General features: G+C 37.7%; 4 protein-coding genes across 5 annotated transcripts in view; all 4 read right to left on the reverse strand.

The window, feature by feature from the left end:
* Nucleotides 1–902: 902 nt before the first annotated feature.
* Nucleotides 903–24,227, reverse strand: LOC121167481 (estradiol 17 beta-dehydrogenase 5-like). The gene is made up of 10 exons (XM_040996919.1): nucleotides 24,175–24,227; nucleotides 15,152–15,290; nucleotides 12,452–12,619; nucleotides 8,754–8,870; nucleotides 7,812–7,889; nucleotides 6,880–7,002; nucleotides 4,126–4,235; nucleotides 3,456–3,621; nucleotides 2,442–2,518; nucleotides 903–1,145 (listed from the first exon to the last, which is right to left on the reverse strand). Exons 2-10 carry the CDS (start codon nucleotides 15,236–15,238, stop codon nucleotides 1,109–1,111), a joined length of 963 nt encoding a protein of 320 aa, XP_040852853.1. The 5' UTR covers nucleotides 15,239–15,290; nucleotides 24,175–24,227; the 3' UTR covers nucleotides 903–1,108.
* A 7,847-nt stretch (nucleotides 24,228–32,074) lies between these two features.
* LOC121167475 (prostaglandin-E(2) 9-reductase-like) lies at nucleotides 32,075–42,786 on the reverse strand. Its single transcript, XM_040996911.1, has 9 exons — nucleotides 42,638–42,786; nucleotides 40,131–40,298; nucleotides 39,093–39,209; nucleotides 38,236–38,313; nucleotides 37,333–37,455; nucleotides 36,044–36,153; nucleotides 35,601–35,766; nucleotides 34,805–34,887; nucleotides 32,075–32,307 (listed from the first exon to the last, which is right to left on the reverse strand). Exons 1-9 carry the CDS (start codon nucleotides 42,719–42,721, stop codon nucleotides 32,265–32,267), a joined length of 972 nt encoding a protein of 323 aa, XP_040852845.1. The 5' UTR covers nucleotides 42,722–42,786; the 3' UTR covers nucleotides 32,075–32,264.
* Nucleotides 42,787–48,894: 6,108 nt separating this feature from the next.
* LOC121167483 (prostaglandin-E(2) 9-reductase-like) lies at nucleotides 48,895–62,822 on the reverse strand. Of its 2 annotated transcripts, XM_040996924.1 has the most exons (9): nucleotides 62,736–62,822; nucleotides 61,337–61,504; nucleotides 56,881–56,997; nucleotides 56,011–56,088; nucleotides 55,452–55,574; nucleotides 53,829–53,938; nucleotides 53,413–53,578; nucleotides 50,836–50,918; nucleotides 48,895–48,937 (listed from the first exon to the last, which is right to left on the reverse strand). In XM_040996924.1, exons 1-9 carry the CDS (start codon nucleotides 62,817–62,819, stop codon nucleotides 48,895–48,897), a joined length of 972 nt encoding a protein of 323 aa, XP_040852858.1. In that variant the 5' UTR covers nucleotides 62,820–62,822. The 2 variants fall into 2 exon arrangements, with proteins under 2 accessions (XP_040852858.1, XP_040852856.1); XM_040996922.1 differs by lacking the exon at nucleotides 56,011–56,088 and having other exon boundaries at nucleotides 62,736–62,819.
* Nucleotides 62,823–68,986: 6,164 nt separating this feature from the next.
* LOC121167477 (prostaglandin-E(2) 9-reductase-like) overlaps nucleotides 68,987–72,089 on the reverse strand; it is a 21,384-nt gene continuing 18,281 nt past the window's right edge. The window contains exons 8-9 of the mRNA XM_040996913.1: nucleotides 70,955–71,037; nucleotides 68,987–69,029 (exon numbers count right to left, since the gene is read on the reverse strand). Of these exons, the coding sequence (XP_040852847.1) occupies nucleotides 68,987–69,029; nucleotides 70,955–71,037 (126 nt within the window). The remainder of the gene's footprint in view (nucleotides 69,030–70,954; nucleotides 71,038–72,089) is intronic.

Here is a 72,089-nt window from a genome sequence, read left to right on the forward strand (position 1 = left end):
AAACAATTGGACGTTGTGCAAAAGATTGTGATGATTTCTGTATAAGAAGTCTACTTTCCTGAGTTGTTCGTGATAAGCATCATGCCATAGTGGTCCATGTCTTTCTTGTCTCCCTATTCTAGCCAATCCAGGCATTCTTTGCAAGCTCTGAAGTCAGCAAGAGCTGGTCTCCAGCAGGAATCCAGATCTTTTTTTTTTTTAATTAGAGGAAGATTTCTATTATTCCAGCTGTTAAGTCTTTCAGATGCAGTCTTTATTATATTCAGATATTTTCCCTATTTTCCAAATTCACTGAGGATTCATTACAGAAGGATGGATTTCACCAAAGGCTTTTTATACATCAACGGAGATGATTATACGTGTTTTTCACCCATCATTCAGGTAATGTGGTGTGTTTGACTTTTATTTGTTATATTTTGGAAATAATTCTTACTTGGCATGGTATTATTTTATACACTACACTAGTAAATTCTTCCAACAGTATACTAAAAGATTTTACGCAACATATGCTTTATATGTTTGCTAATATTTTGCATTAATTCTTATAAAAGACTTTGGTCTGTGGTATTATTTTCTTGTCATGTAATCAGCTCTAATAACAAGGCAATGCTGGCCCTGTAGAAATAGTAAGAAAGCATTCACCCTCATTCATATTTTCTGAAGACTTTAATGTTTCCTAGAAGTCACCAGCAGTCTGGAGTTTTCTCTGGGAGTTGGTGTTGGTTACTCACTCTGTCTCCTCAGGTCTATTCAGGCTTTCTTTCTTTTTTTTATGACTTATTGGTAACTTGTGTGTTCCTATGAACTTGTGCATTTAGATTTTCTAATTTGTTCACATGCCACTTTTCATTCTCATTGAAATGGGAAAAGGGCAAATACCAATGCTGCAATGGCTTGGGTTGCTTTGAATGTGTCTTTATCTTCTTCAGAGGGAAAAGAAAAAGATTGAGTTATGAGACTTTTCTTTCTTGATTCAGAGATCTGAGTGAACTCGTGATTGAGCATTCTGTGCAGCATGCAGTCAATCAGAAAGCTCTGGGTCCTGAAAACCTCTCTATTCTTTAGTCAGAATCCAAGAATCTTGGTGCAAATATGGTGTTTGTAGTCATCAGTCATCCAAATCTGGAGAATCTTCAGAAGTAGACCTAAAAGACAAAGGGTCAGTTTTGGTTAACCAATTGCTGTTTTGGTTGAGGGAAGTTCCTGTTAAATTGACACAAGCATGAAAATTAAGATTTTTTTTTTCTTTTAGAAATGGGTACAAACCAAACTCGTCTTAGCACAATCATCCACTAATGAATCACAATCATATATACATTTGGAAAATAAAATATACTAATATATATAATGATATACAAATAAATAGACTTCTACATTTAATTTATTTAGGTATACATTACTGATAGAAGAGAGGAATTGTATATATTAGTATTTTGAATGCAAGGAGGGATAGAAGAAAAATGGAAATAAATTTTTTCTCCTTTAAAACAATGTCCAGGTCTTTTATTATTTGAAGTTAATAGATACATCAAGATATTGTGAAAAAGTTAATTAAGATGATCAAGGTATAATTTCCTTTATGCATTAAAAAATAATTTATGTGACTTTTTTTTATTAAGAAGCAATTATAGACAACATCTAGAAATGCACGTGGCAATTATAAGATCACCTCAATGGGAAACCACTATGTTCGCAAAAAAGCTTAACTTTTCCTTAAACGCAGTGGTTGCTTTGGAGCATAAAATTCTGAAGCCAAAGAACAATTATTATTGATTAACATTAACAATATTCCCTGTTGGGGATTACTGTCTGTGACTCTGATTTAAATTTATATCTTTATCATTTGTTCATGCCATCGATATTTTGTAAATTCCAAGGGAAAACAGTTTTACAACAAATACTATGCTCTCAAAATCTGACATTCTAATGTGGTGAATAGAAAATAAACAATATAAATCAATAAAGTACTCAGTATTTAATTTTTATTAATTTTTTTTGGGGGGGGGAAAGACAGGGAAACAGAGACAGATACAGAGAAAGATTCTCCAACCACTATCTCATTCCTCAAATGCTTGCAATAGCTGACTACAGTCAAAACAAAAGCAGAAACTGAAATCTAGATCTCCAAGTTAGGTTAGAGGGACACAAATAAGTACTTGCACCACCATTTACTGTCTCCCAGACAGTGTGTCAGTGAGAAGCTGGGTTGGAAGTGCAGGAGTGTTGGCCCAAACCACACCCTCCAATGTGGGATGTGGTCCATGATGAGTAGGAGGAAAAGAATTCGATGCTGAGCCTTGAAATACACCAATTATCTAAGCTCTGATGACATATGTTTGCAAACCACTTCCCCAAGCTACAGAATCTACTGTTTGCGTTGAAATAAACTGAATTCCTCAACTAACCGATTTCAGGTGTTTGTAATGGAGCAAACTACTTACCCATCAAAATACTGAATATTTCTGTTCAGGTCATCAATAGTTTTCATGTCCTCTGGTGTCAGCTGGAAGTCAAAAATCTAGTGGGAATAGGAGAAGACCAGTTCAATTTTCCTGAGGCAGTTAATGCTCTCCTACTTTTCAGAGAAGCACACACAGTTAGGAGGTCTTATAAGACAATTATCATGCGCTTGTGATTCATTCAGTAATGAAATTTGTGGGTGTTTTTTTCCTCATTCAGAGAGCAAAGACTGGCATCTCTAATCTTTTCTTGGAGAATTTTTGAGTGGCTGTGGTTATAGCAAAGGAATCACAGAGACTTTTGAACCTAAATATCATCTTATGTAATTCATTTGATTTCCCTTCAAAACTCAGGTTGAAACTTGATGCCCAGTGTCAAGGTATTGAGAAGTATGTATGCCTCTAAAGGAATTTGGATAACAAGGGAGCTACCTTCATTAAGACTTCTTGCTGCTTTCGGAAGACCGGATCAGTTACAGTAAAGGTGGGTTTCTGACACACCAAGGCTGCCTCTTTTGCCTGCACCTGTCTGTTTTTCCTGGCCACTTCCCTCTGTGTTATGACGCAGCATGATGCACCCATTCAGTTTTAGATTTCTAGCCTTCAGAACTATGGGCTATACAAATTTATTTCCTTATAAATAACCCAGTCTCATTCTGCCATTGCCGAAAACCCAAAAAAAAGGGGGGGGGAGCTAAAACATGGGTGTAGAAATCAAAGAGTAATAAACACAGAACCATAGGAAAGAGGAAAAACTAGAACTGGGGCCCAATCCTGATGCCCTCTGTACAATGATATTTTCCATTATACCAACCCTTACTTGCAGCAGTTGGTGGATTAAACAGACACAGTGCTGTTATATGTAGAATATAAAAGGAAAAACACTTTTCTCAAATATACCTTGAAATCATGAACATGTGCCTGTAAGTACCTACTGCGAAGGCATAGGATAATGTCTTCTGTGAGTCTCCTGCTCTTCAACCCCATACTCTGTACCTGGAAGTTCTCTTGTATTCTTTTCCTGTTGAAGCTTTTGGCCAGGACCACTATGCCTCGCTGCAGTTGGTAGCGTAGAGCTATCTGGGCTGGAGTGCGCCTGTATTTCTCAGCAATGGCATTTAGTACAGGATCCTCCAGGAGAATCGGGTTGCCTTTCTTCACCCTGAATGCAGAGGCAGAGCAGTCACATGTCTGAAGCTGAATCTGTGTGCTACCTGGAGGCTGCTCATTCAGGCTAGAAACATGAATCCTCATTATCACAATCTGACAGTCTCACTATTTGTTTTGTTTTGATTCTTTTAGCTCATCCAAATAAAGAAAATAAAGACAAAGGGAGGAAAGACAGAAGGAGAAATTGAGGTACTTTTACATTTTTAAGGAAATGCTAGAGAAATTTATTAAGAAAACCGAGTCAATAAGGAAGACAAAATTGTTGTCCAAAGACCCAATAACTATTGTCATTTTATATAAATATAGAATAAGAACTTGTTATTTCACTTTAATTTTTTTAAATATTCTATTGTATTCTTAGGCCAATCTGGGATTAGTGAAGGCCCACAAAGGTCCATAAAGATTGTACATTCTGTCTGTAATTTCTTCTAAATAGATGCCACAACTTCAGAAAACACAGTACCTATAATTAAAATAAATTTGTAAAGGTCATTACCATTGCTTTTTTGTGTTGGACCCTAATGCAGCATAGGCAACCAGAACAACGTCCTTGGACTTGCAGAACTCCAGCAGTTTTCTCTGGTTGTGATAAGGGTGACATTCTACCTACAGATTGTCAAGCAGATATGTTAGATTACAGGTATACTGTTGTCAAATTTACCAGGAGTCCTGTATGTTATATACTTAAGAACAACAGAATTGACCAAATCATTCAACTAGATTATAGCCCAGTGATAACATAGCAATATTGGCTGAATAATTTGCTCAATGTTCTTGGAGAATCCATTTATGCTACAAAGTCAATAATCTGTTTTAGACTGAAAAATCATGGTAATATATTTGTCCTTGGTAGCATATTAGATAGATAGATAGATAGATAGATAGATAGATAGATAGATAGATATGTAATACGCTACAGGGAATACACACACACACATACACACATATGATTTATCAATATCTATCTAGATCTTATATATGTACTGCAGCAATTATTTTTTTCTTGGTCCTGTAAGACCATTGCCCCTTATATTTGAACTTAGTGATGTAATATTTGCTATTAAAATTGCTCAATTTATAATATATATAGTTTATTATGTTAACCATCTGCATATTTTACAACAATCTCTACAATTCAGTTATAACATATATTCATCAATATTCATCATTTCTGAAAATACTCTTGAATTTCTCTTCCATGGTTTTGATTTTAATTTTTCTTTTTTTTGTCAAAAAAGTAGCTTTCAAATATCCCAACTGGAAAAAAAATTAAATATTCAAATGGTCCTTCAGCTTTGAAGTAATCCTTCAGATTTCAAAGAGTCCTTCAGATTTGAGTAATAGTTTTCATTAGATCATTCTTTGCTCCAAAAAATAAAATGCTGTCTTTTCTTCTTTATTAAATCATATTGTGGTGTATAACACAATCCTTAACATTCCTGCAAAGCTATAAATTTATGCATATATAAAATATTTTTTATTGGAAAGGCAATTTTACAAAGAAGAGACAAAGGGAGCAGTCTTTCATATACTGTTCACTCTCCAAATGGTTGCAATGGCCAGAATTGGGCCAGTCTGAATCCAGAAAGCAGGAGCTTCTTCTGGGTATCTCACATGGACACTGGGGCCCAAGAATTTGAGCCATCCCATTCTGCTTTCCCAGGCAATAAGCAGTGAGCTGAATCACAAATGGAGCAGCCAAGACATGAATGGGCACTTATATGGAATGATGGAACTACAGGTGAAGGGCTAGCCTGGCTTGCTAAGGCTACATGTTGGGCAATGAGTCCATTTTTTTAAAATTTAAACATTTATTTTACTTGGAAAGTCATCATTACAGAGAGAGTAACAGACACAGAAAGATAGAGATGCATAGCTATATACAGAGTTATCTTTCATCTTTGGATGAAAGCTCCCCAAAGAGCTACAAGGATGAGAAGGCCTGATTCAAAGGTTGAAGTCAGGAGCTTCTTCCAATTCTGTGATATGGGTGTAGGGACTTCAGTATTTGGGCCATCCTTTACTGCTTTTCAAGGCTATAACCAAGGAGCTGGCCAGAGAGGGAAGTAGACCAGCCTGGACATGAACCAGTCCAAAATGGGATCCAGTGCCGATGCCAGCCTGTTATGCCACCCCTGCCCCCCACATAGTTAATTGACAACAGCTAAGCTCTTCTCTTTGCTTAAGTCTTGTCTCATGTAAAAAGAGATTCAGAAATGCTTCTTTTTAGCAACTAGAACAATGTTTTTGTTACTATATTCACATGTTACTAGTGAGAATAATTTCTGTACTGTGAAAGGTAGTTAGTGCCATATAATCACACCCTAATTTTTCTCACTTCTGTGTTCATGGACTAATCCTACAGGCCCATTTCCTTTCTGCTTCTTACTCCAGATGGCAGGGGTACCAAGTCCCTGACCTTGCCACTGAGTGACTACATTTTAGGTCCTCTACTACTATTTTTCATCCAAAAGAGGAAAAGAATACTGTTTACTAGTATTTAACAGATTGATCAGTGATGGTCTTCATTTACACATGTGAGACTTAAACAAATTTATGATCCTGTGGGAGAAATCTGAAGCCTCACAGCAAAGAAGTGCTATCAATCCTTCCTACATTTATGTGATTCTTACAACAATTCATGGTATAGAAGTTCCTGTGGGCTTATGTTAGAAGGTAGCCTTTAAAAATTGTCTGCCTTTAAATATTTTATTATGGTAAACTACGCATAGCCTAATGCTATCATTTGAGCAATATTATGTAGCAGTTCAATTTCATTATGTGCATCTACATTGTTATCCAACCATCACTGTTTTCAGTCTTTAGAGTAGAATCTGTTAAAGATGCAACAGTTTAAATATATTCAGAGAAAGGACAACTATCTCACAGCACAACACGTTTATGAGTTGTCAGACTTAAATATGAACCATTCATTTTCTTTTACACATCAGTATTCCAAACTTACCGACTCTTAAGTTGATGACAAGTGGGTGTAAATCATTTGCTCCCTCTAATTTGCTGGACCAACGACAATAATCCCTAATAAATTATGCTCAACTTAAAATGTAGATGAATTTTACAAAGGTGCATATGACATTGGGTGTCATTTTCAGCAATTCAAAGCTTGCTTTCTTTTGAAGTTCCTATTGTTCAAAACCAAATGCATGACAGAAGCAGTTCACTGGTAGTTTTGTCAAAGGGAAGAAAGAGAAATAAGCAGAATATATGTAAAAGGTGCTAATGGGTTTACCTGGTTACAGACGGGTTTATACTTCAGCCCTGGCTTGTTCAAGATCATCTCCAGCTGCCTGCAGTTAAAGTTGGACACCCCAATGGATTTGGCCAATCCTGCATCCTTGCACTTTTCCATGGCCTGGTAATCAGAGTTGTAAATAATAATCTGTAAAGCGTAAACTACAGAAAAGTAATAAATGTGAACATGTCAAAGTAGGGCTATGGGTAAGCAAGACTATGAAACAACAGGAGAATATTTTAAAGATGAAAATGCTATTAAATGACTGAGAAAAAGAAAGATAAATAGTAATAGAGGAAACATGCTCATTAAGATGAAATAAACAAAAAAAAATGCAAGAGATCAGAAAAAATAATAAAGAAAAGGTCATCATGATCTTAAGTGAATGCCAACACAAATGTGAGCAAAACAATTGCCAGGAAAAGAGGAAATGGGTTCACGTGTACATAAACAGAATACATAAACAGCCTCTACCAAAGCACTGACTTCATTTCCTAGGATCAGTCACTTTATGCACTGGGTCCTGTCATATACACTTTCTTTGTTTCTCAAACAGGGCAGTGTCTATACTGTGCCTTTCTTTCTGCCTATATCACTATTTCCATGGAAATTTGTCACCTTTTTGAATAGTCTAATTTTCCCTTTCCCTATTTTAATGACCTCTATGTCCCAAACCCACCCTGGCACTACCTTTCTATCACCCTATTATAACATCTGTCACTCTGAGGGATCAGAGAATTCTGTTCTTTTCTACAGCAATTCCTGAATCTTTACATTAGTGGTTGATGTATTTACATACTCAATTTGGTTGAATGATTAAAAGAAATAAATATAAAAATAGAGGTTGTGGGCGATTCACTCACCCAGATTCTCACAGGGAACTCCTTCTCCCAGATACAAACACACATCCAGGCTGGAACCACACTCACCTCCCATGTGCTACAGAGATCCACTGTGTCATAAATTAGTTTCCCTTGTGCATCCATTGGTAAAAGTTCATCCCCAGGCTGAAACACAAGAAGGAAGGAACTCTTACATAACCTGTTGATCATAGACTTTGAGATCAACAGAACAAACTGTTCTTATTCTTGTGAAGATTAGAAAAGTTAATTCAGAGGCAAAGGAAGTACAGAGAAGGCCCACACCATAGAAGTGATGTGAAGTGCTGAAATATTAATAAATTCTACTTTAAAAGTACCAACCTGTGATATCCCTGGCCTTATCCCATACAGCCTCAATTGACATCATATTTTTCAGGATCTTTGGTCCTGAACCCTTGCAAAAGATCTTTTTCCAAACCTTTCCAGAAATATGTCATAATCTCTTCTTGATTACATTGTTTGGCTTGACACTAAGGCTGTGACAGAGAAGGGTGAACTATTGACCAGCCACTTGGGAGACACAGAGTTCATGGCTCTTGGCTTCATCTTGTCCCAGACCTGCCTTTTGCAGCCATTTGGGGAATGAGCCATCTGGAAATTTCTATCTATATCTATCTTTGACATCTATATCTATGTTGTCTATATATATATTTGTCTTTCAAATAAATTAAATAAATCTTTAAAAATATTGCCTGACCTTCAAATAAACTCCATAGTGGGACATTTCCCAGTGTCAATGAACATGGGGATGAAATACAGGGACATGGGAACTGGAACATACAGGCAGTACGTCCAGAAGATTCCCCCAAAAGGCAATGAAGCCAGTGAATTCATGCCCTGAAATAGTGAATTAAGTTATGAGCAGCTTCATAAAGAAGAGAAGGAGAGAGAAAGAGAGGGAGAGAACTTAAAGGCATTACATGTGGCGGTTCTGATTTTTACCAAATTTTTATGAGAATCACTTATAAAGTTATACTATAACTTATAAACCTTAAAAGACATTGGGCTATGAATAAGATAAAGATCCACATAGCTCATCTGAAGTTTCTTTAATGATGCTTCCAGGGCTTTTTGCACCAATTCTGGACGGTGAAATGTGGACCATAGCTGCAAAGAGCGAAATAGAGGTTAAATGAAATTATTTTTTCAAAAGTTTATAAAATTAAAAAATAAACATCATATTCCAGTATGCTAAAATAGATGAGGAATAACAAATTTCAGTTAATGACTCTCATGAGTTCTTTCTCATGACAGCATACTTTCATACTAAATTGAGACAACAAAAGTAGAAAATGAAAATATGGTCATACTCCAAATCTCAAACTTAAGCACATGAAAAAATTATTGGTATCATCAGATAATACTTCAACTATAAAATATATCACAATATCTAAAGTCTGAATAGAAACGGCCCACTAAACAAGAACACCAAGTGACTGTGATTCGAGAAATAGTGTCATTTCTTTAAGATTTATTTATTTATTTGGAAGTCTGAATTATAGAGAAAGAGGGAGACAGAAATAATCTTCTGAACCACTTGAAAGATATCTACAGCAATCATCATTGAGAAGGATAAACAGGAGTCAGGAACTTCCACTGGGTTTCCTATGTGAGTGTCAAGGGGCATCATCATCCTCTGCTTTTCCTAGGCCATTGGCAGGGAATAGGGCCGTAAGGGGAACAGCTTGGATGCAACTCTGATGCCCAAATAGGACGATGGCTTTACCCATTTTTCCTCAACATTGCCTCTGGAAAAGGTGTCTTGAATTAATGAAAGATTTAGATTTCCTGTGGAAAGTTGGAGCTCTGAGGGACAGGGTTGGATATTCTTGCACTAAAGAAAATACACATGTCACATGAAAGAAAAATTAAGCTCTAGAATGACAGAGAGAGTGTGGCTACTCTGCCTCTTAAATTCCTGCTTATGGGGGTCGGCTAGGTTGGTGTAGGCCCCTGTTTGACTCCTGCATATGGGGGTGGGTGGTTGTGGTCCCCTAGATTTCATTGTGTAAGGCTCTGAGGATGGGGTGGGGCGAGTCTGGGATTCCTGAGCGTCAGCAGCCACTTTGCCCCTCTACCCTAACGCAAGGATGCTGAGGGCAACAGCGGGTTATATTCACAAGGTCGGGGGCAGGACCTGCTGCTCTAGAGGCTCACATCCCATATTTTAGTGACTGCAGTCTAGTCCACAATCACTCCTGATTCTAGATCCTTATTAGTCATCCAAGGAAGACAAAAGGTGTTGGCTCAAGCATTGAGTTCCTGTCATGTACACTGGAGATAAGGGTTGTGATTCTGAATCTTGATTTTGACCCAGGACAACATGTGCTGTTACAGACATTTAGGAGATGAATCAGTGGAAATGAATCTCTCCCTTATTCTTTCTCACTCTCTCTCTGTATGGCTCCATTCCAAATAAAATGAACATTGAAAAAGAAATCTCACAGTCACATAGAATAGTAAAGAATCAAAATTTGATTTTAGGATAAACTGATTCTAAAATAATACTTTCCAAGAAAACAGCATTATTGTATACTACAGCTAAGATACACTCAATTATTTTCTAGAATCTGTCTAGAGCAGTTGGAAAAAGCCAAACCATGTCTGTATTCTGTTATGATAATAGCAGCTAGCACTTAAAATAGTTACTAATTGGGACAATAAATTAAATTTCCATGGTAACAAAAGACTTATTGGCTCCACTCAATAGAGTTCAACAAATCATGACTAGAGTCCAACAGAAAACTAGACATGGATAGCATACACATTGCTTAAAACGAAAGATATATAACTTCACGCTCTACATAAAGGAAACTTCAAAATAATCATTACATAAGCAAAATCATGAAAAGTACAGTAGTGTGTAATCCCTTTCAGTTTGCTTGACAGCTATTTTCTTTTTTGATGTTGTTGTTTTTTCAGATTTTTTTCCATTTTATTGGAAAGTCAGATATACAGAGAAGAGAGACAGATTTTCTGGCCCTTGATTCACTTCCCAAGCAACTGCAACAACTGGAGCTGAACTGATCCAATCCGAAGCCAGGAGCTTGGAGCCTCTTCCGAGTGTCCCACTGTTACAGGGTCCCAAGGCCATCCTGGACTGCTTTCTCAAGCCACAAACAGGAAGCTGGGTGGGAAGTGGGGCTGCTGGGATTAGAACTGGCATCCATATAGGATTCTGACGTGTATAAGGTGAAGACTTTAGCCACTAGGCTACTGTGCCAGTCCCTTTGACAGCTAATTTAAAATGAAGTCTGACAAAGCATTACTTGCAGCAGAACTGATACACTCAAGTATTTTTTTTTTTTGCCCTTAGCTGACATATTCAAGTAGAAATGTGGTACTTGTCTTTTTTAATTGAGCTTCTTTCACTCCACATGATGTCCTCTAATTTCACTCCTTTATATGTTTGAGTAACATACTCAAAATACATGAACTAGCTGTGTCAGAGATTCCTGCTCTACCATACTCCACTGCTCACAACAGCCAAAACGTGAGCTCAGCTAAGATGACTATCATCAGATACATGGATAAATGAAATGTGGCATTTATTAACATATGCTCTAGATTTCAGTATAGGTTATATGTATTTGTACACATATGACTGAATAGTAGTACACAGCAAACATTTCTGAGCATTTAAATGTATTGAAATGTTTTCTTAAAGCTTTATGTGTTTTTTCACACACACACAAATTGGAATAGATAGACAGAGAACAACAAGGAAAGCTTGGAACCAGACAGGAAACGGTCAGCATGGACTCACATATACCTTACTAGGTAGGACACAAAGATTAGTTACTCCTCACTAAGGTATTGAAGATTTCTCTGCACACCCCTCCTAAAACTATTCTGCACTTCAGCTGTTGACATATGCCTTGTTAGAGTTATAAGCCAGTTTAGACTACCCCCAAAATCTGCCAAGTTCAGCAAAATTAAGCTTCAATACTATAAACTGCTGAATGCTAAAATGAAAATAGTCACGAGACAGCTGAATAGTACCCTGTAGCCATTTTAAGGTGTATAGCAGCCAGTTCTGTGTATAAACCAAAATTGAAATGTCGTTGAAGTAGTCAGAGGATGCAGTTAAGAACTTGCATTTTTTTAAACATATTTGTTACTCAATACCATGTCAATTAATTCCATAATGTTGTAAATTGATGTTGATGTTATAGTGTGACTTTTCATTGGACGGGATGATATTCTGCCAGCTCTGCTGTCAGACCAGAGATGGTCTCCCCAAGAAACCATTGAATTTATCTGGACAATTAGATGCTGGACTCTATGCTCGTAATGAAGGGATCATGACTGGATACTGCTGCAACAAGGTGGAGGAATCCACCGTGGAGGGAGGGCATGGGGAGGAGTTGGGGGAATCCCAGAGCCTATGAGACAGTGTCGCATAATGCAATGTAATCAATAAAAAAATAATATGACAAAAAAAAGCTTTATGTGTTTGTTCATAATGCAGCACTCCCATTTAGGGAGACTCAGGCACAGAATTTAAGTGACCTGTTCAAGTTCATGTACAAGATGATTAGTAGAGTGTGTTTATGACCACATTTCTAACTCCTTCCAATTATGCAAGTTTCAAGTGAATGAAAACTATCTGGCAATAAAAGAGATTTTCCAAGGAGCAATCTAGCTTACAGATATTCCCACAGACACATTGCAACTGCATACCACACCTTTGAAGTGCAGAATATCTCATCTCTCTTCACAGTGCCACTGGCAATCTTCTTCCCAATGGCCCTCCCAATTTCTTCTTCATTTTGGTAAAAGTATGCCGAGTCAAAATGCCGATAGCCTACATCAATTGCTATGTTGATGGCTTCTTCCACCTCCTTCTTAGCAACCTGGAAGAGTGTAAAAATTATAAGGATTTGTTAAATAATAATAATAATAGCCATTTAACAAAACCTATCGTTCTTTTAAGGGATTTTACTTCTTATGTGCATGGGGTCTGGATTGGAAAATTATTGTCCATCCCAATGTGCTCAAGAGTTCCCCCTAGGTTTTTTTTTTTTCGAACAAATTCTAAGCTTTGCATTTCACATTCAGATCTTTAATCCATTTTATGCTGATTTTTATAAATTATGAGAAGTGTCAAATTTCATTCTTCTGCTTCTAAACTTCCAATTTTCCCATAACTATCTATTGAAAAAAACTATTAATTTTCCAATACATAGTTTTTCATATTGTTAGAGTTTACCTCCACGAGCACTTGTATTTTCTACCACTGTATAGTTTTAATTTAATGTCAATATAATGTATTAAATATTTAGCTCTGGAATTTTTTAGGACAGTTAGATCTTCCATCTGCTGACTCATTATCAACATTGCTAAAACTGACTGAGGCCAGGAGCCTTTCCCGAGCCCAAATACTTGAGCCATTTTCCACTATTCTCCCAGATACACTAGCATGGAAGTAGATTGGAAATGGGGCAGCCAGGACTTAAATTTTTCTCATAGAAGTTAAAAATATGATTATTTTTAACATTTCTTTTTAGAATGGTTCAATACTTGTGTATTATGACATTCCTTATAGGCATGTGGCTGCTTTATATTCTTCTACTTTGCTTGACTGCATACAGACCTAGTAATTTTTTTGATGACATTGTTGATATATTCTCTGTGTATAATATGCCAGCTGCAGACAATAACCATTTTATTCTTCCATTTCAGTTTGGGTGAGTCTTACTTTTTCTTTTTCCTGATTGCACAGCTGGGACATCCAGCATCTTGTTGCAAATAAGTGATGAAAGTGAGTATTCATGTCCTATTCCTAGGACTACAAAGATCCTACCTTTTCCCCACACATGACAATGTCAGTTGATGGATTATTACATATGGTTTTATTTAACTGAAGTCTGATCCCTCGTTCTATGTCTGGCATCTCCGAGGGGAATTGGTCAATAGAGTCCATTACTGACCTGCCAGCTTGTTGCTGATCCCACAAAATATTATCAGTAACAGCTGGTTTTAATGGCTAAGTTGGAGTTAGGTGACACTTTCTCCTTTATAACTGTGTTATTGATTGATGGATTGATTGATTGATGCTGATTTGTTCTGCTGATCTAGCAGGTGAACTCTCGTAGCAATATCATAATTTTAAATGTCTGTTGGATGTGTTATTTTTCATTTACAACTTCTCATAATTTAACTGCATCCCATAAGATTTAACTGATTGTATTTGAGTTAAAATGACAGCTAGAGGCATAAGCCATATTTGAACCTCCTTGTCTCTTGTCCTCGATGTTACACAAGTTAGGTATAACCTGCTTTTTCATGAATCACTCAAAAATGTCCTTGTAAGTTTGTAGTGTTTCATGTAAAACATGCTTGACATTCATCTTTCAAATAAAGGGGGAATTTCCAAATGTCACTTGGCTTGCCCTATGACACAGTCTTAGCAATCTGAACTCTGAATTTGTTTCAGTCCTTAATCCTCAAAATTCTTTAGTCCTGTCTTGCTATAATTCCTTTTCTCAGAAAGTTTTTCTATCTATAATCTGTAAACAGTGATGGATAGGAAAATCTGTGCATTAAAAATTATAAAGAAGGGCGACTGTCATGGCATAGCACATTAAGCTATCATCTGCAATGTCAGTATGCCATATGATTGCCAAGTTAATATTCAGTTGTCTATTTCTGTTCCAGCTCTCTGCAAATAAACCTGGAAAAGCATCAGAAAATGGCCCTATTATTTGTACATCTGCCACCCATGTAGGAGACCCAAAATGAATTTCGGTCTCCTGGAGTTAGCGTGCCGCCAAACCAGCCAGCCATGGTGGACATTTGGGGAATGAATTAACAGATGTAAGAACCCTCCCTCCGTCTGTCTTCCCCCTCTATGTGTATTTCTGCCTTTCAAATAAATAATGCATGTTTAAGTTGCAGAGACAATTCCTTACAAAAAGTTCAGCATAAGGTTTCTGGACTGTGATAAGCATAGTATCCATGTATAATTTTCTAAAATACTGAAAAAAAAATGGCTGCATTAAATGTCAAACAAGATTTAAAAAGAGACTCCCTCACTTCCAAATTTGTAGCTGACACACCCACCCTCCCTCAATAAGGTTCCATTTCAACTATACTTATTTCAAGGCAGCATAGAAATGATTTGGTAGATTATTAAAAATGTGAAATTTAGAACCTTATCCCAGAATTAATTAAAATCCTTAGGAACAGAGTTTTGAAATCTGCATCTTTGGCAAAATTCTCAGGTGTTTATACCTTTATTAAAATCTGAAAATCAATCTAATGCAGAGCTGTCTCTTAGAAAAGATGAAAACAAAGCTCAGCTGAATTTCCCCAATATTATAGTGACATGTTTTTATTAGGAATCTTGCTTGCTACTCCCTCAGTTCCAAAATAATTCTGATTACCTCAGCAGGTGCAGAAGTGCCCAATCCCAGCACAGGCATGGCGTGTCCATCATTCAATTTCACAAGAGGAGACCCGATATTACTCATCTTCTTTAACCCTGGTGCTAAATAGATGTTGCTTTTCTTTATTAAGATAAACCTGGAAAAGGGAGAAAAGTGTCACAATTATGTCTCACACAGCAGTTTTATGAAGTAAAATTACCTGTTTCAAGTACAATTCAGTGATTTTCAGTGTGGCCAATACTATCACCACTGTGCAGCTATAGGTCATGTTCACTATTTCAAATAAACCATATACTCAATATGTATAGGGCCCTGCACAGTGGCCTAATGGCTAAATCCTCGCGTAAATGCACCAAGATCCCATATGGGGGCCAGTTCTAATCCCGGCGGCCCAGCTTCCCATCTAGCTACTTGCTTGTGGCCTGGGGAAGCAGTCAAGGATCGCCCAATGCCTGAGGTTCTCGCACCCACGTGGGAAACCCAGAAGAGCTCCTGGCTCCTGGCTTCAAATCAGCTCAGCTCCAGCTGTTGAGGCTGCTTGGGGAATGAATCATAAGATGGAAGATCTTCCTCACTGTATATCTGACTTTGCAATAAAAATAGATAAATCTTTAAAAGTACGTATGTAAAAGTAGTCATAGGGCCAGGATTGTGGCACGGTGAGGTTGGTCACCTCATACAACATTGCCATCTCATTTAGGTGTGTTGATTTGAGTCCAGTCCTGCTCCACGATAACACGTCTGCAGGAAACATCAGAAGATAGACCAAGTACTGGACAGCTACCATTCATGTGCAGGACATGGATGGAGTTTTTAGTTCTTGGCTTCTGCCTGGTCCAGCCCCAGCAATGAAGGCATTTGGAAATGAATCAGATGGAAGATCTCTTTCTTTGTGTCCAGCCCTATCACCCTGCTTTTCAAATTAATAAATCTTACTCCCCAAAAAAGAAAATAATTAACCATTCTTCTATTCCTCCAGACTGTGGTAGCTGCAAATCTATTTCCCATTTCTGTAAATCTAATTGATATAAATATTGAATATAGGTGAAATTTGGTGCAATCAGGAATCCAAAAAAATCCCAAAAAAGTGAATTTTAAGATCTGTCTATCATATATATATATAAATATATATAAATAAAATACATATTATAGATGTGTATATATTATATATCTATATACATACATGTATACATGTATATATATATGTCAATTTATTTGTAGAAACTTAAACTTTAAAATATGTCATTTGTCTTTATTGGCATTCCTTCAGCTTGATGAAATTTCAAGAACTTTTAATAAATTATATCTAAATTCACACAGATGCCATGCAATGCTGTGCATATTGGATCCCCAGTATTGTTTTCACCAAATCTGTGGTCTGTGTACAATTCCATGGAGAATGGACCTATTTGTACACCAGACACCTTGGAAACACAGCACAGAAGATGGGAAATTTTAAAACAGAAAACCTGTGTTGATATATACTGAATCATCACTTTTCCAAAAGAATAGCACCATATAGAAAATGAGTGTGAATACATCATCTGAGAAGAACAATCACCCAAAGGATATCAAAAACCTTCATTTTGATACAAAACATCGAAATAAAGGTAATGGTGTTAATGTGGATAATTCTTACATTCTTAATGATCTTTCTATAATCCACTTTGTTTCTACTAATTTTCTTTTTAGTTCTAGTTTTGCTCGATACACATTTATTTTGTTTTCTCCTCTATTTTTTTTTAAGTTTGTCTTCACTGTTCTGTTAGTGCTGCTGTTTTATAATTCGATATTCTAAGTATCCCAACCTTGTGCCATATCCACTACTGAAAGTATGAAGGATATAAAGACTGGCAGAATCACAATTCATTTTCTGCTTTATATTTGTAAATCTGTCCTCCATAAACACACTATAAGATGCTGTTTTTTTGCTGTTTTCTAATTATGTTCTTCCTTCTGTCTCATTCATTCTATTGGTGACTATTCCAATTTGGTTCTGTTTTACAGGTTGCATCTCTGGTGTGGTATATTCCTTAAATCCCTCAACGTCTTGCCTTTGTTTCTCACTGTCTCTGAAAAATTTTATGATTTTTTTTTTGGTATTCCTTGTTTGGGAGATCCTCAATGTCTTCTTCCTGTAACTCTATGATTGAGATGGTTGGTTGTTTATTTTTGAGGGGAACGGCGTTTTCCTCATTTACGCTGCTTTCTGTTTTTCCATTCCCATAGGATTTCAGATCTATGGGCTTTCTCTTCTTGCAGATTTCGATATTATGTTAGGCCTTTTGCTTCCAAATTTGTGAATAGGTTGTGCTATGCTAACAGTTTCCTGTTTGTTCCTGTTCTGAGAAGATGTCTGAGGGGTGTGTGTGTGTGTGTGTGTGTGTGTGTGTGTGTGTGTGTGTACTGATCATTCTTGGGGAAGCTTCAGCCTCAGTCTCTGGAGACAGTGCCATCCTGGCCATTTCCCTTAGTCCTGGGCATTCCCAGGTTGTAGCTGGGCTTTCATCTTTGCAGTCTCTCTCTCTCTCTTGTTTTCTGCAGTGTCTAGGGACATGGGCGTTACTTTAGTGCAGATCCACACAGTTGCATGCCTGCTGGAGCAGTGCCCCTCTCTATTTTGTCCCACCCACCACTTGTGAGGCTGTAAAATGGGACAAGCTTTATTCCCAGGGCCTCTGCCAAAGCTGCTTCAAACAGCAACATGCTGTTTGCTCTGCTCTCAGTTTCCCAGTTCCTGGGGCGACTCAGCCATATCACCAAGTAGTTTCTGCCACTGATGTGAACACCCCTGAGAGCATTTATCTTTCTATACTGTTTTTGCTTTTCTCCCCTCTGGTGTTTTGCTGGTCCTTTCTGTGACATCTGGGGTCAGGGACGTTACTAACGCATCAGGTTACGTGCTCCATGCCTCCTTAAGCAGTGTTCCTCTGTCTTACCTCACCTGCAGCCAATCGTGCCCCATGGTTTATTCCTAGTGCCTCTGCCAAGGCTGCTCCAAGTGATAGCTCACCGTTTGCTCTGCTAGCAGGTTACTGATTATAGGGGATGGTCAAGTGTGCCACCAGTACAAGGCTCAGCTGTGGTGTGAGAAGGGCAGCCCAGAAAGAGGTGGAGAAACATGGCTGATAAGGTTGGACCTGAGAAATGCAGCCCCTTCTCAGTCAAACAGCCACATATGTATTCCCGAAGGACCCAAGGAACCTATAACACTCCATGGCGCTGTATAAGGCTTATTTCTTTGCCCTCCAAATCCCACCTTCACAGCCCCCTGATAAAAACCACAGCCCATGTCTCCAGGTGTGACTTCTCTGGTTTGCTGTCTGTGCCAGGCCAGTGAATATGGCCCAGGAATGCTCCAAATAAAGCCTGTTTTAAGTTGAATTATATTCTGTGTGGAGGATTTATCTCTGCTCCCTCATCCCCTTCCCATCCAGAGGCTGCTCTGCACCAGCCAGTGACTTCTTCAAGGATTCCAACAGCTCCTCCCATACCCCCTATTTCTCTCTACTGCATTGTCAATTCCGCCTTTGGAATCTGTGTCTCAGCTAGTGAATGCTCCAGTCATTCCATCACTGTGTTCAATTACTCCTCCCTCCCTCTACCACCCTCTCCGCACAGCCTCCTCACCTTCCTCACCTCCACCTGCTCGGCCAGCTCTGTATGAACCAGAGGCTTCTGCAATGGCTGAATATTCCTTGCCCCCTTTCCTCTCTCTTTTTACTGCCTGATCACCCCGCCCCTGGGATTCATGCTTGCCCCGCCTCAACCAGTGAACTCTCCAGTGGCTCCACCACCATTCCCTTCCTTTTCCCCTCCTCCTCCTTCAGTGCTTGGCTAGTTCATGCCTCCCAGTTCTAAACTGGACCCTCCTCCTTCTGCCACCCCCACTTCTCCCATCAGCACTCATACTTGGTCACATCAGTCTGCTTCTCTGGGCCTCCTATGAGAGGTGGCAGGTGCAGAGGGAGAACTGAGTGTCCACGTCCCCTTCTCCTTTCACCACTCCTCCTATGTAGAAAAGCAGATGGGCTCCTTTTTACCTGATTATTCCTGCTACATCAAACAACTCACCTACTTGACACAGGCCCATGGCCTTGCCTGGCACAATCTTTTTATTACAATGTCTTCAACCCTAACATCAGATGAGGAAGATCTAATCCTTACTTCCACAAGGGCAGAAGCTGATGGGGTCCACCTTGCAGAAAACTCGCTACCAGTGGGAGCAGAGGCAGTCCCCACAAAATTGGAATTACCAGGAAGATCACTCTGTCCAGAAGAAAAGGATCATATGGTTTAATGCCTCTTGGCAGGTGTGAAGGCAGCCTCTAACAAAGTTGTAAACTGAACAACTCAAAGAACTTACACAGGAGCCAGGCCAGAATCTCGTCTTTTTTTCTTACACGTCTTACCAAGGCATTAACTCATTACACCCGGTTAGACCCTGATTCACCAACAGGAGCCACAGTGCTAGCCACTCATTTTATCATTCAATCAGTTCCAGACATTCAAAGGAAAACTGAAAAGGACAGATGAGGGCCCACAGACTCCTATCCAAGATCTGGATTTTTAAAATGCCATTTAAAGTGTATACTACCTGAGAAGAACAGGCAGAGGCTACCCAACAGGCATGGCTGCAAGCAAAAGGTGGCCCTCCAAACCCAGGCCCTGGTAGCTGCCCTGAATTCACAGGCTGCTGCCTAAATGCATACCCCTGTGCCTTCTGACACACAAGTGTCTGTCTCCCAGGCTACCCCCAGGGCTGTGCCCCAAATTCAATCAGGCAAGACACTGGAATTTGGACTATGGTGCTGCCTTTTGTGCCTTGACATGGAAGAGGGCCTGAGGCCAGAAACATGTCCCTGGAACTACATAACCTGGCTGAGGATTGATGGTGTCTGGACTCAGAGACCCCCATCACCCTGACCCGGCCCAGAGTAAAGCCACAGGGAGTGGGTATGACCATTTCTTTTTGGTGGATTCTAGGGGACTACCTACTGCATCCTACCCTCCATTTTGGGTCTTACCTGTTCCCAGATCTCAGCTATGGGAATTGACAGGACCCTCTTGGTCTCCGAGCCATCTGAGCAATCTTCTGCTTCATTGATGACCTTCCATTTACACACTTCTTTCTAATTATCCCCTTCTGCCCAGTTTCACTTTGGGACAAGATATTCTTTCTCATCTGGATGCCTCCACACAATTGCTGAATGTATCTCTAAAATATTTAAGTACAGTATTAATATATTCTCATATAGTAATTATGATCCAGGGCATCATTTAATGGACAGTGATCCCAGAAATAAGTTGATGGTACATTAATAACTGTCTAGTAATGGAAGTAGAATCATGCAATGATAGCATTGTAGAGTAGATGTATTTATGAAAAACTTTCCTTTATAGTATTAATGGAAGGTTTTTGTGTTTGGGATTAGCTGGTGTCATGGCATGATTTATTAACATAATCATACATATGACATGAGTTCCCCAAATCTTGAAATGTCTCTGAAGCTAAGCAAAGGATGGTCAAAGATTAAACTTTGTTATGTAATTTTATCCCAAGGGCTTGCCACGGAAAATATCAAAGTCTAAAGCATTTGCCAATTGGCTTTAACAAATTTCACTTGATAAGCAGTCCTACTTTGGAATAGGCAATGACTTCTATAGCAAAAATCATATGCAATATAGAAACAGCTCTGGGGGTGTTGGCAGATCATTATGCACAGCCTAGGAGTGTTTTTTTTGTTTGTTTGTTTGTTTTTTATTTATTGTTGCTTACATTGTATTATGTAGTACAGTTTTATAGGCGCTGGGGATTCCCCCCACCCCTCCCATACCCCTCCCCCCATGGTGGATTCCTCCACCTTGTTGCATAACCATAGTTCAAGTTCAGTTGAGATTCATTGCTTGCAAACACATGCCTAGCATAAAGTTCAGCGTCTTATTGTCCAGATAAGTTCAGTGGCCTCTTGGGGAGACCTTCTATGGTCTGAAGATAGGTCTAACAGAGTAAAGATCCGGTCAGTTAAAAGCCCCAACAAGGCCTCAGTATCAATATACAACATTATGGAATTAATTGACATAGTATTGGGTAAACAATATGTTAATATGTTAATGTTTTCAATGGGATTAGGCAAACCCATGGTGGAAAGAAAGAAGATGACTGAGTGCATGTCTCTAAGAAATGGGCATTTTTTGTAGATGTAGAATCAGGAAAGTGAAGTCAAGACACTAGCCATATAGTATAAACAGAAAGCCCTAACTCCGGAGCCCTGGATAGGGAAAGGTGAATGTAAGTGACAGGTAATGAGCCATGAGTCAGGAGAACAAAACAGGAGTGGTAGCTCAGATGGGGCATGCATAATTGGTGTTGTCCTTTTGTAGGGTTGGATTAGTGCCATGTATCAGGTTGGTGGTATATGTATTCACTAGTGTCAAAGGGATAGAATTGGGATTTGGGGAGTTTCGTATTGGGATGGGAGATTTTGAGTGCTCAAGAAATAGAATAGGTGCTAGTGAAGGCTTCATGGCAGCAAACAAGGGGCTTGAAAGGGAAACCTCTATGTTTGTGAAGGGCTTTTGGTAGAGGGGGATGGGCAAGAAAAGCCTTCATATTTTGTAGGGGCTGCCAGAACAGAGAGCATCTAGGGAACCAAGTAGATAAGACAGGCTAGCAATATTTGTGGACATGTACTGCAGTGGGACCCACAAAAAGAAATGAACTTCATTTAGAATAAAGTCACAGTGCTTAAGGACAAAATTCATTATTAAGCAGGTATCCTTGTGCAAAGCAAGGTCAGAAGCTAATAAGCAAGAATGCTTGAAAATTGGGCATAGTAGCTGGATATGCATTGATTGGAGCAGCCCTAAAGTTGGACTGTTGTGCACATGGTTGTATCATTGCATTGTATCATGGGAAGAATAGAGTTTCCTGACAGTGGCTCTAGGGAATAAAAGGGTCTCATTGGAGATAACTGGGGTGTTGTTATTCCAGTGCCAAGCTCTTGGACAGAAATGACACTCTCTCCAGACCCAAGTTGGTCTTCTTAAGTGGCTGTATATTCAAGTGTTCAGAGTTTTTGCCTTCAAGTTCTACAAGATTAGATGAATCTGGTCTATACAGGGATGTGCCAGCCTTGTTGGCAATAAACTTGCATAAGTCCATGAAATCCCAGGACTTACCAATGAATTTGAAGCCAATTTCTAACCTGATTATACAATCATTCTGAAACCTAGGCACTTAGTTTGTTTACAAGGAAACCCAGAATAATGGAAACCACAGGTACATTTTTATTTTTTGTTTCAATTCCTTTTGTTTACCCAGATAGGTTAATAAGAATCCTAGTTGCATAATAAGTACAAATTCCTTGGGAGAATCAAGGGTACATGGTAATGAGTCACCTAAGTAAGATTTTCTCGGAATAACTTGGTTTATGGGTGATTTTGAATGCAAGCTTTTCATTCAGGCATTATGACCTTTCTCCTTGCTTTAAGAGCATTTTGTCATACTTTTCTAAGTGCCTGACTTCTATATGTGGAAATTTTAAGAAAAACACAATATACATCAAGTTTTCAAAAGACAGTTATTCTAGGGGGATAACTGGTTCTTCTAGAGTTTGTAATAACCTTCAGCTCAAAGCATTGGGGCCTTTTGATCACAGATTAGCTGAGCACCCAGAAAGAGACTAAAGCAACCAGCCGTTGTAAGGGACAATAGTGTTTGAATTCTATAGCCTCTTCCCCAGAGTTATACCACTCCTATGGGGAAGTGTTCCCATCCATTGGCACGTGATTTGGAAGCTGCACAGAGATCATACAAATTTCTTCCTTGATCATTTCCAAAAGAATTAGAAATCATTAGTTGTGGTTAATCATCTGCTCTTCTGTTGGGCCACATCTGATGTTGGCCCTGAAGAAATTACCTGCAACATTTTCTTATATCCTGCAAAACCGGGAAAAGTTTTAGAAGCTTGGAAGTTGAGATTGAGATAGGACTTTTACAGGATCATTGGAAGTCTATTAAATTGGTTTGTACTTCTGAATGGTAAAATTTCTATTTGATATTTCCATCTCTGGTGGTCCAAAGGGGCTCTGTTTATGGGCATCTGCCTGTGCCCACTGATGGCTTTCACAGGGATTGAGTTTCAGACCCTAGAATGGCATTGCTGGCTTTGGCCTTAGGCATGACTGCAAACACTGTTATCATTAAAAAACTGGAGTGTTGCTGGGCCTTAAGCCTAAGTCAGGCCAGGCATGCTGGTATAGAGGTTTACATTCATTTATGGGCTTATATACCCCAGGAAATGAAAGTATGAAATATTCTCTACTGTTTTCTAACCTGATCAAGTTTCCCTGGATGTTTGCCTTGTTAACCTATGAGGTGTGGGGTCAGGGATGGACAAACACAGGTAGGCATTAACACTGTGCTGCATCAGATTCCAAAGAGGAGGTGCAACCACACCAATGTTGCTTATCACTAGGACCTACCGTTGCATCACTGCATAGTCTCCAGCTGCTCCTGCAGAAATCTAGCAGCTTAGGAATTCAGCTCAGATACGCTTGTTCAAGTGAGTGCTATCCATGCCCTCATCAGGCCCTTCCATAGAACATCGTGCTCATTATGCTCTCTTTGACGGAGATTTTGACAACAGGATAATCATCCTCGAAAACCCTTCATCCTTGGATTCTTAAGAACTGGTCAATTGCTTCAGGAAGGTTTAAACTGTACACTCAGATTGTAGAAACTCAGAAAGAACTCAGATTATGAGTTTCACAGTTTAGGTTGGCAAGTGAGAACAAAAGCAAAAGCAGCACACACGTAATGACAGCAAAGGCAATCACATCAGCCAAGATTGGTTCCTCTTCAGACAAGCCCTTGAAAGTCAGGAGCAACCTTGGAGACCAAACCAACCTTTTTATTGAGTTTATTTAACCACATTACCATGGATAACTTACCATAAAAATAGACCCAGATCAAAAAAGAAAAATTCAGGAAGATTGGAAGGCTCTGTTCTACTCACAGCACACCAGCCAGGTTCTCCCATGAACATCCATTACAAAGCACAGAAAGTTCACCTGTGAGTAAATGATTTCACTGTGGGTTCTCTGTGCAGCGATGGGCATGAAAAAGCAAGAGGGCCTAGGATTGGCTAGTCACATTTTGATACGGTTATAGAGCAAATTTCATGTTCTCTTCGTTATAGTGTGTGTGTGTAGGGATTATCTAAAGTGAACGATCCCTCGTTAACACAGGCCTATGAGCACCCATTCCCATGGTCTTTATGGCAACCAGGCTTGAATGCCAGCATCCTAAACATCTATCCCTGCCCATAGCAGGGCCTTATCAGAGGGAGGCATGTTAAGCCACAGAAATCATATCACTGGGGCCTCATGGAGGCTCAGCAATCAGCGGGAAGGACCACAGACTCATACCGACTTGTACTCACAGGTAGTTATTCAGTAAGGTGAGAGGTTAAGGTCATGCAAGGAAAACATGTCTGGAATGAAGTGTGGAAGAAATATGGTGCAAATGTTGCTCAGTCTTTTCTCACAAAATGATACAGAATTCAACAAAAGAAAGCCTGGCAGGAAAAATAAGCAAAGACTGTAAGCAATAACCAAATGAATAAACAACCAACCTATGCAACTTTGATATAATCACAAAAATCATTGAAACCGTAGTAGTAAATAATTTCTTTTGATTTGTTGGTGTAATGTTTAAAGTCGAAAAGTTGACCTTTCTCATTGGAAACACAATGAACAAGGGACTGAGTCCTACTGCCCCCTGCTGGCAGTAGGGGTCAAATCTGAAGTGAACAATTTTGCATTATTCAGTTAAAGTAGAAGATTGTCAATGTGCAAATTTTGCTCTGCTGTGCTCATTATGATTGTGTAGTAACATCTGCACAATTCACTTTAACATTTGTTATCAATGGTTAAAAAAAATAAAGTAGCCCTGCCCCTATTATATTCCAGCTTGCATCTAACATGATGTTATATTTCTCTGCATGCAAGTTTCCTAAGGCTGGGAGCAGTACTTGAGGAAATTATTGAGCCAAGCTCCAGCAGTTACTGTTAGGTACCAAGATTACTCCTGCCTTAGAAGAGATAATCCCCTCCAAATTTAATGCCTTACTTCTCTATTATCTTTTGGAACACAATTTCTCTACATTAGCCCTTATTAACATGAGGAAATATTTATTGAATTATTGAACAAAAATAGAGAAACCAATCCAATTACAAACACTGGGCAAGAAAGTTGGTATGCAACATTCCTGGGTGCAGACTCTGATCTCTTCCGCTTAAGTGAGAAACAGACCGAATTAGGAAACAAGATTAGTGTTCAGTATCATGGGTAGAAGATCACAGGTGTCATGAAGAACAAAACGAGACTGAATTCAATTTTCTGCTTGGAATAATTCTAGCCTGGTGAACTGGAAACACAAGTGAAATCTGTATAGTCACACTGGAGCAGGCTGACTTCACAATGCAGGTCACCTTCTGAGTCCACTGTCTTTTGCCCCCTGAGCTACAGACCTACTTGGTTTCCTCATCAGGTACATAGGTGCCAAATCCCAGTGCTGGAATGAAGTGGCCATCACTTAATGCCACACACTGCAGTTTGGGATCCATTGCCTTGCACGGCCAAGCACATTCCGTTTCTTTTGGCTTATCAGGACAAATAAACAGGAAGTTAGCACACAAGTTCCTGTCTAATTTTAGAAGCAAAAGGGAGGAGTACAATTAAAGCAATACTCCACATTTAAGAAGAAACCAATAAACAGTCCAGCTAATTTACAAGAAAGAAAAAATTTTAGGTCAATCACTTAAGGAGAAATCTTCAGATATATTAAGTTTTTGCTTTAGAATATTGCACACCTTTTTTGTAAGTATTAGGATAAAACTGATTGAACTAATGTTGACTGTTACATTAAAACCCTTGGAACATCTAGTAACTTTTTAAAAATGTTTTCATGAAAAAGTCTGTCCTTGATCTACATTCAGTTTGAAACAATCGGCTATATTACACCAGGTACACATACACAGAGAGAATTTAAACAATGATTAGTGTGTATTTTGTAAAATATTGACTCCCAATGGAATTAACAAAACCTAATGGAAGGAAAATTAATGTTTTTTTTTCCTTTGCCAAAATATGCTTTGGAGCTTCATTCTTTGCTTTGTAATAAGAATGTCCAGTTCTGATGAGTTATAGTCCTAGGAGCAATCATGAAACATGCAGAGAAACTTCACTCTGCCTTGCTGCTGAGGGAAGAAGGGATTAACAACTATGAGACATCATTATGCAATAGGAAACCAGAGTCTTAAAATGCAAGTATAATTTACTTGAAATATGACTTTCAGAAAAATATCATTATGTCTAAAATAAAAATTCCTATTTATAAGTCTTTGCCTGGTTTAAGAATATTTATTTAAAAAAACAGAATATATTGATTATATAGTATAGAGGAAACCAATGAGGGGAGAAGACTTGGGGATGGAGGAAGGAAAATCCCAGAGCCTTTGGTACTATATCATAATATAAAAAAGGTTAAACCAAAACCAGTATATATCAATGTGTGAAATTTCTAATACTTGGCTATATTGAGATAGACTGAAAAAAATAGAATAACATGAAGCAATGAAGTTATAGCCCTAGGAGCAATCATGGCAGGTGAGAGGCTCTGTCATGCCAGGTCAGAGCAACCACTGGCATGTGCACGATCTATGGTTGGGAACAGGCCTGGTTGGGGAGCTAAGAACACACACTGTTTGGATTGGGGTTCCCACTTGTGAGTGCGCGGGCTGGTCTGGATATGGATGCAATCCCCCTTGGCACAGGTGTGGACTGGGGCTGGATTCACCAAACCAGGCTCGATTCCAGCACTATCTGGTGCTCTGAAGGAGCAGGATAGATGTAGGATGGATTAGGCTAGGTCTCTGCCCTACTGAGCCTTGTGTGTGATGTATTGATATGAACAAGCCTTGGGAGTGAACCAACAGATGAAAGATCTTTCTCTTTTCTCTCTGTATCTCCTCTCTGTAAATACGACTTTACAATAAAAATAAATAAATCTTAAAAAAAGAAAAAAATTGAAAATATAAATTGAAGAAATTGTTCGTAAAAGGAAAAATGATTTCCTTTTAATGTATTTCTTAGGAAAACTCTGTGATTGCTTTATGAGACATTCTCCACCAAGAGGCATGTTTTTGCAAATAAAAGCTAATACAAGTTTTTGTAAAAATTTTTAATAGAAGGTTAAGTTTGTGATTATAAAACAAATTGAAAGTACATTATTGTACAAACATTGAAAGAGAAATAGATGAAGGAGGATGGCTCAAGGGAGGGAGGCGTAACTTCGTTCTGAAAGCTGTGTATATGAAGTACTTGAAGGTATTTCAATCTTAGTAGATCTTGCTCCCTGGTGGCAGAGACAGTGGTGGGAGACAGGTTAGACTGGTCTTTGGAAACACAGAGTAAAAGTTCTGGTAGGAGATTCTCTATTTACTTTCCGGTTCCATTCAGCATCCCTAACTTCTTCTTTTAAATAAGTAGAAATAATCATTTTTTTTAAGTCTCTACTGGCAAAGTAAGTTTAGAGGGGTTATCTTTTATATGGCAGAGTAAGCAATAGGAAGAAAACTAGTAAGAAATGGGCAGAGTATGATCAGGAAGTTTTTCAAATTTATAAAATTCTGAGAAGGTCTTTTGTAGAAATCTTTTCCACATTGCAATATTTTTGATGTTTAAGGGTAAGACTAATTTTGGGTCCTATGGGAAAAGAAAACCGATTCAAGTTTGAACAAAATATATTAGTATTTACTTTGTCCAGATAGCTCAGCACTGTCTGAGTGTCCCTGATTTAGAAAAATAAGACTGCTAACTGTTTCTTTTTGCTGTAAAGATGAGTTGTCTATCTTTGTTTTGTGAAGCAGAGCAGAGTGGCAAAGTAACAGAAAAGAGAAATGTTAGAGTTGAGGCACAATTTCTCATGCAAAGTACCCCTGGGTGAACATGACGACCCATGCCTTCCCTGTTTATATTCTCATTTCTGTTCATCCTGAAGGTTCTCGGGCGGACGCTTCCATCAGGAGGGTTAACGCGATTCTTTCCTCCTGTATGTTTTTTCTTTTAATTTAGTGCAAGCATTAACTAGAAATTTCTGTTATGCAATAGGACCTTTCTAAGTGACTTAACACGATAACAAGGCTTCCCTGAACCTGCTACAGATTCCCTGAACCTGCTGCAGGCTGAAGAAATCTAGCATTCTGGAGAAGAAAGGCCTTTTCTCTTGCATGGGAATTTGACTGAATTCTTGCCCTGGATCAAGTCCTCATCCTTCCTTTGCCCCCTGTATTGTTTTCTTTTGTTTTGTTTTGTATTTTTAAGATTTAGTATTTTTATTGAGAAGACAGATATATAGAAAGAAAGAGAGACAGAGAGATCTTCCGTCTGATGATTCATTCCCCAAGTGGCCACAACAACCAGAGCTGAGCCAGGAGCTTCTTCTGGGTCTCCCATGCAGGTGCAGAGTCCCAAGGCTTTGGGCTGTCCTTGACTGCTTTCCCAGACCAGCTTTCCCAGAATGGATGGGAAGTGGGGCCATTGAGATTAGAACTGGAGTCCATATAAGATCCTAGCACATGCAAGGAGAGGATTTTAGCCAAGAGGTTAGAGTGCTGGGACCTGTTTCCCCCTGTTTTTATATCACAAGCAGCAAGTAAAGATTACTAGGGAAGCCCACAGCTTATTTTGACATGGAGATTTGCAGCTCCAGGTGTTCCATAATTTGTCTGTGGTTTTATTTAATGCATACATTCTTTTAGGGCAACCTCGGAATGCAGAAAACGTAAGCAACTACTAAATCACTATCACAGCTTTAAGGAGCTCTCAGTCATCCGGGTCTTGGCTCTAATAACAAGTGAAACTAAGATTTCTGGAGGCTGTAGTTGTGGAGGCCCGTGCAGTTGGGTAGAATGGCATGGGGTGTGATGAGCACACCTCCTTGGTTACCAAGGCTACAAGGAGTTTCTGGATGCATGGTGAGGCTGGCAGAATGTCTCTCAAATCACCTCACTATATGGACACTCAATCACCTCTCAGATATGTCGTGGAATTCTCCTGAGGGCGTTGTTGTTCTTCTGTAGATGTGAAATGATTTCCTTAACAGGTTTAATGGAAACTGATTTTATCAATCATGTTATGGTAAAAGGATCTTTAGCAACTAAAGACAATGAAACACAGCTAAAAGCATACGGTAGCACAGTTGAGCCTGCATTGTTCCCAAATATTGTATTGTGTGCTCACTTTTGACTCTAAGATACATAATGTTCTCCATAAGAAATGGCATGTTAGGGCCTGGCACAACAGTGTAATGATTAAGGTCCTCACATTGCAAGTGCCGGGATATCATATAGGCCTGGTTCTAATCCCAACAGCCCCGCTTCCCATCCAGCTCCCTGTTTGTGGCCTGGGAAAGCAGTTGAGGACGGCCCAAAGCCTTGGGACCCTGCATCCATGTGGCAGACCAGGAAGAGCTCCTGGCTCCTAGCTTCATATCAGCACAGCACCGGCCATTGCAGTCACCTGGGGAGTGAACCATCGGACAGAAGATCTTCCTGTCTGTCTCTCCTCCTCTCTGTATATCCATACCTTTTCAATAAAAATAAAATAATTTTAAAAAAAGAAATGGCTTGTTAATATCTTGGAACAGATAGCAACCATGGAAGTACAAAAAGCTTGTTTACCTTGCAGCCTCAAACTGTTACAACACGTGAAATGATGCATTTTGGTTTCTCACCATGTAAAGCAGAAAGTATATGGGACATCTTCTAAAGGAAGACAAATGTGAACCCCCAGAGTAAAATGGTTTAAAATTCTACCTTATATTGGCACTTATATTTAGGGAAAGAAAATAGTTTGAAAAAGTAAAAAGTTTATTGTAAAGGCCCTCCTTTCATAGAAAGGTTGAGTTGCCCTGATCCTTTTCACTGCCCTTTAATAAAAGAATGAAAAACAGTTGAATTAGCACTAGGTAAAAGCAATATTAATTAATATATGACTGATTATAAGATTCAATCAAGAATCTACAATATATGCCTTATAAATTTCTTTTATTTATGAGGTTTCTTTTTAATTCCTTACTCTTGATATTTTAAGTAATATTAGTTTATGTTTAGTGAAAATTGATTTTGGATATAAGTAAATCACTTGTCACTATGTAACCACATGTGCTACCAACCATGGAGTTCCTGGCTTCAGCCAGGTGACTTGCAGGTTTGAATGAGTAATGGTTTGCTGAAAATGTTTTCTTTGAAGTAAAATATTGATTTTTTGAGGATTGTTGATGTATCCTCTTAACCATGAAGTAAATATGAAGCAATTAGGACCTGACGCAATAGCCTAGTGGCTGAAGTCCTCTCCTTGAATGTGCTGGGATCCCATATGGGCACTGATTCTAAACCAAGGAGCCCCGCTTCCCATCTAGCTCCCTGCTAGTAGTCTAGGAAATCAGCGGAGGACAGCACAAAGCCTTGGGACTCTGCACCAGCATGGGAGACCCAGAAGAGGCTCCTGGCTCCTGATTTCAGATTGGCTCAGCTCCAGCAGTTGCGGCCTCTAAGTGGAATGATTCATCAAAGGGAAAATCTTCCTATCTGTCTCCTCCTCTCTGTATATCTGCCTTTCCAATAAAAAAAAAAACAAGAAATCCTTTTAAAAAAAAAATGAAGCAATTGGGCCCGGCGGTGTGGCCTAGAAGCTAAAGTCCTCGCCCTGAACGCCCCGGGATCCCATATGGGCGCCGGTTCTAATCCTGGCTGTTCCACTTCCCATCCAGCTCCCTGCTTGTGCCCGGGGAAAGCAGTTGAGGACAGCTCAAAGCATTGGGAACCTGCACCCGCGTGGGAGACCCAGAAGAGTTTCCTGGTTCCCAGCTTTGGAATAGCACAGCACCAGCCTTTGCGGTCACCTGGGGAGTGATTCATCAGATGGAAGATCTTCCTCTCTGTCTCTCTTCCTCTCAGTATATCGGACTTTGCAATAAAAAGGAATAAATAAATCTTTTTTTAAAAATGAAACAATTGTATGTCATGCAAAATCTTGTGATGATTTCTGTATAAAGAAAGCAGCTTTTTTGAGTTGTCCATTATGGGCATCATACCATAATGGTCCACATCTCTTCTTGTCTTCCTGTCAATCCACACATCCTTTGCAAGGTCTAAAGCCAGCCAGAGCTGGTCTCCAGCAGTAGTGAGCTTGCCAGCTTAAGCAAGAGAATTTTTTTTTTCTTTTGCATTTTAGGGTCTAATGCAGCTGGTATATAACAAACCAAGAAGACATGCTTGATTTGAGACAGAAGCATGTAAAAGAAACTATTCTATAAACCACAGCTAAAGGGGAAGCTCAAGCCAGACTCTCTGACAAAACCTATTAAAGATTACCTTTTATGTGTAGCAATTATTCCCAACAGAACTTTGCTGATATTCCCAAACTGCAACTGCTCAACTTCCTCTTATGCAATTTCTCACATAATGGACTTGCAATTATGCTTCCTAAGCCTACTCCTCTTCTCCCCGTATCTAACCTCCCCCCCAGACACCATATTACCCAATCGTGAACAGCTCTGATCTGCAAGAGGCTGGAAGTGAGCTCCTGAAGGATTCCATCTGTGCAAGACTGCCTCACCTTCTGGCCCCTAGGATATATTTATTGTTCCAGGAAAGACTAGAGAAATAAAGGCTGGGAAAAAAACGTTCCTTATTGCCTTTCATACTTATAACTCTTCTGTTTCTGTCTCTGGCCACACGTCTCCACTGTTTTAAGCAAATCATTTATCTTAAGAGCAAATCAGTTGAGGAAATAAGGAGTCAAAATGAAACAAATCAGGCAAGTAAAGAAATCTATGACCAATGACAATATTTAATAAATGAGCATTATTTTATTTCTCAGTGAGTGACAAAACTTAATGCCATGTTTTATGCCCCGTGGATGCAGCTGAGGCTGAGGCTGAGTGGCTGAACAGCTCATAACAACCAGAAGAGAAAGCTAGTCACCGGCGTCTGTCTCCATCATGGTACATTTGCAGCAGCCATGAGAGCAGGCTCAGTGTCAATATTCATCAGAAAATGGGTACTCTGGGTGTCCAGCAGCACTAAAATGAGAACAATTAACAATCTAAATTCAGTGACCACATTTCTAGAATATTAATTGTGTGATTTCTATGGAGTTACCATTAGAGTACAATAGAAAAGTATGTTATATTTATAGGTTAAGCTATATTTCATAGAAGGCTGAGGCTGGTTGCCACCTGAAGTGCTGGCCTCCCATGCGGATGCTGGTTAAAGTCTTGACCCTTCCATTTTCAATCCAGCTACCTGCTCCTGTGCCTGGGAAAGCAGCAGATGATGGCCCACATTTTGAGCCTATGTCACCTCGTGGGTGACCTGGCTCCTAGCTTCTGATTGGCTCAGCCCCAGCCATTGTGACTCTCTCTCCCTCTCTCTCTCTTTGTCTCTCTCTCTCTTCCCCCCACCCAAATAAAAATAAATCTTGTTTTAGAACTGGTTTATACTCATGAGCATGAACTTATGACAGATACATAATACAATTTTTCAAATCGTTTCCCTTTGCCTGGAACTTAACATAGAAAAACATGCAGAATTTAGGAATTCAAACACATTGCTCTGACTTAGTTGCACCTTTCAGCATGAAAAGTAATATGCAGGCCTATGCTAAATCTAGGAAAATGTGGATTTATTTTGTGTGTCTTTGAACAAAGCACATCCTCATACTGTTAGGAGGTATGGAAAGTTCTGTGGGGGGAGAGGTAAAAGCTAGCAATTTTGCAGCCTTTCAACTAATTTTTTACTTGTGAGATCACAGCATATCAAACAGCATAATGTATTTGATTACAAAAGGGAGAGCATGTCATAGATAAGACAGAGTTCAATGTTCAAACATTTCCTATAAGTTAGTCCATTTATATATTTTGTAAGGACTATAATGTGATAAAAATTGAAAGCTTATTAAATTGTCTCAGAAGTTTAGGAATTATTCATACTTATAACCTTCTCTCTATGTTTGTACTATGTCTCTGCTATGGTCTTTTTTATTCTCTATACTGGTAAAACAATGATTGTATCATTTTAATATTTTATACTACATTAAGGGCTTTCATACATTATTGCATTTATTTCTGTAATGAATTAAAAATGCCATGTGTGGCAGGAATATATGATCCTTGTTATTCTCATGTATTGTACATTTTTGCTTAGATTCTATACTTTAGAAAATAGAAGAAAAGTAAAAGATACTCTGTTGGCTGCAAACTCTCTTTTATCTTGGGAGTTTTCAGTCCGTTCTCATTCTTTAATTTCAAATCTACGTTTAAGACTTCATTTTCTGCTCTAAGATCACCATATTTTAGAAAATAAAAACTGTTTCAACTGCCCCGCTGAAACCAGCCTCCCTCTAGCTAAATGCAGTGTTTGAATCCTTACAAAAAAATGGACAAGATATGACAAGCTTTCAAACTATTCCAAACATTAACAGGATTTAAAGCAATGTAAGAATTTCATATCAATGTACATTAAAGGATTCCATATGAAGGGTATAAGAATTTGTGTATGGGTGTTCCATGTTGAAATTCTTTGCACATTTTAAATAGCATAGTATACATGCCTTTTTCTACACTAGTTATTAGAAATTGATGGTTAAATAGCCTAGGAGTGTTATTAGGATTCTTCTAAAAATTAAAAAAAAAATCTTGCCTTATTTGATAAAGAATATTCAAAGTAAGGCCTGTTATGATTTATTCCTGAAGTTATTTTATATGGATATCACCAATAACTAAACTCCACTGAGTATTGCTCCTGGCATTTCAGTCAGGTCACTTTTCCCCCTTAAATTGCACTAGATTAACAGTGCCTTATCTAAATTCAGTGCCTAATCTAAATGAAGTTGCTTTATTGTAATAATATTCATTTGCTTTCTTTCCCCAAGAAAACTGTTTCTATTGCCAAACTTTCAAGACACTTAAATTAGTATTTATGTGTTTTAAAAAAATGTATGTTAAGCTTCTTTAATATTTAAGTAATTAAGTGCCCAGTTGTGGGGAAGAGAATGGTGTCAGAGAAACCTGTAAGTATAGATTACAGGAAATTCACATATTGAGCAATATAAGTCACATTTCTCCAAACCTTCAACAACCAATATAGTTTTGAACAACAACAACAACAAAAATGCCAAGCATAAATAATTTATAAACTTGAGTTCTCAACTTTCACAATAATAAAGTTAGAGGAGCTGATTGCTATTCAGGTCCAATTATTGCAATTATTTATTCCATTATAAATCCACATGGTTTTGGAAGTCTAAGTATCTCAATTACTTACTAAAAATAACAAAAACAAAACAAAAGTTGCTGGCTTGAGAAACGGATTTCTGCCTAGGAACACAGGGTTACAGTTACCGTACTCAACCTGATAAGGTCTGAATGACACAGCAAACATGATCTTGCAAGTATTTAATTTTGCTACATTGGTGATACCCACATTGCAGTCCATAACAGCTGAAAAATAGACACTATATCACCCTACATTTCTCCTCCAAAAACAAATTGAGGCAAAGCATTCACCAGTATTACTTACAAATTAGCAGTAGTGTATCGAACATTTCTGTTCAGTCCATCTAGAGCTTTCATGTCTTCTGAGGACAACTGGAATTCAAAAACCTATCAGAAAAAAATTTATATTGCTTATTTGCAAATGTGGAAAATTCCCAAAATGTTCCAAACATTTTGAGACACCAAACAAAATGCTTGAGCCATAAATAAAGCATGGCAGAAAATTACGTAGCAGGGCATGACTAGATACATTATATTACCACAAAGGAGATTTCGAAGTTCTCTAAAATAATGAAAGCTTACATTCTTGACAGATGATGGGATCATAGTGCAAGGTCCAAGAGAATCCAAGGGCAAACATTGAAATATACAGAAAAATTCACTAAAGCTTCTTGATACAGTTGGATTTTTATATCTCATCAAAGAAGAATTAGAATTATAAAACAAAGTTTTTTTTCTAATATAATTTAAGACAGCAATTTTTGAACATAATGATTTTTTTTCAAAGGACACAAGAACATGCTTGAAGTGTATTCCACTATTGAATATGAACCATTTTAAATAGCAAAAAAATATATACTTATATTTGCTAGCATATCAGCTCTCCATAATAAATGTCTATTTTATGTAAAAACCTGATTTGTGTTTTCCATTCAATCATAATTCCTATCATTATATTTCTCAGCAATATGTGCACATCTCAACTACATGGGCAAATAAAGAGTAACCGACTTGGCCCAATGATGTCTTAACATCTCACAAAGCATACAGACAAAGCATACTGTGCAAGGTCTTGATACCGCCAGCAAAGAGGTTCTCACCTGAATATTCTCTCTGATCCATTTCTCACTGAAACTCTTGGCCAGGACCACAACCCCACGCTGCAGGTGGTAGCGAAGGGCAATCAGGGCTGGGCTTCGGTTATGCTTTTTTGCCAAGGCACAAATGACCGGATCATCCAGAAGAACTGGAGTGCTCTGGTCCACCCTGGCAGGAATGGTGAAGAAACTGAAACCTTGAGGCTGGGCCTTCAATTTGTTAGAGAGCTTCCAAAACAGACTAGGAGACTCATTCTAGATCAGTGCTTGCCAGCTGTGATCTTTGGACCAGCAGAACCAACATCATTTGAAGGTTGCCCCTCTTAACCAGTCAGTTGACAGTTATATACAGTACAATACTCTGTAAATGAGGTATTGAAAAAACAACAACAACAACAAAACACTTCACAAACAAAAGTAATTTACAAACACATTCTGTATTTTACCATTTTGGCTCCCGATGTGATCCTAGTGCACTGTAGGCAACCAGAACAATATCTTTCGATTTGCAGAAATCTAGCAGTTTGTGTTGGTTAAGGTAAGGATGACATTCCACCTGTGGATACAGATGCAAAAAAGAAAAAAGACTAAATGCAATGCTAATATTCATATGAATGGAAATTTAAAGGTATGAGTAGCTGGATCCAAATTGGAAGCATGAAATTTGAACAAGATATTTTAAGGTATTTCTTAAAGTCTTTATGCTCAATGAAATTAGCCAATTCTGAAAGGCCAAATAGCACGTGTTCTCTCTAAGGCAAAATTCATACAAAAATGCACAAATACATATATAATAAATTTGTACACACACAATGCATGCGCACACATAGATGATCAGAGATGAATACATAATGGGGTGGATATATCTTGCAGTTTGCAGCTCTACTCCTGAATAAAGAGTGGGCTGCCAGTGAAACAGTTAAATGTACCTTGATAATATGATACTAGATTTTCTGTTTTTATTTATACCTGCAATGCCATAGTGCATGCATGTAGCACAATGCAGAACTTGTAACTCTTTTTGAAGGACTGTTTTATTATAATAATAAGGGAGGGGCAGACAGTGGAATGGGAAAGTAGGGAGAGAGAGGGAGTAGGGAAAGGGGAAATTCCTGTACCTATGAAAAATAATACAAATAATTTTAAAAAATTGAAAAAGAAAATAGAATGTATGACTCATTTGAAGTACTTCTAAAATTCTCATTTGTTTTATATAAAAAAATTAAAGCCCTCATGAGTATATCAATGTGAATATTAAAACAAAAGAAAGAGAAAGCAAATAAAATATATGTCCCTTCCGACGATGATCACTACAGTATCTTCTCTTTTGATTGAAGGGAAGATATAAACATTAACTTAATCTATTAGACTGATTATAGTACATGCTGACCTAAGCTGTGAATGTCAACTAATTAATAATACCTTTAGCCATCAATAAATGATGTAATTTTCCTATGTATCTTTCACTAATATGGGAAAAAATCCCATCTTCCCTTTGAGGTTTGATTCTTGCTTCTGCCTTTCTTGAACATTCTGATCTCCCTATAATCTGTCACATGTTGCAACAATTTTAACTAACATTAACAAACATAGAGACAATGGAGGACACTCCATGCCCTACAGACTTCTCTGTTCAACACAAAAAAAGTAAACAGATGTGGAGAACAAAGAGGAACCTAGCAAGAGTATGAGCCGGAAGAATGGAAATCAGAAGGAGGGAAGGCTGAGTCCTCACCTGGTTGCACACAGGCTTGTACTTGAGGCCTGGCTTGTTCAGAATCATCTCCAACTGCCTGCGGTTGAAGTTCGAAACCCCGATGGACTTGGTCAGTCCTGCATCCTTGCACTTTTCCAAGGCCTAAGAAAAAAGACTGCAAAGAACTATCTCCACAATTGACTAGAATAACATGAAGGCATATTGATACCATTAAAGGGAACAATATTACAAAATAACACAGGGCTCGGTGCAATAGCTTAGTGGTTAAAGTTCTTGCCTTGCCAGTGCCTGGATCCCATATGGTCACTGGTTTTAATCCCGGTAGCTCCACTTCCCAATCAGCTCCCTGCTTGTAGCCTGGGAAAGCAGTCGAGGACGGCCCAAACCCATGGGACCCTGCACCCATGTGGGAGACCAGTAAGAGCTCCTGGCACCTGGCTTCGGACTGGCTCAGCTCCAGCTGATACGGTCACTTGGGGAGTGAATCATCAGATGGAAGATCTTCCTCTCTGTCTCTCCTCCCCTCTGAATATCACCTTCCCAATAAAAATAAATAAATCTTTTTAAAAAAGAAAAAATAATAATACAGACACTACTGGGCACTGAATGAACAAATTAAACCAGAGAGAAGTATAGTAGACATAGGATAGCAAGAAAACAGATTACTGCTTTCTTCTTGAGAAAGCAGAAAATCACCACACATGAATCAAAAAATGTGCCATCCATCGTTGTTCCGAATTCTGCTCTGTTGCTGTCTGTGTCTTTCGGTAGTGTCTCAGCCAACCATCACTTTAGCACCTTAACCCTTACAAGGAACATGGATTTCTATATCCAAGCTGCATACACCAATCTTGTGAGGTGGGTGGTGATACAATTCTCCCTCTTCCTGATTCCTCTGTACTTACTTCTCCAAATACTCACCTCCCAGGTGGCACGGATATCTACAGTGTCAAATATTACTTTTCCGTTTTCATCTCTTGGAAATAAGTCCTCCCCAGGCTGAAAGAGAATTAGTCATTTATCATTATATCATCATAGCCAGGTATCCACACCATAGCAAAATACCCAGATGTATTGCAATGTGGAACATTAAATTTTCATAAAATACTTGGGGCAACATTCTACAGTATTTGTAATGAGTATTGTAAATGACGTGATAAATAATGTCATGCTATTTCTTTTGTCTTTGTGTGTGTATGAATAAATAAATACTATTTTCCGCCTTGTATTGAGGTTCAATGTTATTTCATATTCTTGTGTTCTTTCCCCTAGAAAAATGCTTCTCTTCCACTGTCAAACTCAAGAGCTACATGCTCTCAATCTCTTTGGTCCAGGGCAAGCAATCAGTACTCCTGAAATTCCTTAACGCACATAATTCCAAAGACAAGCACTTGAACTGTAAAAAGTATATTGAGCTTCTACTTAATAACAAGCAAAGCTAGAAACTGTAAGGTAATACTAGAAGATGCAGAAATAGTAGCAAATGTTAATAATACAAGCAAACATAAATAACCTACAAAAATTTTATAAACCATACAGTGATGCAGACAATTACTGATACAAACAAAACATTTTCCAGTGGTGAGTTGAAACTATACATCTATTCATGGCTTAAGCACTCCATTTTAATACAATAAGTTATGATGTTTAAACCAGTTTGAGTGGTTTCTATCATTTTCATAAATTAATAAGTTTATCAATATCACTTACTTGTCTTTAAAATTTAGGGTCATGCTGACAGCAAAAGGGAAGCAAATTTGATGATGATAATTTCCTACCTTCAGAGCTGCTGGGAAATGAATAATATAGAGATCAACATAGTCCAGTTGAAGTTTTTTCAGTGATTTTTCCAAGCTTGGTCGGACCAGCTCTGGTCGAAGGAAAGTGCACCAAAGCTGAAGGGTTAAACAGTGGAAATTGCGCTGAATAAATATGTTGGTCAAATTTCTTGATTTACTTCATCTAATATTGAGACTTTTTCATACTAGGCAAGGAATAGTGAGCACTGAAGGAAAAGGCTTCCTTCTTTTTGGGTGTCCTATGCCATAATTAGTCTCATGATCTCCATCACTTCTGTAGAAGTTACTAATAGGCCTACTAAAAGACTGATGGTTATGGTGTCAGAGATGATTTTCTATCAAATATCGATAATGTCCATTGTTTCATTTATGTTTGACAAAGTTCACAAATAAAAACATAGAGACATTGAAGAACTGGTGCCAGTGCCATGATGTAGTGGGTTAAGCTGCTGCCCACAGCACCATACCATATGAGCACCCGGCTGCTCGACTTCCAATCTAGCTCACTGCTAATGTGCTTTGGAAAGTCACAGAATATGGACCAAGTACTGTGTCCCAGTACTCACAGGGGAGCCCTGATCAAGCTCCTGGATCCTGGCTTCAGGCTGGTCCAGTCTTGACTTTTCTGGCAAGTTGTGGAGTGAACCAGAGATAAAAGCTCTCACTAACTCTTTCCACTCTCTCTTTTTCACACACTCACACACACACACACACACACACACACACACACAAAGGAATGAAAACGAAAAAGAAAATGTAAAATGAAAACACTCTCTGGGATCTCCGGGATAGTGTGTCTTGGGAAATCCTCACAAATGAAAAAAAAAAAAAAAAAAGAAGAAGAAGTAAAGATTGTGAATCTTAAATATGAAATAAAAACATAAAATGTAATAAAAATTAAACAGCAGTGATTAATTTGTAGCCATAAGAAATTCCTCCTTAATTACCGAATTGCATAATTATTTCCACACAAAACATTTAGTTGCTTAGTTCACCTGCATGTCACATCTACTGTACCTTGGAGGTGTAGAATATGTCTTCCCTCTTCACAGTGCCATCTGCGATCTTGCTGCGGATGGCCAGACCAACTTCCTCTTCATTTTGGTACACATAAGCAGCATCAATGTGGCGGAAGCCAACATCTATAGCTATTTTGGTAGCCTCTGTAGCCTTACTCTTAGGAACCTGAGGAAGCAGCCAAAAATATGAGAGAGATAGACATGTGATTAGAAAAAAGGTGATGCACCAGCAGTGGCCCTCACAATAATCATTTTTCTTCTCAGGTCTGGATGATTTTGTATAACTGGGATAAGGAAGCTATCCCTCTTTGCCTGGGTCTTCCCTAATTAAGAACAAGCAGGCAGCTCAGCAGCCACTGACTAGGAGGATCTGTTGTCCATTGAGGTCTTGCTTTTATGGAAGGCTCAAAGGATACAGCCAAAAGCTAATATCCTAACTGCTACATAGTGAATTCACAAAGGAATATTAGCACAAGGAAACATGGAATGGAATGAAATATGGACAAAATACAGCACAATTAGCTAGGAGTCCTCTTCCAATGAGACAGAACACAATTCTACAAGAACTGAATTTTTGCAATATTTACAAATTTGTATCAAAAAAAGCTGGTTTTTAGAGTTCTCTACTTCTGAGATTTTTTTGAAATTTGAGATTTGGTTATAAAACTTACAAAAATTATAAAATATATGCACATATATAATATATATGAAATATATATAAATGCATATTCTATTTCCTTAAAGAAATTCAGAGATAAACAAACTCCAATGCCTGGACAGGTAGTTTAGTTACAGCCACCATGTTAAGAAGTCAGGAAATTGAACACAGTGTAGGGTTTCTGATGCCAATCTAGATTCAACTGAATAAGAGACATTTCAATAGATAGGAGGATATTATATTAACCCTATTCTACAGAGTCATTTTGTCTGTCCCTCACAGCAAAAGAAAAGAAAAAAGGAGCAGAAAAATTATACTCAAGAGTACATATTGACCTGAGAAATTAACTGTATCATATAAGAAGTTATTCTAAATAATTGTAGTCACCGAGACATAAGCCGTTTCTTTTATATGAGATAAGCAGAATTAAACTTCAGAATCATTGGCCTTCACAAATTGCATAGAGACTGGAAAGTGTTTGTTACAGGATAGACAGGTAATGAAACAAATGCTTCCAAACATTTGAGTAATTTGAGGAGCTTGATTTGTTGACAAAATAGTAAGGAATCAGATAGTAGACGTGCTGCCTGCTGCTCCCCTCCCAGCTGTGAGGGCACTAAGACATTTAATCCCATCTAAACATTGCTGAATGCCCTACATCCTTCCCTCTACTTCTTGTCATCTCACTGTCAAATGTAAATCAGTCTTGGTGTGTGCCTTCAAAGGTTCTTTTCTGTCCTTTGTATAAATTATTTTTCTTGATAAAATGAATGGCATCGTTTATTTGTGATAGTTTGTACTTTATTATATGAAAAACTGCCTGAGAGATGCAAAATACTGGGTTAGTAAATTATGGCATTCACAACATCTTGAAATGTGAGTAAATTAAAAACAAATATAATGACCAACGTTGCTTTTAATGTTCAGCTAATAAAACAGCTTCCCATACCCTCGTCAAATGTAGTGCTTGTGAAAGAGGAAAGAAGAAACTCCTCATGTCCTAAATGGATGAAAGTGAAAGTAAATATAAAGTATTACAGAAATACAAGGAAAAGTTTTTAGACACTTTAAATAAGTCTTTGTTTAAACAGAAGTTTAAATTTGGATATACAGACCATGTCAGACGATTGTGTAATCAGGAAACCCTATCAGCGTGTAAGGTTCCCTCCACAATGCTCACTTTATTGGGCCCATGCACATACTCCTTTGAATCCTACATTTGTTAGCCAGTATGAAACACTTAGCCTCACTTTGTTAGATTCCCATTTCCTTAACATATTATTCTACTTTTGTCTAGGCAATTTCCCCAGAGGTAAGAACAACACAAAGCAAAAATCTTCTGTCTCCTGCTTCTGTAATTACTGTGTAACCTTCAGTTAAAGGTTACCTTGAACTGTTGAACTGAACAGCCTCACTCTCGCTTCGTTTCCTATACACTTCCACTCATGACAGAAAAATTTCCCTGTACCATTCCTGATTGGGAACTGGAAATATTTCTTAAATTAAGAAAACAGCCAAGAAATCGCTCCAACTGCAATCAAACATCAGGCAAGCAAACTAAGAAGCGGTCCTGATGAATTCTGACTTGCTTCTCTTTCCGAAAGTAGCAAAACAAAGTGTCCAGGATCACCAGCAGGGGACCACAGAATCTGACCGTCAGGCAGAGCAAAATGCGACTAAACTCAATCTTATGCATGAAATACTGCTAGCCTGGAGAACTTGGGGGAAAAAATGTGAAACTGTCAGTGTGACACAGTCTGGCTGACTTTTCAATCTCGTTCGTACTCCAGTTATCCAAGCTCTATTTTCTTTCGTTCCTTGAAATGAAAAGTAATGCAGATAATTACCTCATCAGGTGCATAGGTGCCCAGTCCCAGCACAGGAATGGAGTGTCCGTCATTTAATGCCACACGCTGAAATTTGGCATCCATTGTTTTCACTCTGCTGACCAATCACACTCTGCTTCTTGCTGCTGCCTGAACGAGAGGAACAGGAAGTCAACATGCCTGCTGTCTGTCTAAAGTTCTAGGAATGTGGGAGGAGCAAAGTTAAAGCGGTATGTCCTAGTGAAGAAGAGATGTGCAAACAGTTTACTATTATATAAAATGTATGAAAGAAGAAACCATGACTTTATTAAACTATAAGCAATCAGACATCTGTCCTTTCATTTTATCTTTATAATGAAATGCCATGTATTCTGCATTGCACTACATAAACAAACACAAATACACAGAATTAAAGAAATGAACTGAGGGAAAATACATTAAACTGGGGAGATTGCAACAAGATGGTGGCTGAGTAATAAAATGCACTAATTTGAACAGATAGTCATCTGTGCACAGTAACTTAAACAGGTACCCATTTGTAGACAATGTTGTGATCAGGAACCCCATCCAGGCACCAACTACCTTCCCAAGAGCTAAGGAACCCAGTGAAGTATCAAAGAAACAGCACGTAGAATCCGTCTGAGAGAAAGGATGAATTGTCATGATTGCTAAGTTGAGGAACTACAACTCCTGCCTCATCTGGCCTTGTTTAGAGATCTCTAATCCTGGCAACAAAGAATTGCACAGTCCTCACTGGCTTTTACGTTCAGTCTAGAAGGTAGTTCTGCATTATAGTGTAAGGAGTTACATGAATACACTCAGATCCCTGTTGGAATGAGAGGCGGAGAAATTCCTGTGCACCTTTAAATTGTGCAAAATGCTTGCTTCGGCCAAGAAGCTGCCCTTCAAGAAACAAAATAACAAGTGTCTTCTGAGTTTCTAGTTTTATCATCAGAATAGCAAACAGGCAGTGAACCTACCCTTCTGTATTTCTGATCTTATCATGAGAATAGAAAGAAGTTATTAACCCACCCTTCTAACGGCTTTGACTTGTATGTTTTATCAGAGCTAAGCCAGACAGAATTGTAATTCTGATAGGTTTTGTTCGATACGTTTTGTGTTTTGTCTCCACCCTCTGATTAGTCTTTGAATTGTGCTTAATAGACTCCATTTGACCATTTTCTGAGCTCATAGAGAGCTTCCCCTCTGACTGTTGTGGCAAGGTGGTTTGATTCCTGACTTAAAAAAGTATTCCTTTGCTCACTGCTTTATGTGGCAATTCTTTGACATGAGACAAGAACCAAGCTCTCCTTAATGGCCCCTACTTACCCATAGCACCAACAGGTCTGACTGAATCTCATGGGTTCAGCTGGCCCTAATAGGCCACAGAACCCAATCCTACAATAACCCTTTCCATCACGGTGGACAGTGGGTTCAGGGTATCTGGTGTAGGCAAGTCCTTAAACCCTCCAAATAAGGAGACATCCTCCATATGAATTGGGGGGCACACTCTCCCTCACAATCTCTCTCTCAAACAACTAGAACAATTGCAAGTTGTGACTTGAGTCTCATGCAGCAATCTAGCTTGACTGCAGAGGCTCAGGGTTCTGTGCACACTGGGGACACATATCCAATTATAGTCAAAGGGTGCAATGTAGAGCGAGAAGGTGTTCTGGATGGTGTTCGCATCTGGGTGAGTGGAGAGATTCAGAACAAAGCAATTAGTCCCAGTATTCCCTCCCCATTTGGCAGCAGCCAGAGGTGCTCTAACACTCCTGTCTCATCTCAGGTAGAACTCTGGGCTATTGCTCCACCCAAATTCAAACCTACATAGCTAGTCAACCTCTTGGAGAGGATTTGTTGGTCGCAAGTTCTTTACCCTGCATGAGTGCAAATTTTGGAGCTCTGGATCTGGGTAATAATTCTGAGTCCTTGTGTCCACTCATTTCTTAAAATCCAGCACTTGGACCAGGTGTGATAGCATAGCATTTAAAGTCCTCACCTTGAATGTACCGGGATCCCATACGGGCACTGGTTCTGATCCCAGCAGCCCCGCTTCCCATCCAGCTCCTTGTTTGTGGCCTAGGAAAGCAGATGAGCATGGCCCAAAGCCTTGGGAACTTGCACCTGTGTGGGAGACCGGGAAAAGCTCCTGACTCCTGGCTTTGGAATGGTTTAGCCCCGGGTTTTGGAGGCCGCTTTTGCTGGGGAGGGGGAAGTTGAATCATCGGACAGAAGATCTTCCTCTCTCTCCTCCTCTCTGTATATTTGCCTTTCCAATAAAAAAAAAAAAAAGTAAATCTTAAAAAAATGTAAAACAGCAACACTCACAGTTCCAGTGTCTGATTTGCTTACTGATTGAAAATCTATGAGCAAGGAATTCCCACAACACAGGAAAGGGCTGCTCTCAACATCTAAAAATTAACAGGAATTTTACTGGTTGGCAAGTTTTTCTTTTAGGAACCACATCTAAACCACATCTTTTCTTTCTCTTCTGGACTCTGGGGTGCATTCGTTTACTCCTGCCCCTGTTTCAGAATTTTCATCCAAAAAAAAAAAAAAATCATTACGTATCCCACTGTTTTGGTGTCGTTTACCTGATTTCCTTCATTTGGTATTTATTTCTATATCTATTTCTGTATCTCTCTCTCTGTGTGTATATATCAAGACTACTCCGGGTATCTTTTTAAAAAAAATATTTCTTTTTATTAGAAAGTCATATATACAGAGAGGAGGAAAGACATCGAGGAAGATCTGCCACTGGCTGAATCACTTCCCTAGTGGCCTCAACAACTGGAGCTGAGCCGATCCAAAGCAAGGAGCCTGGAGCCTCCTCCATGTCTCCCGTGTGGGCACAGGATCAGAACTGGCGCACATATGAGGTCCTGGAGAGTTCAAAACAAGTACTTTAGTCACTTGTAAACCTGCATTTGCAGTAGTACAATCTACAATAGCAAAGACAAGGAAACAACCCACATGCCAGTCAGAAGTAGATAAAGAAGCTGTGATACATCTGCATCGTGGAATACTACTTGGTTATTAAAAAGATATTCTTTGATATTGTAGACTGTACTGCTGCAAATGCAGGTTTACAGATTTCTTTCTCACATGCAGACTTCATTTCCTTTGGATATATTCTCAGAAGTGGGATAGCGGGGCCATACGGCTCATCTATTTTCACTTCTCTTAGCAGTCTCTATACTGACTTCCACAGTAGTTATAGTATTCACCAACAGTGAAGGGGGGTGTTTTTCTCCCCACATCCACCCCAGCAGGCATAGTTAGTAAAGTTCTGAATGTAGACCAATTTCACTAACGTTACGTGGAACCTCAGTCTAATTTTCATTTGTATTTCCCTGACAGCTATGAAGCCTGGACATTTTTTTTTTCATATGTCTATTAGCCATCTGAATTTATTGTTTTGAAAAATGCCTGTTCATATCCTCCACCCATATCTTCATAAGGTTGCTTGTTTGTAGTTGTTGAGTTTCTGAAGCTCTGTGTAAATCCTGGATATTAGACCCCTATCAGCTGTGCAGTGTTAAAAGATTTAATCCCATTCTGTTGGTTCTTCTTCATTTTTGTTTATCATCTTCTTTGCTTCTCAGCTTGATGTATTCATTTTTCTTATTGATTTCTTCACTGACACATAGGTCACACATTAGCATCATTTGCTTCAAGAAGTTTGTATTTTATTTCATTTTTCATTCTTTCACCTCCATATTGGTCATTTTAAGGGCATATATAGTAACTGTGTATAGAGACTATCATATCCATATGTGAAGATACGATGCAGCATGCATCTCTACTTCCAAATCAAAGATGGACTGTCAATGAAACCGTTAACTATATCTTGACAATAGGGTGCTGTGTCTATACCTGTAATGTCAGGATACCCTTAAATAGCAGAATGACAGAGTTATGACTGATTATGAAAGACTATGCTATTGCAAAAATATAGGGGAAATCAGTGTGGGGGGTAATATGGGTGGGAAGAGAAATTCAAGAGCCTATGAAACTATATCATAAGATATTAAAATAAGTATATGTTTAAAAAGAAAAAGGTAATCTGCCCAGGACTTGGACTGGCACCTACATATAATAGTGATATCAAATATCGGTCTTAGTTGCTAACCAGTGAAATAATATAATTGGTTAAAATCTTAATTCCATGTTTTATCCTAAAAGGCTTGGTCTATTTTCAAACAGTTTAATTCCAGTGGTTTTTCAATGACCATTGCAAAAACTTCATCTAGATAACTATACCTCTGTATTTTTAATTTTCCAATGCCACTGAGGGTGTACACATTTTTACCAATATTATTTTGCCTAAATATCACTGCATCCATCATTTATATAGATTTCTCCATTCATAGAGAAAAAGGATTGATTCCTAACTTCTATATTCCTCTAACAGGCAAAAGTCAACATACTAAATAATGGGAAACAAACCACTGAAGACAATTTTGGATACATTTTGAAGATAATTTGGCAATCCTAGCTTGAAAAATATATGTTGACTGCAAGAAAAAAAGAGGGAGGTGATCTCAACTCCAATATTGTTTAAAAGGAGGTATGTAGTTAAAAATTTCCAAGTTTGGCAAAATTGGAGGTAGGTGTCTAGAGGATTAGAGAATATTATTTCAGATTTTTATGATATGTGCATTGCATGAACACATGGAAATTCTTAGTAGCAAATTTGATGTTTCAATCTGGAGTTTAGTTTAAATGTTAACATGGAAGTTTGGATTTGAGATTTCTCAGATCATTGATGATATGTAAAGTGTGAAGAATACCTGAGATCAAAAAGGGTTTGAGTGAAGACGGAAAAGTGCCCAAAATTACACACACACACACAAAAAAAAGAATAAAAAGTTCACAGCTTATGAAATGGTGAATATTGACAGAAAGACTGTAAGGCATACACTTTGGTAGGATATGTCTCAGTTATAGGAAGTTGTTTAAAGCCTACTTGACAGGAAAAAAGTATCCACAGAGACAGAAGAGCTAAAGATTTCATGTTCAAATATTTACACAGGTCATGAAAACTGACAGCCTCTGAGTTTCTTGACTCTTAGCCCATGACATTATCCTGACTTTTGAAGAAAGTTTTTGAAATTAATTTATGTTTTTGATGTAATTATCTGATTGTCTGAGTATCTTTACATAATGAAAAGTTAATCAAAATAATTCCAAGTCGTTGTAAAAAATAGTCTAAGGAGTTTTTGCATGCTAAAACAACATGCTATGTTGCATATGCTTTTTTCTTAAGGCTTTTAAGTGGATGAAGAGCGTGGTTTTGATTCTGTGTTTATTTTTGGTTTTTCATATACCCTTGATAATACTTAATGACTTTGTTATAATTTGTACTTTATAGTAGTTATCCTTCCAGTTTCATGTTTATGTTTTTTAAAGGGATAAAAGGGAAGGGATTAATATTCATTTTAAATTTTTAACAGAATTGATAAATATGGAAGTAATATGAATGGGCATCTTCTCATTAGTTCTTCCATTTTTATTCATTTCATTTCTAATTGGTTCTTTCATTTTCTATGCCACTCTATGCCCAGGGACTTAATTGTTTCCCCTAGGGTATACATAATAGTGAGTATCTAAGTATCTTGATAAAATGTGTTTAAAGTTACCTTTTATCTACAGATATCATCAAAAAATGTTGCCAGCTTTTCCAAGAGAGATGTGCCCCTACTTCCTCAGTTTCCCCAGGATACCAAAAACCCAGGTGTCTGTAGCCCTGACACATAATGATGCTAAAAGGGAACATCTAGACTACTAATCATCCTTGCAGTATTATTTCACCATCTAGGATTTATGCAATGATTTCTTATTCCTGAAAACACTGAAGCAATAGTGACTAAGAAATCTTTGCTAAATGCTCTGCTGTGTTATAACTCCTTCCACTTTATTTCAGCACAATCTGTGGATTATTTGTTATCTCCCCACGCCAGTGCATCCACAAACACACGGGTCTCCAAATTGATAGGAAAATCAGTTTGCAGCATTAACAAAGTAGAATGAAACAAAGCATACAAGTAATAAAGCAAGTGGTAGGCAAAAATCTTTACCATACATTTTATTTTCAATAATGACAAAAAACTATAGACATCATGTTATATCCTGTGGATATTGCTTCAACCGAGGGTGAGCTATTAGCAGCGTAGAGTAGCCAGAACAGTGCGCAGTCACCAGCATTTGAGATGTCTCCTCAGCCATGGGTCCAATTGCAGGAGCTTTTGGTAGAAGTGAAAGTTGTCTCTGAGTTAATATTCATCAGCAAATGGAAAATTTGGGTGTCCAAGAAACCTAAGAAGGGAAGAATGCACAATCCAAACTCAGTGACCACGTTTCCAGAATACTAAAGAAATGATTTCTGTGGAGCTACCATTAAGGTAGATGTAATGTTTGCTTTCTTTTAGTTTTTAAAATCTTTCCTATTCATGATCATAACTTTATGATAAATATAATTATTCATAATTTGCCATTTTATTTGTTACATCTCTTTGATTGTGTTCATTTTATCTATAATAATGAACATTAGTAATTATAATACATCCAGTACTTTCGAATACACAATTTTACAGCCCACTAACCTCTTTCATAACATCACTTTTATTTCCATCATGAATTATAAATTCCACAGATGGAGGGAATGTATAGTCCTGATTACTCTTGTTGTTTGTATATTTTTTTTAGCTTCTGAAAACTTCGAGCTCAAAAGGAGAGTGAGGATTTTCTGTTTGGCTTCCAATACCCTTCCATCATGGACTTACTGACTCCATTCTCTTCTGCTAAAATCTACATTTAACACCTCTTCATCGGTATTGAGAACACTATATTTCTGAAGATCCTAATCATGTGTTTCCATTAACCTTCTAAGGTCAACCTTTCTCAAGGTAAATACAGGGTTTGAGTTCAAGATTATTATTAATAGTGGTGTAGTTTTCTTAAGTGCTTATTTTGTAATGAAAAATAGCAATAGCCAATTGGAAACGTACTTATTCTTCAAATCAAATTTATTACAATGCTAAAAAGGTATTGTGAAATGCAGTAATGGCTCACATAAGGCTTATTTTGCCTATTCCCAAAGTTACAATAAAAAATGTATTTTATAAACACCTGAGACCATTGATTATTGCTTTTGGTGTTACCGTTAGCTGTCTTGGCAATGCTGAATTTCTTTTCCTCATGATTTCTTACTAATGTGAGGTACAGAGATTTATTTATTTATTTATTTATTTATTTATATTATTTTTTTTTAAGATTTATTTTATTTTTATTGGAAAGGCAGATATACAGAGAGGAGAGACAGAGGGGAAGATCCTCCGTCTGATGATTCACTCCCCAAGTGAGCCGCAACCAACGGCTGGTGCTGTGCCAATCCGAAGCCGGGAACCAGGAACTTCTTCAGGGTCTCCCACGTGGGTGCAGGATCCCAAGGCTTTGGGCCATCCTCGACTGCCGTCCCAGGCCACAGGCAGGGAGTTGGATGGGAAGCGGGGCCACCGAGATTAGAACCGGCGCCCATATGGGATCCCGGGCGTGCAAGGTGAGGACCCCAACCATTGCGCCACAGCGCCGGGCCCAAGGTACAGAAATTTATAACCAGATGAATTGAGCTTTATGTAGTAAAAGTCATCCTTCATCTGTATTCTTTCCCCAGGGAAATACTTTTATGATAAGCACTCATTACTTCTGAAATTAGCACTAATTTGTTTCAAAAACATCAATGAAAGTTTCTATTTAATTTGTAAGTTCTTAAATATGCATTTTTTTTTTCCAGAAGAGAATAGTAACCAAGCCTACTGCCATTTTTGGAGGCTACTTACACGCTTTGTGGTATAAGATATATTTTTTTCCGAAGCCGCCTATATTTTGGAGTAGTTTTTATAGAACTTCTATCAAGAAATAAGACAACTCTTGAAGTTTGAATTAAGCTATTAAAGACTTACGGTATAAATAAACATGTCAATGAAAGAACAGGTCTATCGTCTAGAATCAAAGTGTTGCTGGAAATACCTTCATCAGATAAAAATTAAGAAGGTTTGGGAAATGAAGTATTATTTTTACGGATTTATAATTAGGCTATAAGCGTGGTTCCCACAGAGCTTAATTGCCGGAAGTAGGAAAATAAAGGCTAAAACCCAGTCTACATTCCTCCTTAGCAAATAAATGAAGGCAACACATTTACTAAAGCCACTTACAAATCAGCAGAATAATATCGAAGATTTCTGTCTAGGCCGTCTAATGTTTTCATGTCCTCTGAAGACAACTGGAATCCAAATATCTGTTTGCAGGAATACAATATTTAAATTTTTACAGTGAATATTTGCCATTCTTGAAAACCCTGAAATGTTTACAAATATTTTGAGACATCAAGAAATGACTCATCAATAAACACCGCGTATTAGTGAGAATATCAATTGGAACAACCATTTCAGAGACTCCTTGAAAGCTGCCATTTGATCACCAGCCTGACCCTGGGAAGTTACCCAATAGAAATAAAAGCAACATAGTTATCTGCATCTCTGTGTCTTTAATTGTTCACAATATATAACACTTGGAATTAACCCAAATGTCCATCACTTGATGACTGGATAAAGAAAATGTGGTTTATATGGTTGATGGAATGCTTTCAACCACAAAAAGGAGGAAAATCTGTCTTTTTCAATAGAAACAGAGCAAATGGAAATCATTGTGCTTCATGAAATAAGCCAGACCTCAAAAGACACAAACCATAATATTGTTCTGAGGCTCTTAGTGCTCAAAAAAACTGCTTTCATGGTTTTCAAAATTCAAAACTGCTTTGAAGTAACTATGGGTTAAGATGTTTCATGTAGTGAAATATTTTTTGTTTTCTCAATCAAGAGGTATTGAAAGCTATGATGTAAATTAAAGGAACCAGTAGGTGGGGATACAGTTGTGGGAAAAAAAGCTATAGGCATAAGAATGTATTGTTGGTGAAGGAAAGTTGAAAGCATGTTTTGATAGAAAGTTCTAACAGAAACAGGTATTGAAGGAATAAGCATGTTGTACAAGGTTTTGGAAGCTGAATGCTCTGTGAGATTAACTTGGAAGAGAATAGAAGGAAATTATTTTAAAACTAACTCTTCTGTTTTAAAAGATAGCAAGATTACCAAAGTTTGTCCTGCATGCTGACTTGGATGCATGATGGTGTGGTATAATGGGGCGGGTCACTTTCTCCCTCCTCCCAGCTTCTGACTGTGGCACAGTCAGCAATGGGAGGGAGTTTGTTAAACTTCCCCAACTACATGTCCGTTCTTGCAATCCTCTCTAAATATCCAAACTTAGTAAAACAACAACAACAAAGTTATGGAGGGATTTTTTTGTGTGTGATGTAAAAAGCCAGGGCATTGAATAGACTGTAGCCATTACAGAGATTGGCTTTTCTAGAAGCCCTGCAACTCCGCCAAAAAGTCGTCACTGGAAATGAAACTATGTCAAGACTCAAAGGACATCTGTACCAGAACCACAAAGTGTATTGGCCCTTCTTTGAAGAAACTCTTCGTTCTTCCTGGCATTACTATTGAGCATGAGGGAATCCAGGACTAAGATCGGGCTAGATTGGCCACATCCTACAGCTTCTTGCTATCACATACAGTGATGCTCTTGATAAATATGCATGCACTAAATAGAGTGAGATGGAAGTCCCTTCTAACAAATAATTGCCAATGGACAACATTTACATTTCTGGAAAAGCAAGTGAGAAAGGACTCCATTAAGACTGCCCTTGCCTTAATAGTAGCTTATATAACCATCATCATTGCTCATGGGGATAACGCACTAGAGACATGCAAATAGCCCTGCACTGTGACACCCCAGCAGCTTGTTCTTCCTTTTCATCAGCCCCTCTCCTTTGCTGGGGTTTTGGCTATCATTGAAATAAGATTCGACGTCTGCTCTAACTGTGTGTCATTTCTCATGAATTGTCTTTGACACCAGGACAAGAACTTAAATTCATCTTACTGGTTTCTTTGAAACAAGGGGACAGCATGACATCCTTTTCCTTGGTTATAGCCTTGTCAAAGCAGGTTCCAGTCCTCTCCCTAGGGAACCTAAGGAAATTCCCCTTGCCCTATACCAAGGGGACTATTAAGTACACTATGAAATCATAAAAGAAATTTCAGGAATTCTACATCTCCAACACCCTCCAACCAGTAATGGCTCACAGAAGGAAAGGAATGAAAGATGAATGTCCCATACAACTCTCTTAAAATTATCTCAGAAGGATCTCTCTCCATTCAGACCCCAATCCAAAGCCACTTCAATACAGTTGCAGTGGGGAAGGTCACTTTAGCTTCTGTAAATACTGTCAGGTTTTCCTGCTTCAATTCAGTTCTCAAGGCAAACATCACCTCCCATCACTCCCCTCCCCCATATACACACCCTTCCCTAGGATGATAACTACTGCAAAGGCCTGAAGAGGTGGTGGTTTCAAACCATCACTTCATGTCTATTCATTTAATGCTTTTTCAGAAGACTGAAAAGATGACTGCTCACAAAATTATGAGGCCACTCTTACCCATATTTATTGTGGACAATCCCACAACCTTATCCTGAGGTTCATACTGAAAAACTGATTTTTAACATTTTCTGTTCATTATAACTATGCCTTCTTATTATGTCTCAAAAATACACAGAAATTTTGAATGCATGGGTAAAAGTTTGATGCAAAAATATCTTGACATGTTGCAAAGCAGAACAAATGGAAGGGATACTATGTAGGTTCCTGGATTCCTCCAGTCCCAAGTGCCCATCACCTGAATATTCTCTTTGATCTCCCTCTCAATGAAGCTCTTGGCAAGGACCACAACCCCACGCTGCAGCTGGTAGCGAAGGACAATCTGGGCTGGACTTCTCTTGTGCTTTTTGGCCAAGGCACAAACCACTGGATCTTCCAAGAGGATTGGAGTATTCTTGTGCACCCTGAAAGAAGTAGAAAAGCTGAGCTCTTGAGGCTAAGCCTTCAGTTTATTAAGAAGCTTCCAAAACATGCTACGTAATCCACTCTAAATCAGTGATTCAAAAAGACAGTCTCTGTACCAGCTTCACAACATCTGAAATATTTCAAATGTGTACAATCTCCTCCTTCTGAGTCAGTTGTGAGTTAATGTTGTAAACTGATTGAATTTCATCAACACTGTGATTTAGAAAATACGTCCTGTTTTTCTCTTACCATTTTGGATCTCGACTTGATCCCAAAGCAGCATAGGCAACCAGAATAATGTCCTTGGACTTGCAGAAATCCAGTAGTTTGCTCTGGTTGAGATAGGGATGGCATTCAACCTGTGAATAGACAATATTGAACAGTCTCATAGTATTTGTATTATTAGTATTAAAATAAATGGAAACATAAATGATGAATGTAGCAAAATGTAGAAACAGATGAAATTTAGATTGAAAATATTGTATTTAAACATGGATTTGATGGCAAAAGAACAAGGAATAAAATAGACTCAAGGAGAACAGCAGCTTAAGTTTTGCTAAACTTTCTTGAGTGTAGATGTGGTCGCAAAAGAATCACCACAATATGCTATGTCTTCCCCGTATTATTTTCTTAGTCTCCCATTATTTCTTCCTGTTCAATATAAGAGAAAGAACAGATATAAATAAAAAAGATTTGTATGTCTGAATTTCAAAGGTGTGGAAACAACCAGATGACCACTGAAAGAGGAGTTATTAAAGAAACTGTGGTACTTCTACTTTATAGAACACACTTTACCCATTAAAAAGAATAAAATTCATCAAATCTCAACAAGATGATCCTAACTAGAAACTGTCATTCTCATTGAAATAAGCTAACCCCTAAAGGACAAATATCCTATATTCTCTCTTATATAAAGCAGACTACAAAGCATAGAAATTCAATAGGTATAAAGGCAAACATGCATCTAGATATATGTGTAACAGAGACTGTCATATCAAGATGTGAAGATATAGTGCAGTATGCATTTCTGCTTCCAAAGATGGATTGCCAATGAATCTGTTAAATATATCTTAGCAATAGGATTTGGCCTCTGTCATTATCCATACCTACAATGTCAGGATACAGTAAAAAATAGCAGAATGATGGACTTATGATTGTTTATGGATGGCTATATTAATATAATTATATAGAGTAAATCAGTGAGGGGTGGATTTAGGGTGGAGATAAAGGACTTCCAGGAGTCTATGGAACTCTATCATAAAAGAGAAAACAAAAACAAAACAAAAAACATTTCAGCTATTTTGTCCTGCATTCACTATTCCATTATATGCTGCTGATCAATTGTTTTCATTTTGCAGTGACTTCTGTATCACCTTCACCAATCAGTGGTTGTGATGATCATCCTATGCATTTTCTTACTGTTATTAATATTTTCTATGACACATTCATGTAGGTATAGGGATTTCCCACTCCCCCTTCTCTTCCTCCCTTTCTGATCCTATACATTCTTGATTAATCTGGGATAAATCCATCTTTCATTGAGATTTGATTATTGACTAAGTATTGATATCTTACATCTCCTTTGCAGATAAACCCATCTTCCCATTGAGGATTGGCAATGGACACGTGCTCTTCTTGATGATCTTTGCCTCCACAGATTTTTACACATATTTCAGTACTAAGGATCCATTACCTTTCCCTAAGACATTACCAAATACGGAGATAATGGAGGGTTTTATTTGCCCTAAACACAGGCATAAGATCTTCCTGAAGAATTTTTTTTTCCAGAGTGTATGGCAAAGAGAAGTGGAGGAGAAATGGTATTGGAATAAAAGAACTCAAAGCTGAAGCAGAGGAGGCTGAGGCTCTCACCTGGTTGCACACAGGCTTGTACTTGAGGCCTGGCTTGTTCAGAATCATCTCCAACTGCCTGCGGTTGAAGTTGGATACCCCGATGGACTTGGCCAGTCCTGCATCTTTGCACTTTTCCATCATCTGGGCAGAAAGATTGTAAAGTGTATTTCCACAAACAACAAAAATATTATAGGTATTATAACTCATTTAAATTGAAACTGTCAAGAGACTAAATGAAGTTAATGGTCATTGGCTGACAAAAGAAAAGAAAATCATTAAAAATACTGTGAGGGATGTTGATGTTAAGAAAAGAAATTCCTATGTCATCCATAAGAAAACAGAGAAAGCATTGTACATTAATGAAAAGATGATACTGTCTTCTTTGCCCCTAATTCTTCTCTGTTTCTGTCTGTAACATCCTATTTTTGTCTTCCTCTCCCACTGTTTGAGCATAATTACAATGAAGGATGACATGAATATGTACATTTTAGATTTTATGACTCATTCTTTAAATCGAATTGGGACCTGCTGCCCTCCAATTGCTGCTTCCTCTATACTTACTCCTTCCAGTACTCACTTCCCAAGTGGCACAGATATCCACTGATTCAAATTTTGCTTTCCCATGTTCATCTATTGGGAACAGTTCTTCTCCAGGCTGGAACAGAAGTAATTTTACACTATACCACAGGATTCAGATATGCACCTCATAGGAATACACACATTTGAATTTATTCTGAAACATAAAACTTCAGTAAAATATACGGAGCAACATTTCAGACATGTATTTGCAACATGCCTTGCATATGGAATAGTAAAGAATGTCATTATGCTACAGACTTTCTTCTCACATTTGTTTTCACATATTCAATGCGATTTTTGCAGAATTAAATAGTAACCCATGGATTGATGTTACTTTGTGTGCTTCTGTTCTTACATCTAAAGAAATAAGCTTAACTGTGAATTTCTGTAGAAACATGACATTGTCTTCCATTAATATTGGACTGTACTCTTCATGCAGGCTACAAGATCAGTCTTCCTCATATCTTTGCATGTATGTGGATCAGACAGAATGCGGATCAAGGTTGTATTATACTAACAGATACAGATCAGCCACGTAATGTTAGTGGCTGAGACTTTGGAACTGTCTGAAGTCATGTATGTCAGGGATGAAAATGCTCAGATAAATCTATTTAAACCTGTGGCATTGCTGTGGAAACTACTGATACATACATAGTTCTAAAACCTCACAGCTGTGTATTACTCATGATTTGGGCTCCCCATTTAACATTATACAATAAACTGGATGTCGGAAACAAGTTTGAGCAGTTTTTATACCTTAAGCAAACTAAGCTTTTATAAATGTATCAATATCATTTACTCATTTGAGAAAATGATGTTCATATTGACAGCTAATGAAAAATAAAACTGATGATATTAAACTTCCTACCTTCAAACCTACTGGATAATGAATAAGGTACAGGTCAACATAGTCCAGTTGAAGTCTTTTCAGTGACTGTTCCAAGGCTTTCCGGACCAATTCTGGTTGAAGGAAAGTGCACCAAAGCTGCAGGGGTTATAAACAGAGGATTAGCCTAATTGCTTACTTTTCTTCATTTAATATTATTTTTAACACACTAAAATGTTGAATACAGAGAAAAATGATTCCTCTTTTTTGATTTCTTGTGTTCTGATTTATCAACAGAATCTTTAGCATTCGTTTACATATTACTCATCAAAGCTCTGATTATTATACCAGAAATACATATGCCATAGTTGATAATAACAACTGGTGCTTGAATTAGGTTTGACAGATTTTACAAAGCAAGATTTTGAAAAAGAAACAAAAACATGTCACAAGAATGAAAAAATCAGTAAGTCAAATGAAAAAACACAATGAACAATCTTCCCAATAGACTGAGAGAAGTAAAAGAAAGAATATATGTTAGAAAGAGGTATTTTCAAATATCTCAAAGAAGAAAAGAAAAAATAAATAAAAGTGAAAAATGTCTTGGATTCTAGAACACCATTATATGAGTCTTTGGATTTTCTGAGGAATGGGAAAAAGTGTTTAAAAATAATCTGGTCACTGAATTAATAGGAGAAAACTTGCCATACTTAGCAAAAGTAATGGGCATCCAAATACTTCGAGCTCGTAGGACCCTAAAAAGACATGATTAGATAAGAGCTACACCTCAGCCCAATAGTATTCATATTTTTTTAAAAAGATTTATTTTATTTTTATTGGAAAGGCGGATATACAGAGAGGAGAGACAGAGAGGAAGATCTTCCATCAGATGGTTCACTCCCCAAGTGAGCGCAACAGCCAATGCTATGCCAATCCAAAGCCAGGAGCCTCTTCCGGGTCTCCCACGCGGGCGCAGGTTCCCAAAGCTTTGGGCTGTCCTCTAGTGCTTTCCCAGGCCACAGGCAGGGAGCTGGAAGGGAAGCGGGGCTGCTGGGATTAGAACCAGCGCCCATATGGGATCCTGGGCGTGCAAGGCGAGGACCTTTAACCACTTGCGCCACCATGCCGGGCCCAAGAGAGCATTTCTCAACAGATGCACTAAAGTCCAAAATGGAATGGAGAGACAAAGTACATAGTCTGAACAGACAAAACAAACAATGCCAGCAAGGAGAAAGGACCACAATACCTTACCCAGAGAAACTTCCACTCATTGACCAAGATGAAATAAAGATTTTGCATTTTTTTAATTAAAAGAATTCTTACTCCACAGCCAATTTTACAAATGATCCTTAAGCATGCATTGTAAAAGCAAACAAGAACAAAAAACAATATGAAGGTAGAAAACCTACTAGTTGAGAGAACAAGAAATGCTCAAAATAAACATAATTTTTTAAAGATTTATTAATTTTTATTAGAAATGGAGATATACAGAGAGGAAGAGGGACAGAGAGGAAGATCTTCTCTCTGATGATTCACTCCCCAAGTGAGCACAATGGCTGGTGCTGTGCCTATCCAAAGCCATGAGCCAGGAACCTCCTCCAGGTGTCCTGCATGGGTGCAGGAACCCAAGGCTTTGGGCCGTCCTCGACTGCTTCCCCAGGCTACAATCAGGGAGCTGAATTGGAAGCAGGGCCGCCAGGATTAGAACCAGTGCCCATATGGGATCCTGGGCGTGGAAGGCGCGGACTTTAACCACTACACTATTGCCCTGGGCCCAACAAACATATAATTTTATAGAAAAAAAGTGAGTTGCTAATCTATGATAAACTTGAACACAAAGAGGTTAAATTTTCATGTGAAAAGCTACCAGTAGGCTGAAGGGATAAGAAAACAAGATTCAATCACATTTGGAAAAAGGAAACAAATTCAACAGTAATGGCACAAAGATAAAAAAAAGTAAGAGAATGAAAATGTTATTCTGGGCAAAAAGAAATAAAACAGAAGCAGGCATATTTCTATTAACAAAATGAACTGTAAGAGAAACAATGATCAACATGGATTGACCAAGGCATCTGTTCAACAAAAAGATATGACAAAAAGATATATATGCAACTGAGATATATATGCAACTAATGCTAAGGCATTCAGTTTTATAATAAAGTTAGCAAATTTAACGAAAGACACAGCATCAGAAATAATTACACTGGGGGATATTAATAATTAACTTATATCAATGCATATGTCAATCAACAAAAAATAACAAATACAAAACAGAGATAATTTATATTGTAAACTAAATTATCTAATGGAAATCCACAGACCATCCATCCAACCATTGGAGAATACATATTATTTTCCATAGGACACAGATTATTCTCTAGAATAGACCACATAAGTCTATAAAATGTCATAAAGTGTCTCAAAAAATTCAAAAAATGTTTTCAAGTATATGTTATTTAGATTTCTGAATTTTATTTTTTTAATTTAATTTTATTGATGATGTGATGCTAGTATCACAAATTGAGAGTCATGACAATCTTCATAACATAAATAGAAAAGAGTAAAATGATTCAATGAATCAATATTTAAGGGTATATGCAAAATGAAATCATATTCCATAATTTTCACGCTCCATATTAAAGTCCATTAGTAAGATATGTACATGTGATGTTTGTCATTTTGTGATGGTGTATTTCATTTAACATGATGACCTTTAGTGCTACCCATTTCATGACAGAATTTCACTTTTTATTGCTGAATAATAGTCTGTTGTGAATATATTTTGAATTTCTTTATCCAACCATCATTTGATGAGTGTCTAAGCTTGAATTCATCTTAGATATCTGCCATGTCTCTAGACTCCGACCTTCCTTCACTGTTCTTGCAGGCCTTAAGCAGAAAGCTGAATTGGAAGCAGAGCAGCCTGAGCTAGAATCAACACACATGGGATGCTAATGCTTGCAGGTGGAGGATTAGCCTGAAATGCTGTAATACTGGTTCCCATTATGTATCTTTAAAGACCACAGCATCTAAAGAAGACAATCAAGAGCAAAAGAAATTCTAAAATGTATGCCAAGTACGTGCAATTGGAACAACATGCTCATGAAGGAACACTGAGTCATAGAATAAGTCAAAAGGGTCATTTTTAGAAGAGTTTGTTGCAGCAGTAGGTGCCTACATTAAAAAAAATTAAAATATACTAACTTCATAATCAAATAATACTTCCAAAACACTTAGAAAAACAAGAGTAAAATAAAACTGAAATCAGAAGGAAAGAAATGAAGAAAGAGAGGCAATAAACAGAATTAAAAGTAGAAATCAGTAAAAAAAAAATCAGTGAATTATAGAACTGGTTTTTCAGAAAAACTAGAGAGCTAACTCACTGAACACTGTAGCCAAAAGATAGTAGTCTCAGAACCAACGCTGGGGTGCAGTGAATTAAGGCACGACTAAAAAGAACAGAGAGGCCAGCTGAGGAATGAAACAACTGGAGGAAGGTCCCTTTCTCCATCTCATCCTCTCACTATCATTGCATATTTCAAATAAATATTTAAAAAGCTTTAAAAGCTGTCATAGAAACAAAAATGGCCCTGAACAGTCAAAGCAATCATAAACAGTAAAAAACAGAGAGCAGTATCACAGTAACAGCTTTCAAGGTATAATATAGGGCTGTTATAATCAAAACATCATGGTACTTACACACACACACGCACTCCTACATTAAAACATGTAGTCTAGTGGCATAGTACAGGGCCCTCAGAAAGACATGAACACATCTATAATCTTTTGATCTTTAAAAACTTGAGCAATGGCATTCCTTACACAAAACAGTGTTCATTCAGTGAATGACATTGGGATATTTGATTTGCAAATGCATAAGTTTGGACCCAGATGCCTACCTATATATATGACAGAAAAATAATCTCAAAATTGATGAAAAAATTAAGACTTCACATGAACAAAATACTAGGGGAAAGCAGAGGAGACAGCACAAAAAAAAATTGATGAAGCAAATGGCTCTTTGGATAACTATCCAAATTCATAGCACAGGGCATAAAAGCAAAACTTATCTGTTTTTAATATATTTTATTCAGCTAAAAAACTTCCACACAACTAAGAAGCAGTTAGCAAAATGAAGAGAAAGCCCACAAATGAAAGAAAATATTTTCACATTTCTATGTGACAATAAATTAATGTTAAAAATACATAAGGTTATTCATAAACAACAGCAAAACAACAAAGCAAACACTCCTTTTGAGAAGTATGTAATCAATACACATATTATGTGAATAGAGCAAGAAGAATTCTTATTTTTAAAAATAAGAATTCTTAAAACTTCCAGAAAAATAAATGTTAAACTTAATAAAACAGAAAAATGTGTGATTTAAATGTGGAAATAGGAGCAATTTCTCACCAAATAAAAATGAAATTGGATAATTTTCCTTTCTATAAATCATGTTTTGCTAATTATCACATTAATGCATCAAACATGTGATACCTTTGAAGTGTAGAATATGTCTTCTCTCTTCACAGTGCCATCTGCAATCTTGCTGCGGATGGCCTGACCTATTTCAGGTTCATTTTGATAAACGTGAGCAGCATCAATGTGGCGGAACCCCACATCAATAGCTATTTTGGTGGCCACCCCAGCTTCACTTTTTGGAACCTAGAGAGATAACCACAAATATTATTTCGAGACCTCTGTGGTTAGAATTAGTTCATCTATCATCAGTGATTTTCACAACAATTAAATATTTCTAACATGTTAGAATGACTTTGCATTTTGGAGAACTGAGTGCATTTCATGTAACCTGAATTTCCCCTAACTAACATCAAGAGGTATGCAAGTAAGGAACCTCCTCAGAGTGGGTAACCATATTATTTACTGGTGTCAAAGTTCCTCAGGAACTGTGCTAGCTTTATTGATTTAACAGGAGGGTACAAAAGATAATAGCAAATAGCCGATATCTTAGTTGTTATTTACACAGTGAACTTGCAAAGGAAAGTTAACACAGGAAGGAATTAAATGGAATAAAATATGAAATAAAATATGGAAAAAAGTTGTTATTGATCCTATTTTATTTAATTGAAAAGAACTCAAAAGAGTTCTTCTGTGAGAAGTAAGTTTGATAACATGTGAAAATGTATTTATACAGGACTGTGGTCATTTACAGTCTCCATTTTAGCCAAAACCAAATCGTTGCCCTCAACAAAAATTAGGCATATCTGCCTTATAAAAATCTTCCCAGGCAGGGTAGCTACTTCAGCCATCTTCCAAATATGGTAGAGAATGAGCGACAATGTAGGCTTCCTTGTGCCTCAGTAGCAAGATTGAAAATAAGCAATTACTTGAATGGAAAGCAGATATTATTTGAATTCATTCTTATTGTGGCATAGCAGTAATATCACCACTTGCAATGCTGATATCTAACACATGTTTCAGTGAGAGTCCCACAGCTCCATTTCTGATCCATTTTCCCCACTAATGTGTTATGGAAATCAACAGAATATGACCCTGATGGGCTCCTTCACCTATGTGTAAGACCCTAACCACATTCCTGGTTACTGGCTTCAGTCTGGACCAGCCTTGGTTTGTAGTCAATATGGGCAATTCTGTAATGGATAGAAGATCTCTTGTGCTGTTTCTCTCTGGCACTATTTCTGCAATTGACTTTCAGACAAATTAATATACTTTAAAAAACACACTCAAATAATATGTATTTTCAAAAAATGAAATAATTATTAGATATTATTAATCTATTTGTCATCCGTTAAAGCCACTAAAACTCGTGGAATCACTGAAGAACTAACTTCAAAAATCTAAAGTTACATTCCAGCCACTTTTTTCTTTTGTCTTTTTCCTTTTGCCCCCTCAAGCACTAAGCAGCACAAATTACCTCATCAGGTGCAAAAGTGCCAAATCCCAGCGCAGGAATGAAGTGACCATCATTTAGTGCCACACGCTGATATTTGGGATCCATTGCATTCACTCTGCTGGCCAAGAGCAGTCTGCTTCTTTCTGCTGCCTTCCCAGGAACCACAGGAATCAACATCTAACTACCTGTTTAAAGGTCTATGACATTGGGAGGAGTGACTTGAAAGCAATATCCCACAGTTCAGCAGGGACTGGAAAACAGTTCACAATTTTATACAAAAGATAATTTTTATTGCCAATGGAAAAGTAACCATTGCATTTATAATGCTCCCTTTAGAGTTCTCATATATTATAAAAAGAGGTAACTCATTTACCAAATGATTATTAACTTTATTAACTTTATCTGACATCAGTTCTCCTGATTTTTGCTTATTTTACATTTGTGATAAAATCCCTTCTAATTACACATGATTTAAAATAATTACTTGTCTTATACAACACACAAAGATAGAAAGAATTAAAGAAATGATTTCTGATCAATTTTTTATTGTTCCTCCATGAAATATCTAAGTTAAAACTGAGAAGCATGGGACCAAATGACAGCCAAGGAAGAAGTTGTGGCAATTGTCCCCAGGACACAAAAATGCAACAGCTATTCACACAGTTGAGCTTCATAAGAGTTAAGGACCTCATCAGTGCTGTGAAAGAACAGCACAGGAACTCCATAACCCAGCTGGAAGAGAGCACAAGTACACTGTCAATGCTGCTGCCACGAGCAGTGGTAACATCTGTCTCTCTCACCTGCTCCAGTCTGCTAAGGTCATCTTGATGGCTTAGAATCAAAAGGGCCCAGGAAGCCTAACTGCCAAGAAAAAAGCTTCCACAGCCCATTTCAGGCTTTAAGACCAGTGCACAACTGTACCTAACAGGACAGATGTGACCACAGAGCCAAGGTCTATGTATTCCTTTCTACTTCAGTGGACACTGGATTCGGGAGAGCTGTGTCAGACCTCCCCAAAGACTCTTAAAATAAGATGCTCTATTGGTATTAAGGCCATACTCTTCTCCATAAATTTCCCACTGAGAATCACTTGAGAAATTCCTGATTTTGTCACCTGTTTATTCTAATATCAAGGCTCATGGGTCACGAAACACAGGGACAGATTTCAAAGTGGAGTGAGAGAGTGCAAACTGATGATTCAGTACTAACAATACTATTCACATGTTTGTTAGAGTAGGAACTCAGAATGCACAACTCTCTCTCCACTGACTCTAGACAGAGGAGCTCCACTACGGTCTTATCAGATAGCACTCTGGACTATTGCTCCACCCCAGAAAATTAGCTGAAAATCCCTGGTCCAACTACCATACTTTGTTCTAAGCTAAAACTGCACACAAAGAATTTGTTCCATATAAAGTTTTTTTTTCCATTGTAACAGAGCCAAAATCATTGCCACATATCAAACCACTCCCTTGGGCAGTATCTATTAGTACCAGTTTTTCCAGCCAATATTATTTCCAATATCGCTGAGCTGGATATAGGCCTCAATTAGAGAAGTTTCTATTTTCATGCAGCAAAAATAGCTAGCACCAATTTCATAACTCTGGAGCCAAGCTCTTTTCATGATGGGGATTTGTGAGCCAGGCATACTTAGAACAACCACAGCTGAGTCGTTTATACACCAGACCTTCCCTGAAGAGACAGGCTTGTATAATGTGAATCTCAGTAACAACATTGGGTTGCGTGAAGAGCCTAGATCCCTACTGTGCCCATCATCAACTTAGTGAATAAAGGCATAGGAAAACTCAGTAAGCTAATCTGCCCCTGCTGCACCCTCATTCCATATTGACACTGGTTCTAGCTCCTACTGCTCCACTTCCAATCAGGCATCAAGCTAATGAGCTAGAAATATAGCAAAAGATGGCTCCAAGTTCTTGGGCTTCTGTACTCACGTGGGAGAGCTGGAAGAAGCTCCTGGCTCAATTGAAGACTGGTATTCAGGAGAACATCGTGGGTCTTCCACATGGGAGAAATACAATACAAATATTATAGAATAATGGAAAGTATTACAAATTTAAAGGAAAATATAGACATAAAAATAGAAGGAATGCATTGAACCACAATTAGGCATGATCAAAAAAACAGCCTCACCGTGGTAGCTTATAGTCAAACCTTCATAAACAAAATAGAGTCCTCTAAAATTTTCAAATGAATTATACCAGGACACCTTTGTTGCTGAATAACAGCCCGAGCTAGTTGGAGCTCTTTCTATAGAACTTCCAAACTGCATCTGCTCACCAATTGCACAGAAGGCCAATCACTGATATCAGGGAGGTGAAAGAAAGTAGGTTTATATTGCAAAGTACACAGAGCAATGAGCTGAGCAGCTGTTACATAATCCCTGTATAAAGATTTAGGGGTCAAGGTTCTTACGGGTTGAAATTAAGGAAGAGAGGTACATGATCAATTGGTGTCCAAATTCACGGTCAGTGGTGCTTGTGATCTTTCTGAGAGAATTTATGGTGGCCAGGTGGCTCCAGTTGGTATGGGGGTTAAGTGCATGTGGTAGTCATATTCTGCATAGAAACAAGTCACCCCAGGCATGCTGGCCACCAAAGGTTCCTGTCTAATGGAGAGCAAAGGACTCCTTGAGTCCAATGGTTGAAAAGTTTGTAAGGCTTGCTGGAGCCTTCAACGAATTTGTTTCGATAAAGGACATGTGAGGACATCTTGGGCTAAGGGAGACAGACAGTAGGATTGTCCTGCTTTTGCATTTTTGAGGTTTGGTTTCATTTTTAGAGGAATTTCCAGCAAATTGAGAGCTGATTTCTCTGTAGGATCTCTGTGGGACAGGAGAGACTGGAAATATAATTTATGTTCTAAAAGCAAAAATTACCAACCCAGAATGCTCTACCTAGCCAAGCTCTCATTTATAAATGAATGTGAAATAAAGATGTACAAGATAAGCAGAACTTTCAAGAATTTGCTTACACCAGTCTAGTCTTACAAATTATGATTAATGTGCCATGGAAAGGAGTCGATCAGCATTATGAAAAAAAATATGAAGGTGGAAAACCTCGTGATAAAACAACTGAAGAAATTCAATACAATCTATGAAAATACTTATATTAAAATTTCAAGGGCAATTTGTCATTTATCATTAATAACTGACTACAAATGAGCTAAATGTCCCAATAAAAAGACATTGATTGATTCAATTTAAAAATTAAAAATTATTCTGGTATCATGGCATAGCACACTAAGTCTCCACCTATGGAACCAGCATCCCATATGGGCACCAAATCCAGCTGCTCTACTTCCAATGTGGCTTCCCGCTAATAGTCTTTGAAGGCACTGGAGGAGGGCCCAAGCCCTAGGACCTCTGTACCCATGTGGAAGGCCAGGTAGAAGAGCCTGGATCCTGGATCCTGCCTTGGGACCAGCCCAGCTCTGGCCTTTGTAGCTGTTTGAGGTGAGAACCAATGGGTACATCTCTCTCTCTCTCTCTCTCTCTCATTTTCTCTCTCTCTCTTATCTCTCTCTTATCTCTGTAACTATGTTCTTGAAATAAAACTAAATAAATACTTTAAAAAGTGAAGATTAAAAAGAAAAGATTAATCTCTGGGTTGCCTCAAGAAACATACTTGACAAACAAAGGCGATGTAGTACAAAAATATAACAAAAATAGTAATGGGAATTCTGCATACATCGATTACTTACATTATGCTGATCTCTATTATTTGTAGATACTAATAATAGACTTAATTTAAATCCTTGTATAGCTTAGATATGTAGTCCATAAGATATATAATTATAGGGCCCGGCGCGGTGGCGCAAGTGGTTAAAGGTCCTCGCCTTGCACGCCCGGGATCCCATATGGGCGCCGGTTCTAATCCCGGCAGCCCCGCTTCCCTTCCAGCTCCCTGCATGTGGCCTGGGAAAGCAGTCGAGGACAGCCCAAAACGTTGGGACCCTGCACCCGCATGGGAGACTCAGAAGAGGCTCCTAGCTTCGGATCGGCATAGTATCGGCCCGTTGCGCTCACTTGGGGAGTGAATCATTGGACGGAAGATCTTCCTCTCTGTCTCTCCTCTCTGTATATCCGCCTTTCCAATGAAAAAATAATAAAAATAAATCTTTAAAAAAAAAAGATATATAATTATATATTTGTGTGTGTTTTTAGTTTAAAAAATATTTACTTAATTTAAATACAGGGCTATAAAGTGTGGAGAAACGGAAAGTGAGTGACTGAAAATTATGGAGTTGATTTACAGGACTATCTTATTGACAACACATGCTTAGTTCCCCTTTTCTCTTTTTAAGCATGAATGTATGTAAAATGAAGAAATGTCATGCATTTCATGTATATGCTTTAAGAGCATAGAGGTATTTATATTCATCTCTCCTTCCAATTATTCCTCCTTCTGTTTTCATTTTTCTTTTACTTTGGTAATAACATTTTTTTCAATTTACTTTATAATCACAAGCTTAACCCTCCACTATATAAACATTTCTAAAGGCAATGAGTAGGAAACAAGCATTGCTCAAGAATATAACCAATAACTAATCAGTAATAAATTCTCAATGTATTCAGTTTGCTCGTTTACTTTTCTTTGCTGTACTCTGTATATTATTTTCCACCAATTAGGGAGAACATAAGATATTTGTCTTTTGGGGACTGGTTTATTTCACTAAGCATAATGGTTTCCAGTTGCATCCATTTTGTTGCAGAAAACAAAGGATTTCTTTCTCTTTTTTAAGATTGACTAGTATTTTGCCATGTATTATACAGCACAATTTATTTTTTTAACATTTCATTATTATTGCTATCATTTTATGATACAGTTCCATATCCCCTTATCCCCAGCACAATTTCTTGATCCATTTATAAGTTATTGAATATGTGAGTGATTTGATATCTTAGTTATTTGTGTTGTGCCTTTATAAACACTGTGGTTCGGATCATTTCAACTATTCTTTTAATTTCCTTTGGCTAAATCGCAGAAGTGGAATGGTTATGTCATATGTTAGACCCATTTTCAGATTTCTGAGAAATCTCCATATTTTCCATAATAGTTGTACTAGTTTACTTTAACCAATAATGTGGAAGATTTTCTTCTCTTAACATCCTTGTCAACATTTGTTATTTTGTGATTGTTAGATGACAGCCATTCTAATGTGTGAGGTGAGACTTCATTGCGGTTTTAATTTGCATTTCCATAATTTTTATCTACTAATATTTATATCAAAGAACTGCTGGCAACACTTTCAGGCATAGATGAATTCAGTTTCTCAATCTCAACCCTGCTCAGTTCTGATTACTAAGGTACTCTCCCTGGCTGAATCCCTTTCAACTTTAAAACTTAATGTGCTGGGCCCTGCGCGATAGCGTAATGGTTAAGGTCCTCACCTTGAACGTGCCAGGATCCCATATGGGCGCCGGTTCTAATCCCGGCAGCTCCACTTCCCATCCAGCTCCCTGCTTGTGGCCTGGGGAAGCAGTCGAGGACGGCCCAAAGCCTTGGGACCCTGCACCTGCGTGGGAGACCTGGAAAGATGTTCCTGGCTCCTGGCTTTGGATCAGCACAGTACCGGCCAACTCACTTGGGGAGTGAATCATCAGATAGAAGATCTTCCTCTCTGTCTCTCCTCCTCTCTGTATATCTGACTTTCCAATAAAATAAATAAATCTTTATTAAAAAAAAAAACTTAATGTGCTGTAAAGATACCAAATCTCTAATATCGGTGCCCTTATCAAAAGCTGCCAGGAGGCATCACTGGACTATTGGTCATCTTGCGATATTCCCTTGCAATATAAATCCTCAGGATGTTTGGGCTTATAGTGTGAGTTTTCTTGTTGAAATCACTGGAGAAACAGTGACTGAAAAATCTTTTCCAAACTCTGCAGACTGACAGGGATTCCCAGGTGTATGCCAGCAAGTACTGTGGACTCGCTGCTACAATTTCCACAGCGATCTCCAAACTTCAAGGCAAATCAGTTTAAGGGTCTAAAGAGTCAGAATGAAATAATGCAGGCAAACAATAGTAAGAGTGTAGGTAAAATTTTTAATAAAAGGTCATTTAGTTTTCCACAATGACAAAGCTTTACAGTCATGAATTTATGTCCTATGGGTACAAATCTGGCCAAGGGCAAGTTGCTAGGGAAAGCATTAACCAGAAGAGGGTGCCCAGTCACCAACATCTGCCATGTCCCCTGCACCATGCTCCACAGAAAGGAACTTGCAGTAGAAACTATAATAAAGGTGTTCAGGTTAATATTCATCAGAAAATGGATAATTTTGGTGTCCAATAAAGCTGAAATGAGAGGAGCATAGTTTAAACTCAGTGACTACATTCCAAAAGCAAAAAAAAAAAAAAAAGTGAATTTTTTGGAGCTATCCAAAAAATTTGAAATAAATAAGCTAACTCTCCATCTTAAAATCTCACATTAAAGAGCATTACTCTATGGCAAATATATAACCTCACCTCACTCAAAATTTGCACATTATACTCTTTACCTTGAACGTATCATATTGTACATCCAGAATAAAGAATTCAAATATATAGTTTTCACATTATTGTATCTTTCAATTGCACAAAGCCATATTCAAGACTATCTTACATATGTTCTCAATGATAAATGAAATGCAGCTGTGTGTTTATGAACAGGAAACATACACATACTGTTTAACACTGAAAGAAAAAGATTTAGGATGTATATGTTACTGCTAGCAGTTTGACACCAGTTTGATTAATGTTCTTGATTGCTCCTAGCTCATCATTCAATAAAATACTAAATGCATTTATTTGATAAGACAGAGTTCAGTGTCAAGATGTTTCCTGTGTAATGCGCGTGTTTCTCTATTTTTCCTAACTACTGAAAATATACAGTGAAAACACAATAATTATTACATTTAAAAAATGTAGATTTTTGCAAAGTGAATGATTGTGGGAATTATTCATGCCTCGTCACTACATGTCTACCTGATTTCCCTGACGTACTTTTCATTTGTCTCTGTAACAGTCAAACATAAACAACTATAGCACATCTTTCAATTTTGAATATGTAGACTTATAATAATCCTTGCTTTTGAATGTTTTTGCCAGCTCCTGTAAACTTTGTGGACAAAAGGGGAGTAAGGATCTTTTGTTGGCTGCAAATTCTCTTCTACACTGTTATTTTGTTTTGTTCTTACTGTTTTATGATCTACTTTGAAGACTTCAACATCTCTAATGAGATTACCATATTTCAGAAAACTGTATTTCCAATAACATTGTAAAGTCAGCCTTTCTCAAGGTGGAGAAAAGTTTTGAGTTCTTAACAAACACAAAGAAAGAGGGAGATGTCAGTATGTTGAAAATTAATTTGCAAACTTGTAAGAACAACTTCATATGGTGAGAGTATACATTTATGCAAATAGATTAGCTATGCTTATTTTGAATTTTTAATAGTTTTTCATATAATTTGCTATATTTCAAGTTAATATTATCATACTTCAGGATTATTGGGTGTTGCTCTCAACATTACCCAAAGTAATGGATTACTTTGGCCTTTGATTTTGTTATTAGTGTAATGTTTTAATGTTTGGAAATTCACCACCACATAAATTTTATTTTATTTTGGTATCACTCATCCATCCTTCCCCTAAAATGCTTGAATGAGTAATCTTCAAAGATTTCTGAGATCTTTTTTCAAAAGTATTATTGAAATTTTAAAATGTATTTGTAATTTCTTACATGGATAAGTTTAGGGAAGAACATTGTCAAACAAATCTGCTAAAAGGAACAGAAGACAATTCACAGGATTTACAATCTAAGCTAATTTTTTTCAAGTACTTTTAAATCCAAGACTATTTTGTACAGATCAGCTACCAAAACTAAATCAGTTGTTCATACAAATGTATATTCAACCTGTACATTAGTTACTGACACTAATTGTTTACTTATAAATCTACAAAAATCTGGAATGTGAATTATCTTAATGGCCTGTAAAATAAACAAGCATGGAGATGATTTAAAAAAAATTCCACCTGGGATCAGACTGGAAAATTTTTCAGTCAGGTAAGGATTAGGAAGCTTTGGGAGAAGAGGAAGTAAATTTTAATTTACAACTTTTAGTCAGTCCTCTGGTGGTTCCCTTAGTGCCTTTTTGCACACACTATGGAAGTAGAGGCTAATATAGATCTTATATTCCTCCTCAGAACATAAATTCAGGTAACACACTTTGTAACACTACTTACAAATCGGCAGGATAATATCGAACATTCCTGTTCAATCCATCTAGACTTTTCATGTCGTCTGAAGACAACTCAAATTCAAATACCTGTTAGAAAAGGACAATATTTTATTATTCTTATGTTGGGTATTTGCCAAACTGAAAAATCCTGAGATATTTCAAATATTTTAATACATTAAAAATCACTCATGAATAAAAACTATTTATGGGAATGTAAATTGCTGCTACAATAATGGAAATTAACATGGAAAGTACTTATAAATATGAAAATAGAATCAAATCACTGCAGACACAATAACCTCATTGGCTTTTATACAATGCAGTGAAATGAGCAAATGAAAGAATATTTGTACTTAATTTTTATAGCAGTTGAATTAACGATAGCTAGGCTAAAAAATCAGTCAAGATATTCATCAATCAATGAATGTATGGGCAAAGAAAACACAGCTTACATATATCATGGGATACTAGTCAGCCTTAAAGAAAGGATCAGTATTGCCTTTTCTCACAAAATGAAAACCTCTAAGATCCTAATACTTAGGAAAGTAAGTCAGTCTCCAAAAATCAAATTATTATATATTTTCTCCGTTTTGTGGAAGCTAATATGTAACATAACAAATACACACATACCACACTGAATGCAAATGCATGAAATCAACATCCTAAGGTTTCATTACTGTATCTACAGTATTTCTTACAGCCATCTTTGTATGTATTTCTGTGGAACAGTAAACAACTTTTCACTTGTTTTACACTTCATGAAGTTGAGCACTAAGTCATAAATTATGAGATTATTTGACTGTATTTTATCATAAAATTATTACAACAATAAAGGAAGACACGAAGATAGAGGGATGGAGGAATAGAGAGAAAAAGGAAAACATCCTATGCTTTAGAAATGCAAAGATGAAGTACATAACATGTTGCATATACGCAAATCATAAAATAATTAATAAATAAAACAAATATTGTGTGAAGAAGTATCAACATTAGCTTTAGAAGCAAGCTTACAAACTAACTGGAAATCACCTAATTAAAAGAGGATAGGGCCATCCACTATGAAAGCTCATTTAGTCAACTTCCTTGACACAGTTGGATGCTTGCATACCAACAATAAATAAAAGAATATGGAAAAGAAG

This window comes from Ochotona curzoniae, unplaced genomic scaffold (assembly GCF_017591425.1).
Source record: "Ochotona curzoniae isolate NIBS_2020 unplaced genomic scaffold, NIBS_Ocur_1.0 patch374, whole genome shotgun sequence".
NCBI lineage: Eukaryota > Metazoa > Chordata > Mammalia > Lagomorpha > Ochotonidae > Ochotona > Ochotona curzoniae.

Bases quoted from the DNA above. Each gene is read 5' to 3' on its own strand.
- LOC121167481 (XM_040996919.1), bottom strand. From the start codon at position 15,238: ATGAGTAATATCGGGTCTCCTCTTGTGAAATTGAATGATGGACACGCC. The intron at 3,622-4,125 runs GTAATGACCTTT...CTCTGCATTCAG, and splicing joins TCCAACACAAAAAAGCAATG to GGTGAAGAAAGGCAACCCGA. The intron at 1,146-2,441 runs GTAAGTAGTTTG...TTTGTCTTTTAG, and splicing joins AATATTCAGTATTTTGATGG to GTCTACTTCTGAAGATTCTC.
- LOC121167475 (XM_040996911.1), bottom strand. From the start codon at position 42,721: ATGGATGCCAAATTTCAGCGTGTGGCATTAAATGACGGACACTCCATT. The intron at 40,299-42,637 runs GTAATTATCTGC...CTGCTTCCTCAG, and splicing joins GCACCTATGCACCTGATGAG to GTTCCTAAGAGTAAGGCTAC. The intron at 32,308-34,804 runs GTAAGTAATACT...TTCTCATTTTAG, and splicing joins CGATACACTACTGCTAATTT to TGCTGCTGGACACCCAGAGT.
- LOC121167483 (XM_040996924.1), bottom strand. From the start codon at position 62,819: ATGGATCCCAAATATCAGCGTGTGGCACTAAATGATGGTCACTTCATT. The intron at 56,089-56,880 runs GTAGGAAGTTTA...CTTCTGTTCCAG, and splicing joins ATTATCCAGTAGGTTTGAAG to CCTGGAGAAGAACTGTTCCC. The intron at 53,579-53,828 runs GTAAGAGAAAAA...TACTTCTTTCAG, and splicing joins TCAAGTCGAGATCCAAAATG to GGTGCACAAGAATACTCCAA.